General features: G+C 39.1%; 2 protein-coding genes and 1 long non-coding RNA gene across 6 annotated transcripts; 1 reads left to right on the top strand and 2 right to left on the bottom strand.

Moving 5' to 3' along the window:
• Positions 1–35,667: 35,667 nt before the first annotated feature.
• Positions 35,668–38,451, top strand: LOC112196488 (probable serine/threonine-protein kinase DDB_G0276461). The gene is made up of 7 exons (XM_024336849.2): positions 35,668–35,807; positions 36,031–36,500; positions 36,904–37,069; positions 37,160–37,210; positions 37,308–37,490; positions 37,626–37,719; positions 38,044–38,451. Exons 2-7 carry the CDS (start codon positions 36,247–36,249, stop codon positions 38,322–38,324), a joined length of 1,029 nt encoding a protein of 342 aa, XP_024192617.1. The 5' UTR covers positions 35,668–35,807; positions 36,031–36,246; the 3' UTR covers positions 38,325–38,451.
• Positions 38,452–40,759: 2,308 nt separating this feature from the next.
• LOC112190713 (zinc finger MYM-type protein 1) lies at positions 40,760–43,929 on the bottom strand. Of its 2 annotated transcripts, XR_005804505.1 has the most exons (4): positions 43,804–43,929; positions 43,625–43,707; positions 43,173–43,366; positions 40,760–40,954 (listed from the first exon to the last, which is right to left on the bottom strand). XR_005804505.1 is itself a non-coding variant. In XM_040512558.1 (3 exons), exon 3 carries the CDS (start codon positions 43,351–43,353, stop codon positions 42,052–42,054), a length of 1,302 nt encoding a protein of 433 aa, XP_040368492.1. In that variant the 5' UTR covers positions 43,354–43,366; positions 43,625–43,707; positions 43,804–43,929; the 3' UTR covers positions 41,280–42,051. The 2 variants fall into 2 exon arrangements, 1 of the variants encoding a protein (XP_040368492.1); XM_040512558.1 differs by lacking the exon at positions 40,760–40,954 and having other exon boundaries at positions 41,280–43,366.
• Positions 43,930–60,684: 16,755 nt separating this feature from the next.
• LOC121051099 lies at positions 60,685–63,078 on the bottom strand. Of its 3 annotated transcripts, none has more exons than XR_005805106.1 (5): positions 62,599–63,078; positions 61,836–61,982; positions 61,404–61,732; positions 61,090–61,136; positions 60,685–60,943 (listed from the first exon to the last, which is right to left on the bottom strand). It is a non-coding gene; the product is annotated as an uncharacterized LOC121051099 (long non-coding RNA). The 3 variants fall into 3 exon arrangements; XR_005805105.1 differs by having other exon boundaries at positions 61,090–61,491; positions 61,608–61,732; XR_005805104.1 differs by having other exon boundaries at positions 61,090–61,732.
• Between the last annotated feature and the right edge of the window lie 9,011 nt (positions 63,079–72,089).

The raw sequence follows: 72,089 nt of genomic DNA, 5'->3' as shown, positions 1-72,089 counted from the left end.
TTACTCTCCCCAAGCGGACAACAACAACGAACTAAGTATTATCCAAACCACACTCAGATCAATCCCTCTGCTTCTCTTTTCTATTCCAGCACTATAGCATCTTCCATCTCCTATGGCAGCCTGAAATTGTGGGAAAAAAGCAAAGGCAAAATCGTCTTTTCAATCACTTATGAAACAGGTGTAAATGGCCGCCGTAGAAAAGATGGTTAGTCACCTGGACTGGAGGCAAAGCGGGTGGAGTGCAGAGTCCTGTCGAGAGTTATGTGACTGGGAGGTGTTTGTGGGAGGACCGGCGCACCCTGATATCAGGAATCACATTCCCCCTGACGGTCCCACCCTTCCAGAAAGATGTAGCGATTGCGGTCAAGAGAATTTCGGCCGTCCAATGCGTGAAAGAATGTGGTACATCGACGGCGACACCAACAAAGGAGAGTGCTGTGATAGATGCAAGTGCTTGGTCGACGCGGTGTTCTTTTCTTGCCGATTATGGACCTGGGCGGCATCGAGCGTGGACCGATTGGGACAACCACACAGTGAGGACGACGACTACCCCTAATCAAGGCATTTCCCTAAAGCGCATATCAAGCATTTCTTACTTTTATGTAATCCGTATTTCGTGCTACAGTTTAATTAGTATATGTTGTTTTCTTCATGCATGTCTTTCATTAGATCGTACAACACTTTGGTTTGTATTAAGTAGTAACATTCAGATAAACGGTAAATCTATCATTCCATTTTATAATGTTCGCATCCCATTACTTTTCTAATCGGTCATAGAAAAGACTATATCAAGTTAATGCAATATGATCAGTATTCGGGTTCTAATACAACAAACACTTCGGGGATAAGGGAACAAAACTCAACAATTCTCCACAACCTAACTTCACTGCAATGGCTACTAACCTATTCACAGACTCAATGTTGCAACACATGAATCATAGTTGTAAATGCTTATCCCCGAATGTACAAATTTTCAACCTACCTGGCTTCAAAATGTTCTGATCACAAGTACATCCATATTCATCACCTTCCCTGTATTGTTGTCGTAAAAAAACCATAAGGAGGGATGCACCCACTTTCCTTCGGTTGATCATTCTTGTGAATCTGATGTGTTCTGAAAAAAAAACGGGTTAGACTCATTTGAATTGAACCCCACCTTGCAAATTTTCCGGCACATATAATTAAGCACATGGAATACAATAGCGAAGCGAGGAACCTAAGATAACAGTTGTTATTCAACCATCTACAAACTATTCATTAGATGGAGGAACATAAAATAGTAGCTTAATATGCATGTCCGAACCGACTGGACAATTCATCTTCTGATTCCTCTCCGTCCGATGTGGAATAATCAAAATATAGATGGTCAGAGTATCGAAGCCCCCCTTCGTCTGACTCGATGCTAATATGTACTTCACACATACAGTTTACGACTCTGAAATGCATGTTCCGAACAACCAATAGGTTAGTATAGGTACTTATCCTGTTTCACTACCTACTTCAGCCAAATTGTGATTCACAATGTAGACCGGTTCTAATATGTACTTCAGTCAGTTAACTTAATGGCGGATGTAAATTATACAAATTATTCTGTCTCAACCAAAACAATTACTAATCTTCTATAACTGTTATACAACTGCTGCTATTATTTTTCATGTATTGTACATGATTAATAACAAGGCAAACAAGGCCGACATAACGCATAATAATAAAACTGGACTGACATTTCAAATGTAAGATGTGGAATGCTGTGACTCTCACCTGTTCAGACGAACCAAAGAAGTTTGCAATAACAGCGGCGTTTGCTTTACTCCACACTTTTGGTATCGGTCTGCTTTAGTATCAGTTCTTCTATATCAAAGTTTGTCCTACAATTAAAAAGGGTGATGGTCAGTATAATTATATGCTGGAAGTGGCTTGTATCACTGAACTGTATCCCATGAGCCACAAAAACAGGAAACAACCAACGCAACGAAATACATTGCATTTATCTGTCTTCAGTTGTATTCAGCTTCATCTTATCAACAATAACAGCATCAACCAAAACATATCTACAGACATGCCTGCAGACACAACCAATACAAAAATAAATCCCCTACTCCGAAATTTATATTATTAGGAGTATTAGGAAGTTCTCCTAAACACTAATTCATTCACAATAAACATTTCGATACTGCAGTCATGCTTATTTTGGTTGGAAATATATTGCTTCACAAAAATTCTGCAATTCAGAGTCCGTACAAATGACCTAAGGGTTAATTCAACCACACAATGCATACAGCTAGTAAATCAAGCCACCAATCAATCACACAAAGAAAATACATGCAATTAATCCCCTGTATGCATCTCATCAGTTTATAGACCTGCCAAATCCAGATTCACTTTCATAGTCCCCGGATGCATTGACATAAAGGTTTCTTACTTACCGGATCTAAACGCCTCCGAAATTTGATACTGGTTACAGCGACCTCATATTATCCAAACAAACTGTGGAACTATAAATCCTCTGGGTTCTGCGGTCTGGCGGCGCTCGGAAAAAACTTCATCCATGTCGGGTCACAGTATCCTCCTTACCTAGCTCTTCTCACCACTGTAAGCAAGACTCTAATGACGTGGCTGCTTCTGTGACATCATGTCCTTCGTCGGCAACATTAACTGCCGCGGGCCCAGGTTGGTGATAGTTCTCCATTTCACTTCCACTTAACGTCATCAAAAACGAAACTGGTGGTACGACAAATGGTTGGGGCTTTTATGGTGGTCAAAGTTTGCGGGAGAGTTTACAATCTTAACATCTGATCACTGAAAAGTTGGTGTTCCGATGCAATTTTGGGTGCGTAATTATTGTGATTCACATCAATGCAGGCAACCAGACATACAGTTCGTAAACATATTCATCGGAAAGGAATTATTTGACAACAACAAAACCCCGGGGGTGTAAATATATTAGGTCAGAGATGCACTTAGTCAAAAAAAACTCAAAAAACACGGTTGAAAATGAGGTAATGACATAACATACCTTACAAATACATTGTGTAAACTCTGATAATGCCTTGGGTATGTAAGTAGGCTAAGCATGGGAAGGCCAAATTGGATGGGGTGGTGATGCACAATAATTTCACAATAAAAAGTGCCTATATATAGGAGGGAAGAAGTCCGAATATCGAATCCGGCCCTACATAATTTCATCAACACTGGTCTGAAATTATAAATGTTATAGAAATCATTATTTTAACCCGATGCATCCTTCCAAAGTCCAAACTATAATTATTGTTACTCGTGTTACATAGATAAGCGACCGAGGAGGTTGAAAAACTCCCATAAGTTAACATGAGGTGACGACTATTACGATTACGATTAGCATGGTTAATTTAACTATACATCACAACGGTGAATACCATTAATGTATGAAGTTTTCCATTGGCTACACCGTAGGCGGATATGAATGAAATGGATTGTTACGATGTATGCTTAAGAAGGATTAAAAGTGGTTGATAAACCCATTAAAAGGATGTCTGTTAAACGACATAATTCGTAATAGTTTACCAAACGAATTATTTGGTTATACATATTCAAAATACCGGCTCGGTTTACGAAGATGGGGACCCCGAAAAAGTATGACATGTTTGACTCCGGTGTTGAGGAATGCATGTGATCTGAGCTACCGAAGCGGAACAATTCATGTCACTCTATCCGAAAATTAAAATTGTTTTTTTTTCTTACTGACACATGAGAGGTAACCACTGGGCCAACATTTCCCATTACCAAAATAAGAATGCACATGCAAGAGGGTTTGCCCTTCCCATGGAGATTTGAACATATTGATGACCCCAAAGCTAAACTATGTAGGAGTATAAAAAAGAGGTTTGAACTATGTAGGTGTATAAAAAAGAGGTTTGACTGTTATTGTATATTTAGGCCAACCATAACAGTTAGGCGAGCGAGTTTCATTTCAAAAGGGCAGTTGAAATGAGGTCTCCCCTACCCAAAGTTAACCGAGTGATACACCGTCTTATTAATGGGTGGGTACCGCCCCTCTAAAGGCAGAGCGGCCTGTAATAAGTAGTTGGTACACCTACATTAATGCAGTCGTATTATGACCATGTCGTAGTTGTTGTGGGAGGGGACGCAAAGTTTAATTTGTTCATTTGTTAGAAAGTAGACGTCCGCACCCCTCTCATCTTAAATCATTGGGCCCGTCTACATATGAAAACAAAACAGCAAGGACGGCCCTAAATCTATGTAAAATTATGTATTTCTTTTCCAGAATTGACGTGTTCTTTACAAAGTCGAGCAAAGGTGTTATATCCAAACCAGATATTTTATTCTCACCTGATTTCACAGAGGATTTTTCAGCAGGTAGTCATTCACAACTTCAAATAGGTACCAAATAGACGTACGTTTGGATTTTAAACAGAATGGGTCTACTTTAAGTAATTTGAAGTTATATAATGAAGTATTTTTCACACAGGAGGCCATGGACAAAACTAGAGCCGGATTCGGCAATCTATTTCCAGATACAATCAAAATAAATGGCCCCGCTGATTAAGGAAAGCTCGATCGCAGAAAAATACTCCAACTTACTTCAACAGCTTGGATCATTGTAGAATGTCCCATGCCTCAACAAATAACAAATACCATTACAACATGCACCTAAAGTTGATACAAACAAGACTGTAATCAAACTATCCTTCACAGAACTTGTACGGTGGCAGTGATGATAAGTGACTCCCAGGTGTGGGAACGAAGCCTTTGGTAAAGTACGGCGAGGTATTACAATCGTGATGGGAAGGGCTGTATGTAGCGGAATCGTTGGCCGGAGTGGTACTAAGTTGGACAATAATATGATAAACATGTATCTCAGGTGATATGGTCATGGTAATGAAACATAAAACTCCGAAATCTAAAACAGTACATACTTAAATATATCGACAGGTCATTTATCGGGCGCTGGGGAAAACTATTTTAACCGGTGTCTTCCGAAAGCATCTGATGTAGTCCACTTCACTGCAATCGTCGTCTGAGTCCGATACGACGCGATCATCGAAGGATTGAGATTGAATATTAGCAATAGAACTGGGATGACTACGATCAATGTCCTGTTGGATGAGGGTTACTGGACCCATGGTTGAAATAGGAGTTTCATTAACTGCGTTCGAAGGTACTGGCAGATCCGTAACCTTTGAAGCCTCCATGTTCGCTGTATCAACCCCAGCGTCTTTAGCGCTCATGGTATATAGACAAGGATAGGAGGGGACGAGAGGTGGGGGATGTGAATCAGGAGAAGGAGGAGGGCGTCCTGTATGGGTGATGTTATTTTATCGCGTATGGCGATGCTGTTGTCCTTGTTGTTGGTCAATATGGTGATGATTGTAGAACGGGCAACAAAAGTGGTGAAAAGTTATGGCCCCCACATCAGAGTTATGACCCCCACATTAGAACTGTGACCTGAGATGTTTAAAGGAGGAATGGGTATTGTCATATGTATGTGCCCTGGTGTCAACGGTAATCGCTATGTACGGTGACCTCAACAAGGGTTACGTAGATGACCCAAGAAAAGCAGCATGTCAGGTGTCCAAAATAACTTTGATTACTATGTTTTTTGTGTATGGGTCAACTTCGCGAAAAGTACAAATACTTGCTGATAAATAAGGTAATTACAGTTAAGGCCAAAGTGGATCAAGTGGATATGCGTTTCTTAGGCCAAGTTGGCTGAATCCTGAATAATATGTATGGATGCATGTAAATGGAACGTTTGCAATAGTTAGGGTGTAGTATAAACTCAGATGCCCGTACCTATGATAGAAGATGTATGGGGGGAATGGTGGGTAACTTTATTGAAGAGAGAACGTAATAAACTAGTAGGGTTGGCCCTCCATGAGGTAAGGAAAGCAATCGAAATGTGTCAGAAAATATATTTGAGGATAAAGTTGGCCATTGTCATCCAATATCTTGAAATTGGGGCCATGTTGTCTCATAGCCCCATTGCAGATTCCCATGGTCGGAGTCGTCATAAACGAGGCGACTTGTCATGACAGAAACAAGACATAGCCTTGACCGAAGGTTTGATACTGAACTGAACAATTTAATTCCACAAGGTGACAAGGAAGGTCCATAGAAATAACCTAACAGAGGTGATTAGGCCATCTCCAGTAATAGAGGGCTATATTGGGTCCGGGTCTAAATTATAGCCGTCAATATATAATTGTTTAATAAATGGTGTCCAGCAACGCAGGGCCAAATTTTAGCTCTTTATAATATTTTATTCTTGTTTGATTAATTTTTTTTTATTTATTTGTGATCTTATTAGTAGTAATGATTCTAAGATAGATTATATTTTCATATGTAAATATTATTTCTAACGTGCAAAATTTCGACAAGATAACATATGTAAGTTGAGGTGAATTATAAAAGAAAATAGAAGGTGTGACATAATAGTGAAATGATGTTTGTATTTATAGGAAAAATGAGATTTTGAACAATTTTATGTTCTGATAAAATAATTAATAATAATAACTAAGTAGTGGTTGCATGTAATCCTAGCCATTCATTTGGCCCCTTTAAATTTGGGCTAAGCTAGCCAAAGGGGTACATTTAGCCATTTTATAAGCCATTTGGCCCTTTTATGGCCCTTTACCCATTTTGTTGGTTGTTGTTGGAGATCAAAAAGGGCCTACAATCTAGGAAATGGCCATTTAGACCCAAATACTGGAGATGGCGTAATGTCATCTCATAATGAACTTCGGTGAGTTCCGTCGCAGTAGTAACAGTGTAAATGAAACATATCGTGTTGTATCATTACAGAGAAGCCATTTAACACATAAAGTAAACACCGCAACGTCGTATTGTAGGAATGAGATTATCCCTATTAAGATCTGCAATCAGGTTGGTTTTTGGGAAATTGGCCATGAACTGTCTATGGAGGCAGGCTAATTATTGTAAATTACTCATAGGTTGAGGTTTGTCGATTAGACTGAGCAAATAATTCACCTCGAATCCTTTTTAAGTGTGAACAAATGTCGAACGTCAAACACCAAATTTCAAACTTTTATCTATACTATTATTACGAGAAGAGAGTTTGTCAACCAAAACAGGAAATTTTTACCAAAATATCCCTGAAATATTAAAAAACATTTGAACTGAAATATTTGAGAAATACAAAATGGTCAATTCACAAATAAAAGAAAACCAAAAGCAAATAAATAAAAAAAACCAACAAAATATGAATATGTGAAGCAATTTTCTTCACATTATGTGGAATAACTTCTCAAGTAATTATCCACACCCAAAGGGTGTGTTTGTGGTATAGTTTTAATAAAGAAAACGACCTATAAAAATCATGCATCAACCTTGTTCAAATATATATGTATATATATATATATATATTATTACAAACAAAACGGTGTAATTATCCATAAGAATGTATAATTGAGTATTTTGCGACAGTTATTAAAGTGAAAAATAATTCAACATCTTATGAAATTAACTGAAAAAGTATGTAAATATAGATTGAAGTGAAGAATGGGTTCAAAATATATTCGCTACTAAAACTGTCTACTTTTCCATCATTATGTGAAAATGAGTCTTTACTGAGAATTATGAAAGTCATCAATTAATATACATCTAATTGGCTTAAGTGAAAAAAATAAGATATACATTCAAGTAAACATTGGATTATTGTTCAATGACCCAATTCATAATAGTTTCGGTATTTAGGTACTGTGATCGATTAGGGTGATAAAGTATCTGCAAATACACTTTATAGGAGATGAATAAAATAACATATTGATATCAGTACAAGGTTGGTAGTTTGGGATACAAGTATATAACTGATTCAGATGGTTCATGTTATGGTTAGACCTGTAAAAGGATTGCAATTTGAACCGGAGCCGCTGGAAATCCGTTGCTATTGAAGGAGTTTGGGGAAATTTTAAGATCCGTGTTTCCGTTCACGATTAAAATCCGTTAACCTGTTTATTTAACGGATCAAGTACGAACTTTATTCTATCAGATCCGATAAATATTCGCTCCGGTGTACTAATATTAAAACAATATTTAAATTAATATGTTAATATTTTAGTAAATACTAAATTAATAACAAGAACAATGAAGAAATTGTCATACAATTTGTTTGCAAAAATTTAAGAGTTTTTCTATTGGAACCTCCAAATTTGCTCACTTGACCTCTATACTTTTTACACCTCCTATCAAATTTTCAAATACTTAATTTGCTCATTAAACCTCACTAAAGTTCCTCAAATAACCTCACTCATATAATTAATTGGGTTCTTGACCAAAAGCCCCAAAATGAGCCAAAATTATCCCACTTGCCCCAGCAACAGATTTTTATTCCCACTAACCCAAATCAAATGAAAATGACAAATATGCCCTCAGCCTAATTAAGAAACTACAAGTACTGCCACCCCTCATCTCTCTCTCCCATCCCGATCTTTCTCTTCAGAGCTCTCTCTCTTCTCCGGCGCTGTCGCTCTCTCCTCCGGCGTTGTCTTTCTCTTCTCGGTTATGGATAGCGAATCGGTTTAGTAGCAACAGAGGGAGTTGGATCGGGTTAAGGGGCCGTGGAGCCCCGAAGACTGCGTCGGCGGAGGCGGAGGCGTTTCGATTGAGGAACAGCATCACCACCACCTCAGGCCAGAGAAGAAATCGGTCTGTTTCGGTGTCGGGCCTCAGATACAGTCCAAAGAGCCCGTCCAGATCCGACGTCAGTGACTCCGGCATGGTGCCTGCAGTCTCGTCGGCGCAAGTGTTCAGGCCGGTAGCGAGAGCAGTGTTGAGCAGTGTTAAGGACGGAGTCGCCGCCGAGCTAGAACGACATGATCTACAATGAACCGGAGCGGTCAAATCTGCTGACTCTGGAGGCTACTCGACCGAGTTGGGGACTCGCAGAGAAGAAAGAACGACGTCGTTGCAGCAGCAGGACGAGGCTGAGAATGAGAACAAAACGATGTCGTTTGGGCCGGAGTTCATGTCTTTTATGCAGGAGATGATTAGGAAGGAGGTTAGACATGGATGACATGAACGGTCAGCACTTTAGTATACCCAAGCTTTCAGAACTCAACAATACATTAGCGGGAATAAAAGTTGCTGTGGTTGGGTCTTTTTGATATTGACATATGAGTAGGGTAAATTAATTTCTTGTGATGCCTCTTTTCATGATGAATTCAAAGCTGCAATATATATTATTGGGGGGCAATAGACGTCTATTGGAGGGCAATAGACGTCTATTGGAGGGCAATAGATGTTTTGAATTGATGTAATCTCTTTGTTTTTTTCTGTAATCAAAGTTTTATTTGTCTAAATTTAGGGAGATTAATTCCCATTCTGGCGACTGAAAGTCCTATTGGGGGGCAATAGGCGTCTATTGGAGGGCAATACATGGCTGATAGTCGTCTATTGGGGGGCAATACACGTCTATTAGGGGGCAATAGACCAAAAGTTCTATTGGGGGGCAATAGACGTTTTGAATTGATGTAATCTCCTTGTTTTTTTTCTGTAATCAAAGTTTTATTTGTCTAAATTTAGAGAGATTAGTTCCCATTCTGGCAACTGAAAGTCCTATTGGGGGGCAATACATGGTTGATAGTCGTCTATTGGGGGGCAATACATGGCTGATAGTCGTCTATTGGAGGATAATAGACGTCTATTAGGGGGCAATAGACGTCTATTGGGGGGCAATAGAGGTTTATTGCCCATCTACTAGGGGGCAATAGATGTCTATTGGGGGGCAATACATGGCTGATAGTCGTCTATTGGGAGGGCAATACATGGTGACCGAAATCCGGCGACCGGTGACCGGATTCCGGCGAAAGTTGGCCGGAATCCGGCGAACGTTGGCCGGAATCCGGAGGCCGGTGACCGGATTCCGGCGGCCGGTGACCGGATTCCGGCGGCCGGTGACCGGATTCCGGCGGCCGGTGACGGGCTCCGGCGAAGTCTCCCATGGTTTCTCTCTCTTCTATTTTTTCTCTCTCTCTCTAAGTAACAAAGGGGTGAGGGTAAAATGGTATTAAAAAAAAATTAAAAACAAAAAAAAAGGTATTAGGGAAGACTCCCTTAGAGTGTATTGGGTAAGAGAGAATTAAAAAAACTTAATGGGGTAAGTGGGAAAAAAATCCCTAGAAATGGGGTAAATGGACAAAATCCCTAATTAATTTACAAACAAACTAAGATCTTTATAATAAAAAACTTAGTCATTTCAATGATTTAATTACTTTATAAATCTTAATTACATCTCCATTCCTTAATTTGACAACATAAATCTCTTATCCAATAAAAAAAAATCAAACACAAGATATTGAGTTTTAAAAATTAATAAAAATAAAATAACTTGAATTATTATGTGATTTTTTTATTTACTTTTTCTTTTTTAGCTGTTAAAAAAAATAAAGATTAATAATTTTTTCTTAATGTTTCTCTATTTTTTGTACCTCATGATTAATTATTTAAATATTTTTTTATTTTTATTTGCTAGCTCTTTTTTTTTCTTCTTCTTTTTATAAATATAATGGATAGATTTAGATTTAGGGCATAATACAATTTATTTTGTTCTCCCTGACCAATATGCGTTCAATATGCATATCATACATTTTTATCTTAATCATAGTTTTATTTCTTAATATATATATATATATATATATATATATATATGGTTTAATGAGTATGTAGTGAAATTAGAAAATGAAAATAGATAGGAAAAATAATAAAGATTGCAATCTAATATTATTGAATTGGAATGTCTTGAGAAAATAAATATATATAACCATATTTTTTATATAATTATTGTCCCTAATAATAATTTTATAGTAGGTTATATATGTCATTTAATAATTCATAATAGAGTGAGGTCAAGTGCGCAGATTTCGAAGTCCCAATAGAAACTCTCAAAATTTAAAGGACGGTCTATAACCCAATATTCCACAAAGCATTCAAAACTTTGATAAAGTTACTCCACTTTTGGTCATACCATTAATGTTGTTAGTATATTTTATTAATATCTTATGAGGAATCATAATATAAATGTAACATTATCTATAATTTTATGAAATTTGAAATTAATAACGGGTCGGTACCGAGGCACGGGTATCCATTAATACGGCGGATACAGATTTGGATTAATGTATGAATGAGCAGCCGGGTTAACGGAGCGGGTTTGGATAGATATTTGTTATAAGTAAATGGATGTGGATGTAGGTAAATCGGACCCAAATAAAGTCAATTTACAGCTGTACTTATGGTATACCGGTATGACTGTAAATGTGAAAAACTTTGCAACCAATAATGGGAAATAGTTTGGGATTGCACATAGATGGTAACAACATGGGGTGAAAAAATTGAATCCCAACCTAAAAACCCATTCCAAAACAAAACAAAAATACTCAAAACCGCAGCAATTTAACTACATAACTTCATGTGTTAACGAGTAAACAAATTCTCCTAAAACAAATATATATTCAATATATTAATAGCCCCTGCAATTGAACTACATTATTTAATTTGATTAAATTTGGAAAAATGACCTTAAACAAATATATATTGAATAAATATGTCATTGAAATGTTGCGGAATTTTTACGGTGTAACCTAATAGACAACAAATACGCTGATCCAAGGTCTAAGCAAAGCAGAGAAAAGATGGTACACGTTTTGTGTTCAATCATCCTGGCAATATTGTACACATCGTAGGCATGGTGGGCAATGTTGTAGGTAGTTCTGTTTGGCTCCAAAACCAGTTGGCGTGCAAACTGTCTCTTTTGAGTGTGTGCGCAGGCGTCCCAGCACCGTGGGGTGCAGTCGTCGGGGGAGTCCCTTGACCTGACTTCTTCTTTAAGCGTTGTCGACGAGGAGAGCATCAACCTCGTCACAAGGTTCTTCTTTAGCCTTCCGAGAAAGGGCTTTTCTGCCTTACGGATAAGGACTTTGGATATGATATCTTCGCGTCACCAAATCGATACTCAACGTTCTAGGTTGAGCAGAGCAATCACTGGGAAGTTATGAGAAGGCATAGGGTTTGCTAAAGCGTGACTTTAGCTTCGCTGGGTTGCGAGGGCATTACAGTTGCTTCGCTGGTAGTATCTGTCGCAGTAGCACTAGCAGTCGGGTCTTGGAGAGACTAGGACTGGAAGTACTGTCGTCGGGTTACTCTGGTGATGCTGACAGTAGGCTCTTAGAGAGAGTACGACTGGCGCGCGGTTTCAACAAGGTAGCTGGTTTGCTCCGGGGAGGCTTTGTAATCGCTGGGATTGATTGATTTGAGAGGGTCCTCTTCTGTATCGCTTTAGCATCTATATATAGGATGCTTGCTGTAGATCCACCTTCCAAATAGGAAGGAAATACTATATTTTAGGCCACAAGTATTGGCCTTGAATCAAATCAAAACTCTTAATTGTTTTGATATCATATAATAATAAGAGATTGACTCTGTCATAGTGTGATGCCCCGGAAATTTGTAATTATTTTCCGAGGATTTTCCAGAATTAATTTTATAACTATTGGACGGTTTCGTGGCTCGTGGATGGAGCGGAAGTGTTTCGGGCGAATAATTAATTGAAGAATATGGTTTTAGGGGGTTGCCAAAGGCTGACTTTTTATTCATTGGGATTCTCTGAAAACTTCCTTCACGAAAGTTGTAGAACGCGTCGATACGAGTTCGTGGACATGTGGAACGCGAGAATCGGAGTTCGTATGAGGAAGTTATGGCTATGGAAAGAAGTTTCCATTTTAGTATATATAGGAAAAATCAGAAAAATATATTCATTTTCCACTTTCCTTTTCCGGAAACCATACTCTCTCTCTCTCTTCTCTCTCGTCCGCGCCTTCAGAAACGAAAATCTTCGACTGACCCGACCCGGACCCGGTCGATCCGACCCGGATTTTCCGGCCAACTGCGGTGGTCTCTGGCCGTGAAACTTGGTCAGCAGGTTCGCCTCCTCCGTCTGGTCGTCCCTGTGGTGCCCTCTATCGCCGATTCTCTTCCACGGCGGCGCTGCAAGGTGGTGCAGCCTAGTGTTTTCGGACCCGGCCGGAAAACTCAACTCCGGCGACTTCATGGCTTCAGGCTTCCTTAGTTGAGTTCAGAGCAACCTCGCTGATCTATCCATGGTGTTTGTTTGGATCGATTCACGTGAAACTTCGATCAACTCAGTTGGGATCACTGTTCACGGCTTCTGAGGTAGTTTTCGATCCCTTAGGCTTGTTTTCTGACTTCGATCCAGTTATGAAAGTTCACAAGCATGCTTAGATGAAGCTTTTTTATGTTGGGAGTTTTGTGAAATAATATGTTTTTGGCCGGCGGCGGTGCACCACCGTCTGTGGTGGCGTTCCGGCGGTGTTCCGGCCACTTAAGGAATTGGTTTTGGTATTATAGATGTTCTACTCGTTGATACGAGCGTTTCGATATATAATATGCAAGTTTTGGAGTTCGTTTGGAATTGTTATGATTTTTGTAGTTTCATACCGACCAATTTATGCTATCCGTGAGGATTTGAGCGTCCGATCGACTTGTGGTTTGGTCACATCGATCGTGGACGTATTCCGGAGACTTTGGGAGGTCTCGGATGTGGTTTCGCCTCATTTGGCGTCACCTTGGGAATTTTGGTTCGATTTAGGGTTTCGAACGTTATTCCTTGTGATTCGTTGACTGAATGAGAGCTGTAATTCCTTAGGTACGTGACGTAGTACTCCTTGGACGGCTATTTTGTGGATTGGCTGCCTTGTCCTGAATTGAAGACGCAGCGGGAGTTTCGAGGTGAGTAATCTCACAAGGTTCATTAGTGAACGAATTACCTTTATCGTTTGTTTGGGAAATCTCACGATAATTGTTATGAGTATGATCGATATGTGTTATGAGCAGGATCGATGTTTGTTATGAGTAGAATCGATATTTGTTATGAACATGATTGATATTTGTTATGAGCAGGATCAATATTTGTTATGAATATGATCGATATTTGTTATGAGCATGACTACCCTATTGTCTTGGAGTTATTAGGTTAACTACGACTGTAGTTGGTATTAGTGGCATTTCTGAGTGGATGACTATGTGTGTCTATATATATATTATGGGGTATATATATACATATATATTCATGTATTAGTGACTTCGTGGTGAATCTTTGTGATGATTGTCATGAAAAGCTTATGTAGGAATATTTGTGTAATGAATCGATGACATCAGTATGGTGAATCTTTGTGATGATTGTCATGTAAAGCTTGTATAGAAAAATCTATGTGATGACCAGCGAAATCTATGTGATGATCGCTATCTATGTGATGACCAGCGAAATCTATGTGATGATCGCTATCTATGTGATGACCAGCGAAATCTATGTGATGATCGCTATCTATGTGATGACCAGCGAAATCTATGTGATGATCGTTATCTGTGCGATGATTAGCGATATCTGCGTGAATCTATGTGATGATCCTTGAAATCTAGGTGATGATCAGTAGGATGATGTAAATCTAGGTGATGACCGGTGGAAATCTGTGCGATAATCAGTGTGATGACTGCTCGGTAGCGGAGCTGAATTGTTATTAAGTTAACAAAGATCGAGAGGACTGCTGTGATGGTTGGGGCTACCTACAGACGTCAAAGTGTGGGACTTTGATGACTACTTTGTCTTGAATTGTTGACTTAATGTGACCTCCTGAACTAAATTATATGCAGGGGTTACTATGAATTGTTTTGCTTGTTTTGATATGTGATTGCCTTGATTTCTCCTTGATTGTATTGATTGATGGTTTGATTTATCTTAAGAGCATAGTGGTGACGAATTGTACTCTGTGTTGAGGATAGGAAGGTGACTCTTTGATTTTCACCTTTGATGTCATGTTGATGACAAAAGCTCCTAGGGGGGATGGGAAACGAGTGTGATTATGAAATTCGCCGTAGTGCGTTAGGATGGCGTCAAACATTACTTGAGGAAGTCTTGTTTGACCGGAATTTGTGTAATTGGATGCTAGGATTGAGGTTATGAGCAGGAGGCTTTTGTGAAATTTGTGTAATTGGTTTTGAGTTACTCATACGAGCTTCATAAGCTTATCGGGTTTTGTTGTGTGGAAACCCGGTGCACTATTCAATGGAATGGTGTAGGGGTTAATCCTGCAGGTCAGGGAAATCGTGGCTGAAGCTGAGGTGCCGCTGTTGCAGCTTTACGGTAGGAAGCCATCTTTGTGACTTTACCGTTGATAAGGACTTCCGTTGTATAGTTACTCTGAGCTGCATTTACATTTTACTTTGTTGTTGACAATTTAATTCGTAAGCATTGTAGTATATTACTCTATGGAGCGAGTGTATATTAACTTTGAGGGTTCAGTGCATCAATATCTGTGTAAGTTAAAGGGAAAAAGTTTCCAGGTATTTTGTATTGATGACTGGACGTTCACGCATATATAATTATGGGGTTATATATATCGATTTTCTTATGTGTAAAATCAGGGGCGTGACAGTTTGGTATCAGAGCGTAAGGTGCATATTTGGTGACAATCAATACTCCTCGAGTGATGGCCCGTCTGCAGCGGATCCCCATCTGATGCTCTTCAGTATTGATATAGTCATTGGGTATGCAATGAGCGGTGGATTGTGAGTTTTCAGGGTAGTGTTGGCTCGGTGAACGAAGTGTAGGAGCTTAAGGTAGCTTCTAGGAGTTATAGTCTTTTGAGGAATGAGGACCTTTAGATTTAACTCTTGTTTACGTAGCGGATAGAATTGTATCTTCTGACGTAGTGTTGCAGTTGATTTAGTCATAACGTTGACTTCTACTTGTGATTGGGAGAATACCTTATGGTTACGCTATGTTCTTTAGGTAATGGATCTTCAGGGAGACAGTGCTAGGGAAGGAGGTACCTTATCTATTTCTACTTGGGTTGTTAGATTGATGTGTGATAATTGTGTACTTCTTTCTGTGTGTTGTGTTGGGTTTTGCTTGTTGTCTATAGTTAGACTTTTGAGTGTGGCATGTGGCATGGTGTTATGCATCCTTCATTGTTGTGGTAGTAGGGGATCTATATCACTTTGGTTGTGATTACAATGACAGGTGATGATATATGTGGGGGTCAGGCGGTGCCGGACCTTAGCTTGATTTTGTGTTCCCAGGTTGGGTAGGCACTTATTTGGTTGTGAAGCAAAGGCACGATTTGAGTTGAAATGAAGGTTTCATTTTCAATTCTTGTAATGTAAGGTTTACATTAACGATAATGTGATACAGATACTGTCGTGATGACAGGATTCTGGATTCTTGTGTGATCTGTATGTAGTGCTACAGTCACAGAGGCTTTGTTAGATAGTGTACAAGGATGAGATCCATGAAATGTTTGGGTTACCACCAAGTGGTGTGGTAAAGGTTCCTAATGCTGTGATACTAGGTAGGGTACCTGTATCCATTATTGAGTTAGGTATGCTGTAATGTGAAACAAGAACAGGTTGTTGCGAAATGAGATTTGGATTTGAGCTTGGTTTATGCGTACTTGTGGGTGTGGTACGTGTAAATTTCGGGACGAAATTTCTTTAAGGGGGGTAGAATGTGATGCCCCGGAAATTCGTAATTATTTTTCGAGGATTTTCCAAAATTAATTTTATAACTATTGGACGGTTTCGTGGCTCGTGGATGGAGCGGAAGTGTTTCGGGCGAATAATTAATTGAAGAATATGGTTTTAGGGGGTTGCCAAAGGTTGACTTTTTATTCGTTGGGATTCTCCGAAAACTTCCTTCACGAAAGTTGTAGAGCGCGTCGATACGAGTTCGTGGACATGTGGAACGCGAGAATCGGAGTTCGTATGAGGAAGTTATGGCTATGGAAAGAAGTTTCCATTTTAGTATATATAGGAAAAATCAGAAAAATATATTCATTTTCCACTTTCCTTTTCCGGAAACCATACTCTCTCTCTCTCTTCTCTCTCGTCCGCGCCTTCAGAAACGAAAATCTTCGACTGACCCGACCCGGACCCGGTCGATCTGACCCTGATTTTCCGGCCAACTGCGGTGGTCTCTGGCCGTGAAACTTGGTCAGCAGGTTCGCCTCCTCCGTCTGGTCGTCCCTGTGGTGCCCTCTATCACCGATTCTCTTCCACGGCGGCGCTGCAAGGTGGTGCAGCCTAGTGTTTTCGGACCCGGCCGGAAAACTCAACTCCGGCGACTTCATGGCTTCAGGCTTCCTTAGTTGAGTTCAGAGCAAGCTCGCTGATCGATCCATGGTGTTTGTTTGGATCGATTCACGTGAAACTTCGATCAACTCAGTTGGGATCACTGTTCACAGCTTCTGAGGTAGTTTTCGATCCCTTAGGCTTGTTTTCTGACTTCGATCCAGTTATGAAAGTTCACAAGCATGCTTAGATGAAGCTTTTTTATGTTGGGAGTTTTGTGAAATAATGTGTTTTTGGCCGGCGGCGGTGCACCACCGTCTGTGGTGGCGTTCTGGCGGTGTTCCGGCCACTTAAGGAATTGGTTTTGGTATTATATATGTTCTACTCGTTGATACGAGCGTTTCGATATATAATATGCAAGTTTTGGAGTTCGTTTGGAATTGTTATGATTTTTGTAGTTTCATACCGACCAATTTATGCTATCCGTGAGGATTTGAGCGTCCGATCGACTTGTGGTATGGTCACATCGATCGTGGACGTATTCCGGAGACTTTGGGAGGTCTCGGATGTGGTTTCGCCTCATTTGGCGTCACCTTGGGAATTTTGGTTCGATTTAGGGTTTCGAACGTTATTCCTTGTGATTCGTTGACTGAATGAGAGCTGTAATTCCTTAGGTACGTGACGTAGTACTCCTTGGACGGCTATTTTGTGGATTGGCTGCCTTGTCCTGAATTGAAGACGCAGCGGGAGTTTCGAGGTGAGTAATCTCACAAGGTTCATTAGTGAACGAATTACCTTTATCATTTGTTTGGGAAATCTCACGATAATTGTTATGAGTATGATCGATATGTGTTATGAGCAGGATCGATGTTTGTTATGAGTAGAATCGATATTTGTTATGAACATGATTGATATTTGTTATGAGCAGGATCAATATTTGTTATGAATATGATCGATATTTGTTATGAGCATGACTACCCTATTGTCTTGGAGTTATTAGGTTAACTACGACTGTAGTTGGTATTAGTGGCATTTCTGAGTGGATGACTATGTGTGTCTATATATATATTATGGGGTATATATATATACATATATATATTCATGTATTAGTGACTTCGTGGTGAATCTTTGTGATGATTTTCATGAAAAGCTTATGTAGGAATATTTGTGTAATGAATCGATGACATCAGTATGGTGAATCTTTGTGATGATTGTCATGTAAAGCTTGTATAGAAAAATCTATGTGATGACCAGCGAAATCTATGTGATGATCGCTATCTATGTGATGACCAGCGAAATCTATGTGATGATCGCTATCTATGTGATGACCAGCGAAATCTATGTGATGACCAGCGAAATCTATGTGATGATCACTATCTATGTGATGATCGCTATCTATGTGATGACCAGCGAAATCTATGTGATGATCGCTATCTATGTGATGACCAGCGAAATCTATGTGATGATCGCTATCTGTGCGATGATTGGCGATATCTGCGTGAATCTATGTGATGATCCTTGAAATCTAGGTGATGACCGGTGGAAATCTGTGCGATAATCAGTGTGATGACTGCTCGGTAGCGGAGCTGAATTGTTATTAAGTTAACAAAGATCGAGAGGACTGCTGTGATGGTTGGGGCTACCTACAGACGTCAAAGTGTGGGACTTTGATGACTACTTTGTCTTGAATTGTTGACTTAATGTGACCTCCTGAACTAAATTATATGCAGGGGTTACTATGAATTGTTTTGCTTGTTTTGATATGTGATTGCCTTGATTTCTCCTTGATTGTATTGATTGATGGTTTGATTTATCTTAAGAGCATAGTGGTGACGAATTGTACTCTGTGTTGAGGATAGGAAGGTGACTCTTTGATTTTCACCTTTGATGTCATGTTGATGACAAAAGCTCCTAGGGGGGATGGGAAACGAGTGTGATTATGAAATTCGCCGTAGTGCGTTAGGATGGCGTCAAACATTACTTGAGGAAGTCTTGTTTGACCGGAATTTGTGTAATTGGATGCTAGGATTGAGGTTATGAGCAGGAGGCTTTTGTGAAATTTGTGTAATTGGTTTTGAGTTACTCATACGAGCTTCATAAGCTTATCGGGTTTTGTTGTGTGGAAACCCGATGCACTATTCAATGGAATGGTGTAGGGGTTAATCCTGCAGGTCAGGGAAATCGTGGCTGAAGCTGAGGTGCCGCTGTTGCAGCTTTACGGTAGGAAGCCATCTTTGTGACTTTACCGTTGATAAGGACTTCCGTTGTATAGTTACTCTGAGCTGCATTTATATTTTACTTTGTTGTTGACAATTTAATTCGTAAGCATTGTAGTATATTACTCTATGGAGCGAGTGTATATTAACTTTGAGGGTTCAGTGCATCAATATCTGTGTAAGTTAAAGGGAAAAAGTTTCCAGGTATTTTGTATTGATGACTGGACGTTCACGCATATATAATTATGGGGTTATATATATCGATTTTCTTGTGTGTAAAATCAGGGGCGTGACACATAGCAATCTTTTAGTCAAGGTTAATTGCCTTTTAGAGTCCTAGACGTAATCTTCTTCAATGCGGTAGGATATGCATGTATATATGTTCATATATATCTTCGCGAGCACTCGTCGCGGGCACCCGTATCTCCATGCAATAGTCTTTAATTGCATACACTATATATGTCTCGTATGATAGCCACGTATTGGTTTTTTCCATGCAACAAAGGAGTTCACCTTAATTGACCCTCTGGCCTGTACCATGCAATGAACAATTATATATATATATATATATATATATATATATATATATATATCCCTTGTTACTTGCAACATATATTGCACGTCCACTATGGCTTTGGAATATTGGTGGTGCATGGGTTGATGGCCCACCATGGTACTTCCTTAATTGTCTCACCATGCCTTAATTGCATGGGAAGTATATATATATGGCCAACTTGACCTTCGCGAGCCAAACAACTCGTCCGCGCTCGCGTCCTTGATTATATCTTCGCGAAGACTAATATGCACGTATCTTTAATTGCAATATATATCTTCAGCTGCAAGTCCACGCCATTTATTCCTTAATCAATAAGAGCCCCTGCTTTTACGTCCACAACCTTCCCTCTTGCTCAATCTTAGTAAGCAAACCAACTATCTTTAATTATCATATATTTGATAATTAATAGTAGATCAAGGAATTTTCAGATTTGCTTCAAGATTATTTGGCCTCCAAGTAGGCTTTATTTAGCCTCTAAATAATATTTGCCGAACTGATCGAAAATATATAGCTTGGGCCACGGATATTGGCCCAGTTTTCTTCAAGTCCCCCTTATTGGGAAAAAATGTTAATTTTGGGTTCAAACAAGTTCATAAGAAATGGAGTTTTGAAGGCAAATGTTGGTGTAACCATGTTATAATTGAGCGACGCGTTTTTTTTATTGCAATTGCTAACAGATTATGGAGACTACAGACTACATGTACATGAAACGTATGGTTAAGCGGGTTGGAGTCAACATGAAACATTTCACTTCGTACCAAATCGCGACCCCTTCCAACATATTATTTGAATGACGTAATGTGAAGAACTGAACAAAACACAAATGTTGTGAGAAGATGTATCTACCGCGGTTGGAAATTGGGTCCTATCATGGGTATATCATCCCCACAATGTATATAAGGAAGCTAAACATATGCCTTCGTATTCAGTATATTGAAAAAATGGCGTTTTATCCCATACGTCTACAATATTAGGGATGATTAACAACATATTAACTACGATACAGGATATGGGCTTTGGTAGAATAAGCGTAAATATTTTGTCATCCACATTTTATTATCAGATGAACATGCAAGTGCTTCCAGAGTTTATATTTCCTCAAAATCCGTTTGTAGGCATGGGCGTAGGGAGTATAGGGCGAGAGGGGTCAGCTGACCCTTCTCAAATTTTCATTCTAATTCTCGATTGGTTTAACTCTCCACATAGATAGATATTAAATACTTTAATGACCCTCCTAAGAAATGAAAACAATGCTTCTTCGGCTAATTATCTTCATCTTTGACCTAATTAAATACATTAATTATTTTTTGAAGGTTTATTATTTGATGCTTTCCTCTTTCAATTTCTATTAATGCAAATGGAATCACAATTAATAATCTTCAATAAATCAATCTAATTGCCAAACAAATCACTATCATTCGTCATGTAATTTATTAAGGTATAAGGTAATGATGTAATTTCAATTATGTGTTAGAAAACGATGTTTTTCAATGTAATAGCTTGTTTATATTTTGACCTTGCTAGATGAAATTTGTAGCTACGCCACTGAATTGTAGGTGAAAATGTAAACCTACTTCAGTTGTTTTAGTAAACCTTCAAACATATTGTTACTGCAATGAGACCAGGAAGAAGGGGTAAATGTTGAAAACCTTTCCTATAATTAATTACTACAACATGCATTATAGGAAATCACCTTAGGATCTGCAGACCGTACAGTGATGGAGGTTTTTTGGTCCCTTTTAAGTATTGTACATGTGAATTGAAATGAAAGGCAGGACCAAATGGTCCGCATTCCCAAGAAGGTCAATAGCAAAAAATTGAATGTTACATAGATGCCAACATGACGCGACATGGTGCCATGCTGAGGGTGACACTGCAAATGGAACCGAAAAATGTTGGCTTAATGCATGCAATGGTTGGTAATTCATAAGAAGAGTGTCATGCAAATGTATTGATGCGCCCTTAGCAAGCGCATAATTTAACCCTGAAAATATCGTTAGTAGTATAAGCAAATAGGGATCGTTCTATTCCGGGGATTGAGGGTACACCTGTCAATGTATGACAAACAAACAGTTAAAATTAAAACAAAGTATAATATTCACAAATATATTCACAAGTATAAACATTATTTACGAAAAGGGGGGAGATTTTGTTTTTGGGTTTTGAAAATAAATTAAGTAAACAAAAGAATTAAAATGCAAAAACATAAATACAAAGATGGAATGAGAGAATAAAGATCAAAACCGAAACATATGATTAAAATTGACTCAAACCCTAATATTAATTGTTCATCTAAGTCATGAGAAATGAGTTGATCATGTGAAACATTCGAAAGCAAATGAATTCTCATTTTTTACTTTTCAATGCTAATTAACCTAAGCGAAAGCACCTAGATTAATCCTATCAAACATGCAATCAAACCCTAGAAAGCTAGTCAATCATGTCATGTTTAACGCATTACACATAGAGAAAGGCTATCAACTCAAGTGTACAACTTAGTATGGAAAAGTCCACCTAATTGCAATTCTCTTTAATTAAATTCGGTCTTTGTACAAAATCTTTACTACTTTGATTCAAGTTTACACAAAACGAAAAGTCGATTTCATGTGCTCAAACCTAGCACCATTCATATCGAAACCCTAGGTGTTTGCAACCACATAAGATTAAAATACGAAAGATATCTATAATGCAAATTTAATTAAACAAACTCACATAAGCAACTCTCGAATCACAATATATGAATCTGAAAATTCTCAATTAATCATAAAATTCCAGAAATTAATATTTGTTCAAACACATATGTCAACTAGAACAAAACCAACGAAATCAAAGCAAAGGTTACAAAGGAAAATCGGATTACACCGTGGATGAGGATGGGGATGGATGATTAACGTTGTGGTCTCTTGAATCTTGAAAGCAAGCTTCAAGGATGGTGGTGGATGATGATGCTCACGGCAATTCTTCTTCTCCCTTGGCCTTGCTTGAACTCGTAGCTTGCTCTAGAGGATGGAGGAACTCACGGCTATGCTAAGAACTTTTCTGATTTTTTTTTCTAAAGTGTAAACGTCAAAAGAGAGGACCCCTTGACGTTGAGAAAGGGGGAGTTTATATAGGAGCACGGCCAACTTGGTCTCCAAGCCGTGTAAACCTCATGGAATTAATCTGAAAATTCCACATAATTTCCTCCAATAATATCTTGCCAAATAAGCCCTATGAGGTGGTCCAACCAATCACAAAATTCCATTTAATTCCCTAATAATCTTGGCCGAAATACCATGGATATATTCTGATTTTATACTTTAAATTCGGCCAAAACTCCTTTAGGGAATATAGGATGTATCTAGACTTCTTTTGAGCTTTTCTTGGTCTCCACCTTTTTCTCTTTCCTTTTATTTCTCCCTTGAATCTCTCTTGGCGTCATCTTTGCTAGGGTTTTCACGTTATTCCTCCTTTATCTCATAGCTTTGGACGGCAAATCCCCAAGATAATCTCCAAGTGTATTTTCCTTCCATAACAATTACCCTAGAAAATCTCAACCAAAATTCTCTTTGATAATTTCTAATTTTCACGCCACTTCCTTGTTTCTCTCTCCTTTCTTCACGGCAAAACCTTCTAGGGTAAGTCTCCAAGTATATTTCTTCCCATAAAAATAGCCCTAGAAAATCTCACCCGAAATCTTCTAGGTTCTTCTTGATTCTCACGCCTCTTCCCTTATTTATCTCTTGATATTTCTCGGCAAAGGCTTCCTAGGGTTTCATCCATTGCGTCACAACCCTACTTCCATGGGCTTTGTGGGCTTTTGATCCATTTTGCCGAAAATCCAATAAGTCTTGAGAGTTCTTCGGCCTCCATGCGCCACCTTTATGCCATGTCATCATCTAGAGTCTTCAAGGAGCTTCTCTCATGCCATGTCACTTCATTAATTCGATCTCCACTCTTGGTTGGCTCAAGAGTCTTGTTTTGGCAAGCTTTCCTTTCTGGACAGGGTTTCCTGGTTGGACCAGGAAAGCTTCATTTCTTCATTTCTGCTCATTTGTGCTTCCCTTTGTACTTCATCTTGTCTCCCTCCAACGTTGGCTAGCTTCTCTCTCCATTTGTGAGCTCATTTCAGCTCATTTGTGACAAGGACCTGAAAAATAGAAACTTCCCTAAAATGAAAAATGGCAACTTTCCTAAACTGAAAATGGGAAACTTTCTAAAAATGAAAAATAGAAACTACAAAAATGGAAACTTTGTACAAATAGGAACTTTCCCAGTCGAAGAATGGAAACTTTCCTAAATAGGGTTTTATTAAGGAAATGGCGCAGAAAATGTAGGGAAATGCAGTTAAAACGTCGCATTAAAATGCTCCTATCATGTATATGATTTAAAGCAGCTATCACAGATGTGAGGCCATGGTTTAGGAAACTAAGGCCATCTCCAGTAAGGAGGGGCTATATTGTGTCCAGGGCTATAATTTAGCCCCCAGAAATATTATTTTTTATTCATGAACAAGTGAATCATCTCCAGTAAGGGAGGGCTAAATTTTAGCCCTTTCAAGTATTTTATGATTTTACATTATGTTTTCTAATTTGTATGATTTTATGTTATTTTAATTGTTAATGCCAAAGTCCGGCGGTAGCCGATTCTTCGTTTAACGCGGGTCCGGTGGGCGGACCGCTACTCCAAGGATTTGATGACTTCCGCTTGCTGCAACACGAGAGACAGGGCGTCAGAGAGAGACCACGCTGGGCGGCCTTCACTTCTCCGATGCCTAAGTCAGTCACTGTATATGGGCAGCATAACAATAAATGAGTAGTAAATGAGTAATTAATGAGGAGAGAGGAGAGAACCTTTTATAGGTGAGGAGAAGGTTGATCTTCTTCTTGTTTTCGATGTGGGACTGATGTGCTTCGATACCCAGCGTCTGGAGCTTCTGATGCTACCTTGGCGCGACGCGTCAGCAGTGATCTGGGGGCGATCCCGGGCTCAGGTGGTAGTCTGCCTGGCTGTGTCTCCGCAGGTCACGCCCTTGGTGAGGGTCGGTACCTCTGGCGGTACAATGAGCGTGGCTCATTATAGCTAATTATGCTTGCAAACGTACATGTAGGTACATTAATAATATTATAATTTAGACTAAAATTAATTGTTGAGGAAAAAATTAATTTTTAAGATGTATATTTGGATGAGGTATTTATGTTGTATTATTGATAACATTTTTGAATAGATGTTTTAAGTGCCACGTGCCATTTCGGAAGCAAATATGTAGATTCCCGATTGAATGATACAAAATATTACATAAATAAATATTACATAAACTTCATTAACATGATACAAAATAAATAAATTAAAAAATTCATGCACTTAAAATAAACTAATTTATATAAGGACTAAATATTGTTTAGTCCTTGAGCTTTTGACCATAAAACACTTCAGTCCCTGACCTTCTAATTTCACAAGTTTAGTCCCTGTACTTCAAAATTTCAGACCAATAGGTCCTTGCAGTCTAAAAATTGAGGCGAAATGTCTATTATGCCCTTAATTTTTTTTAATTAATTAATTAAATTTTTTTCTTTGAAAAGGAATTTTTTTTTTTTCCCTTTCTTTCTGTTTGTTTCTTCATGTATCCGATTCCTCCTTCCTCAGATCCCTCTCCCTCTCTCTCTCTCTTCCTGGTTCTCAGAAAAGGGAAAAGAAGCTTCCCTTCTCCATCTTCCAACCCAACACGGCTAAGAATCTCAATCCCCAATCTCCAAATTTCCCTCAAAATTAAGCCAAAGCAGTGAAAAGCCCAATTCATTTCAGGGATGAGGCTTAATTGGGGTGAGTCGATTTGGTGGAATCGGGTGACTCAAAGCCTCAAACAATCAAACTCATCTCTCGATTTGGTGAGTCAAGTTGGTTTCTTTGGGTAATGATGCTCTATGTTTCAGGAGGAGAGATAGAGAAGAAGAGATAAGCCATGCCAAGAGTTGCTCTGGCATTAATTTGGAGGCGGCAGTGAGGAGGGATAGGATTTGATCTTGTTTTTGGGGAGCTGGGTTTTGGGCGGCGGAGCAGTGGCTTTGGTGGGGATTGGGGCATGGATTTGGAGGCGGCAGTGAGGAGGGTGGGTCAGAAATTTCTGGGTTTGGCTCAAGAGCATGAAAATGCTCAGATTGAAGATGGCAAGTGACGTCATTTCGGACAGTATGGTCTCCTAGTCCTCCAACCCAAGCCCGCTGTAGCTTCAGCCCCCCAATCTGGTCACGGCCTCCAGACCCCCACTAGGAATCGACTGAAGCAGGCCCGCTCATTCTTCTGCTGCGCGCCGCCACCGTGTCTGGTTTAGGTCGCACTGGCGAAGTCTCCTGCAGAAGCGGACAGGGGTTGAATTGCTGATGCCGATGGCCATGGGGGAGGGCGGTGTAGGGGAGGCCGCAGAGGAGGTCGTAGGGAGTGGAGGAGAAGTGATAAAAAGAAAGAAAAAGAAAGATGAATTAAAAAAAAAAAAAAAAAAAAGAAGAAGAAGCAAGGAATAAATTTATTATAAAAAAAAAAAAAAAAACTGAGGGTATAATAGACATTTCGCCTAGATTTTTAGACGACAAGGACCTATTGGTCTGAAATTTTGAAATACAGGGACTAAACGTGTGAAATTAGAAGGTCAGGGACTGAAGTGTTTTATGGTCAAAAGCTCAAGGACTAAACAGTATTTAGTCTTTTATATAACTAAAATTCATCTTTATAAAATATAAAATATATATATATATATAATATTAAGTTATGCTTAATTACATACCGTTGGATTGCAAATGTTATTAATTATTGGCTATTGGATCAAACCATGCATTGCACCACACCCCTTAATTGGGCTGATTTCCGTGGGTCCCACCAAGGGCTAAAGGGCCACCCATAGGGCTAAAATGTAGCTCTCTCCACCCCCTCTTCACCTTTGGCCCTTTGGCCTTCTGTTGTTGGAGCCCATATTATAACATTAAGGGCTATAGGTTACCATATAGCCCTCTTATTGGAGATGGCCTAACATGCGTAATAAGATGAACAGTATGACGAGGTCTTCATTGGGAGCATTACTGAGAGGGTTGAAATGATGGTAATCGTGTAAAAATGGAGAGAAACCTGATCGATTTTATTAATATGTGATGACACATCGTGGTACATAGGCCCGAGTTTGTCCCAATAGAGGCCCACAGAAGAAGTGTGGCCATCACGGATTGAGGGTTAGGGTGCAAATAAAAGGGGCGGGAAAGGACGAGGGCTGACAGAAGTAATCCTCTAAGCATCCTCTAATTAAAAAGGAATTATTGGACATAGGAGCGGTAGGTGGGCATACATGGAAGGCTAATGCCCGTCATTGGGAAAATCAATTAAAACTTCCACTGGAAGATTAGCAACAGTAACGGGATAGGTGGCATAACCCCATAGGGTTATTTGGGAGACATCAAAATGTGGACCATTGATGCAGACCGATTCAACAATGCAACGACAGAAATGTAAACTCCGGGAAAAAGGACGCATTCATGGTTTGATATTGAAAAAGTGAGGATATTATTTTTCGACTAAAGGGATAGCGTTGAGGGAAACAGACGAGTAGGAAAGAAGCAAAGGAACTGCAGGTGCGAGGAAAGGAATCAACTCTCAGTCCGTCGATATGGATGTCTCAAAAAGTAAGTGGTTTGTGGGAGGGGAACTGGGCAATGGAAACAATCGAAACATGTAGGCATATGGATATAATGTTTTCCTCTTGTATGGGTTAATTGTTGTCATATATGTTAGAAACGAGTCTAGAAAGGGGACAGATCCATGCAATAGGTCTATAGGCAGAGAGAAATGAAAGAGTTGGCAGACTTTGTGGGGAGTATAAGATGTGGAGAAGGTTAGAGGAGTGGACAATAGTAGTTGAACTGTCAATGTTAGTTAATAGGTTGGTATATAGCTGTGTACATGGTTGCTTGAGACTTGAGAGTGTCATAAGTTATCAAAAAGTGGTGATTGAAGTAAATACGTTGTTATATAAATGTGGAGATGGTTAGTAATTGCGAGGTAAAGAACTAACCATGCAAACAGTTTGTCATAAAGTAGGAGATAAACTAAATGCGGATGCTGGGTAGTTGAGCTTCTTGTAATAAATGAGTTTAAATATATGTCCCAGTTTATTACTCCAACTAGTATAGAAGGAGGGAATACTGGAAAAGATCTGAAATGATGGAATGGGTAGGGGAAAAACCAATTAGAACATAGACATAAAATTTAACTGACGGATGGAGTTCATTAGTTACCTAGACTTGCATGGAAATAATGATATTAACGGTGCATGCATGTGATTAGTTATGTGGGGCGTTTATAACTTGTCTGGGTTTGGGAGATAAAAGAGGTGAAGTTGGTGATGCATGGTAAACGTCCATCGTAAGACCTCTTCTGTTTTGTTGTAATGCAGGTTCAAGCGGAGAAGGTTGTGCGCGGTGGGTGTCGGCTAGGCGTAAGCTTGACGTGGGGAGAGGGAGGATTGAGACTGGGTTACAACCCCCTACCAACCTTTCCACTGCTGCGGGGAAGGATGAACAGAAAATGACATTATCTAAGATTGGCGAGTTCAAGGACACCGTCAACAACCTATCAGATGCAAAAGTTAAGGCTGTTGTGGGGGTGGGATATGTATTTATGCAATGCATTAGGTCAGATGACGTCGTCCCCGAAATTTTGGGAGACATGGTCAAAAATATCGACACGGAAGCATGCAATATCAGGCTGAAGGGTAGGCTTCTGTCTTTAGACGCGGACGAATTTACGCGTGTTATGGGCATTCACAACGGGGGGCATGCCATTGAACTCGGGGGTGACATTAGTCCTGCTGAATATGGAAATCTTGTAGCTCCGATGCTTGGCCTGGCTGGCAATATTGCAGTGGACAATCTGAAGTTCATTGTGCGTGACAGGGAAATTGTTGACGACTGTTTCATTATAGCTTATGTATTGTTGGCTCTGACCCTAGTAATATGTCCGGGAACAAGTAATGACATATAAAGTGGGTTGTTGTTGCCATTACTAGATACCCGCAGTATAGGAGCGAAGAATTGGGCAACATTTGCAGTGGACTACTTGATGGAGGGAATAAGAAAGCATCGTGAAGAAGGATCCCCGGTTGTAGCGGGATGTGCACTATATCTGCAGCTGGTATATTGTGACAAAGTTGGTGAGAAGTTATTGATAAAGGAGCGGCTAGTGGCACCTGTGATGGACTGGAGCCTTGGGGAGATAAATGTGTTGCTGGGTAGGTTAGTAGCAGAAACTAAAACCAAGATAATGGGTGAGACAGGGACAATTGTAATAAGGGGACTAGTGTGGATGAGGCAGTGAACGACGAGGAGTCTGTGGGATTTCTATTAAGAAAATCACTACACGAAGACATGTTTGATCTTATGGTCGACGTGGGAAGGTTAAAAGATGATATGGTGGCTATGAAAGAAATCGTAACCGTAATACGGCAGAAAGTTTCGGAGTTAACAAATGGTGTGTTGGTGCTTTTGGAATCTTTATTGAAGGTGAAGGAAACTTGTGTTGCCGAGGTTAGAGAGAAGTGTCGATTCATGCGGATGAACATGCATGATACGGAGGAACGACATGAAGGGGAGGAATATTGTAGCCCACATCGCCATGCAGTAGATCAAGGAATTGAATAAGTAATATATAGTGAAGGATGATGTCGATATGAAATGCATTCACATAACCAACAATGGTAAAGTCCATATGTTAACACTAATGATAAACAGGGGAAGTTAAAAGAATATCTTAATGAATGGGAAGGTGGAGGCAATGTGTGTATTTAATGTTGCCTAGCATGGTCAATATGGAATGAATATGGTGATTGTATTAGCTAAACTTTGTTGCTGAGGACAAGTGGGGGTAATGTTTCAAAAAAAAAAAAACCAAGGGGTTTAATGAGCAAGTACGCATAAAGGCATAATCGGGAGGTGAACGAAGAATAACTACATTTGGCTGTGTTTTTTGCACGGGCAAAACGTAATTTTAGAAGAAGTACATGGCCATGAAAAGGCGGTTCCGTCGGACACTGGAAGCAGCCCAACCGGAGCACAATGTCGGAAAAGAAAAAGCTTCAGGGAAGAAGGCACCATTAAAGACAGGGGTGTGAAGCGAAGTCATGGACGTGCTGTGGGTGAAAACAGAAGTGATAAGTATGACTACATCAAGTATGTAATGGGCTATACGGGAAAGGAAGACGAAACTTCCAATTCGATGGGACGAATGGTTGCCGGGCCATACAGACTGAAGGTCCAATTACCAGATTTCGACGTCGCACTGATAGAATTTGTTTTTTTGGGGGAAAAGGTCCTGACATCAGAAGAAATCAGGTTAGTCACGAAACTTAAGGTTCATTAAAATTTGTTAGTAGGGAGACAACTAATTGCGTGGATGATTGTATGGGGAGGACAATTTGGATGCGAGTCGGTGTAGAGTAGAAGAGAATAGTTGACAAGATCCAAATGAAGAGATGGGGGGAAAAGGCCATTAGTTTGGTTCGCATATGAAAATGTATAAATGACGGAAGTAATTAAATCGTGAACAGGAAATGGTGTTTCAGAAATGATTTCGTTAATAACTTGTAGTTTGGGAACATCAGCCAAATTCTATCTACAAACATGTTATATCTGTTGCATAATATTGTCTTGAAGAGGGAACGACATTACAACTTACAGTTGAGGTGGATAAGTTTTGTCGATATGTAAGAATAAATAGACAGTGTCAATTAATTTATTTGGTTTATGTAAATATGCAGAACATGGATCGCGGTGTGCGGAGTGTTGAGAATATATACATCCCACATGGGAAAAATGGGACCTTGCCTATGGGTTTATAAGGGTTTGGGCCACTCCATCCATTGCCAATTGGTTTTGGATGTGAACCCCAGATTACTTTATCATGGTATCAGAGCGGGTTACCCACGTGTGCATGCCTAACGGCCACACGGGCTCCTCGTCACCCAAAAGTTGTCCACGTGTATGGCTTGAAAATTCGCCACATGTGCGGGGGCGTGTTGAGATTATAGATCCCACATGGGAAAAATGGGACCTTGCCTATGAGTTTATAAGGGTTTGGGCCACTCCATCCATTGCCAATTGGTTTTGGATGTGAACCCCAGATTACTTTATCAAAGGTCACCGTCTGCAACCTGGATGTGAACCCCAGATTACTTTATCAAAGGTCACCGTCTGCAACCTGTCACTATCTGTGATCCATCACCATCTGTGACATAAGATCTTCTTAGACCCTATCTGGTCTTAAGGTCAACGTTAAGTAAGTCGCATCCGACCTAAAAACGTTACAAACATCTAGTTTCGGCTTTCCTAATCCCTGCTCACCATCTGTGACCCTTGGTACAAAGTCCAATACATCTAAAATGAGTCACGCTTGACTCAAAAATGTAACATCAAGCTCAATACTTTTCGAACAATAGAAAACATCTTTTTCCACAATATTATTTCCTGAAAAGTCACATTCAACAATAATATGAACACCATCATGCATATTATTATTCATCACAATCATCCACAAGGATATATATTTCATGTAAATATATATATATATATATATACGTAGTCATTCGCTCAGGAATGCCTACTAATACCAACTATAATTTGCAGTTAATTAATTAACGCCAAAACGATAATGGTAATTCTGTTCATAAAGAACCTTGTGAGATTACTCACCTCGAAACTCCTGCTGCGTCTTCAATGCAGAATAAGTAGTCAAACCACAGAATAACCATCCAAATACTTCGTCAAGTACCTAATCACATACGGTTTCCACTTAGTAATGATTCACATTTGATTTAAGTTTGAAACTCCCGTTTTGAACTAAAATCCCCAAAGTGGCACCAATCGAGGCAAACCCACATCCGAGACCTCCCAAAGTCTCCGGAATACGTCCACGATCGATGTGACCAAACCACAAGTCGATCGGACGCTCGAATCCTCACGGATCAAATAAATCTATCGGTATGAAACTGCAAAAATCATAACAAATCCATTTGAACTCCAAAATTTACATATTATATATCGAAACGCTCGTATCAACGAGTAGAACATATTTAATACCAAAAACAGTTCCTTAAGTGACCGAAACGCCGCCATAGGTGGTGGCGCACCGCCGTCGGCCAAAACTCAATATTTCACAAAACTCCCAACATCAAAGTTCTTCATCTAAGCATGCTTGTGAACTTTCATACCTAGCTCGAAGTCAGAAAACAAGCATAAAGGGTCGAAAACTACCTCACAAACCGTGAACAGTAATCCGGACTGAGTTGAACCAAGTTTTCCGTGAACCGATCGAAACAAACACCATAGATCGATCAAGGAGCCTCCCACAAACCCAAAGATGGAAGCCTGAAGCCTTGACGTCGCCGGAACTGTGTTTTCCAGTCGGGTCCTAAAACACCAAGCTGCACCGCCTTGCTGCGCCGTACACGGTGGTTATCGCCCCAAGAGGATGCCACAGAGACAACCAGAAGGAGGAGACGAGTCGTTCTGTGCAGGTTTCACGGCTAGAGGTAGCCGGAGATCGCCGGAAAAGCTGGGTCGGGTCGGTCGGGTCCGGGTCGGGTCAGTCTGAAATCTTTGATACTGAAGGTATCAACCGAGAGAGAAGAGAGAGACAGGAGAGGGTTTCCGGAAAAGGAAAGGGAAAAATGAAAGAATTTCTGATTTTTTCTCTATTTATACTAAAACGAAAACTTCTTCCGCTAGCCATAACTTTCTCATACGAACTCCGATTGACGTGTTCCGTATGTCCACGAACTCGTATCGACGCACTCTACAACTTTCGTGAAGGAAGTTTTCCGAGAATCAAAACGTATAAAAGTCAAACATCACACAACCCCCTAAACTGTGAAATTCAAATAATTATACATACGAAAAACCATTCCACTTCACAAACAACCTTCGAATAAAGCATAATAACAATTATTCGTACAACTGGTCCATTATTAATTACCAAATTTACATAACGAAAATTCAGGTCATCACACTCACTATCCCTTAGGTGAACAAATCTGTTATCTGGCGTTTAATTCACTTTTATCAGAACATTCAATGGATTATCTAAATGAGCTCCAAAATAAAATATAGGAAAATACTAGAATAAATTACTATCAACAATGGTTTCTTTTGCCCTCCTAAAATAGAGATTGAAATGGGCATTGGGCAACAAATTTCTTATCATACAAAAATCACTAGGAGCAAGAATAAATATCATTTTTTAAGTTCCAATTTATTTCAATTTTCTGATATTGTTGTCAATAATATTATTTTTTAAAATAAGTAATAATTTATCATTTGAGCAAGATTATCGTATTAACAATATATATATATATATATATATATATATATATATATATACGGAACCTATTTAGAGCAGAGCTCCGCTTTGAAATTAAAATGCAGATTTAGAGTTTATGGTCAATTTTCGGTCGCCTATCCACATCTTGACCGTTCAGTTTTTAGTTACTAATGTATAGATCATCTCTACAAATTTTCAGCCAAATTGATGATCGTTAAGACATTGATAACTGCCTTAAAACTAGTATGGTTCAGATTGGACAGATTCAGTTCGTCCATTGGTTTAAACGAGTTAGATATCTTAAAGATCATCAATTTCACTAAAAATTTGCAGAGATGTTCTATACATTAGTACCTAAAAACTGAACGGTCAAGATATAGATATACAACCGAAAAGTGACCCTCAACTCTAAATCCGTACTTTAATTTCAAAGTAGAGCTCTGCTCTGGATAAGATATATATATATATATATGTATATATATTAGATAAAGAGTTCATACTAGTTGTATGACTTGATTCATAGATAAGAATAGTTCAAAAGAGTTGACTACTCTGTTTAGACAATGTAGCGTCTAGTATTCTATGCTAACAAAAAACATCTCGCCTTGTAGGCACTATATTTTATTTAACTTTAACGCCGAGCATGCAATTATGATACATTAAAGTTAAATACTTCTACAAAGGCTCATAGAGATACTTTTACTAGCATAAACATTATTCTAAATAAAACAAACTAGACAACCACCAAGGAAAAAACCCAACAAAAATAGCAAAAGAAAAGAATTAAGCAGTAGGCCCAAAAGCCCACAGCCCAACTCTTCCCTTTCCTATTCAAATTGGGCCAGACAAAAGAGACTAGGGTTGAGTTGGACCAGGCCCCTAAGCCTAGCCAACGCCACCTACCTCTAGGTCACCACAAGAGATTTCACCATTTGCTTCCGCACTCCGGCAGCCGAACATGCTGCCAGACCATGACGAGCACCGCCACGCTCCAACCAAGATCTATCCTTGTAATCAGAGTTGTCGCTCGCTACCTTCACTGCGACCCAGAACACGAGCTGGATCCTCACCTGCAACTCGAAGCCACCACCGCTACTTGACCCAACAGCAACCCATTATAGCCTCGCTTCAAAACCCAGAAAACGACCCTAAGATCGTCCCTTCCTCCTCAGTTTCTCTGATATCTTACCCAAAACTCGTTGATGACGAACTCTTGAAGAAGATTGTCACCACCGTTCTTTAGAATCGACGACACACGCCGCTACGCAGTTGGAGATGAGCCTAAGAAGACTTGTAGCCACTGCTTGCCGAAAGAAAAGTGCCAACCCTAATAGAGCCTCCTAGGGTTTTCTCTCTTCTCTTTAATAAAACTGTAGAATTGTTTCTTGGATATTTTAAGTACTAAAAAAGCTAAAAGTACGTTAATAGCTTCTAGTTTAACTTCCAATTATTTTTGTTTTCTAACAAAATCACTTACATATGCATTCAAGATCCCTAGGTTTATCAATAGATCAGGTTGTGTCGAATTCGTATAATGTCGAGGTATGAAATGTGTCACTGTAAACAACCCCAAACCCAAACTATTTTATAATCGTGTTAAAAATGCAAATGCAAACCCAACATGATTATTAACAATTCCTAACTCAACCGTTTCAATAAACGGGTTACATAGGTCATTTTATTAGTGGGTTGACATATGACCCACTTTCTAATTGTGTGAGTTTGAATAACTTTATTTTGTGCGAATTTTGAGTTCTCGTATTGGGACATGTTGGAATTAACAGCTTATTGATCGACCATAGAAAATGTTGTTTTATAATCTGGTAATGTAACCCTTAATGATAGTTTTTCCTTGACCCATACTTTTGCAGTTAAATCAATGACCGATGAAGTTGACCATCATCATGACACTTATATTTTTTATGGGTGAGGCTATTGCCACCCTATAATTTTCTTTGTTCACCCTACTTGCTCATTAGACGCTACATTTTAATTTCAATTATTAGATTTACTTATCTAACATGTTTCTCTTTCCAGAAATATCTGCCATCATATGACATATCAAATTAAAAAAGAAATTTTGTTTAACGAAAATTTCTCATTTAATTTATATAAATTAAAAAGACGTACTAAAATATATTAAAGTTTCTGTTAAAGGAAAAACATATTGTGTGCCTTCGTCAAAGCAACTGACGGAGACGGAATCAAGGAATCAGTGAATACCATCAATCAGCACAATTATAGATCAATCAGCATTCAATGTATTTAATGTAATTAATATTTCCGTTGTAACTCTATCCCTATATAAAGGGACTATGAAATGAAATGAGTAGACTATTCCAATTGTCATTTTACTTCAACACGTTATCAGCACGCTCAGAGCAAATAGTCAAGATAAAAAAACTCTCGTTTTGAAAAAAAAACCCTAAAAGAAATAACTTTTCTTTTCTGCCGCCATCCAAAAAAAAAAAAAAACCGGCCTCCTCCCCTCTGCAGTCCAGACCGGCCCGGCCTCCATCTCCCTTGCAGCAGATCTGCTTCATGCTCAGATCTGCTTCTTGGAAGTCGGTCACTTTTTTTTGTTGTTGCAACAAACAGATCTATCCGTATGTTCTTACTTTTGATTCTCCTGCTTCTGCTTCTTGTTAAATTCTAGGCCTTTCTGATATTTGAATCATCAAGATTCGATTTTCAGGGTTTTATCTTTCATTTGAAAGATTATTAATTTAGAATCTGTATTGGTTTGATTTGCATTTCTTCATTTTTTCCGCCATCAAGATCAAAGAGTTTAGAATTGCATTCACGATCGTGTATGCTATTGCTTTGCAGTTCATAATGTGGAGGTTCAAGCCTTTTATGCACAAGGAGCCAGCTGGCCTCGAAGGCCGCTCCATTGACGTCGGAACTCTCAAGATTCAGGTGAAGAATGTCATTGCCGAAGGAGGGTTCTCTTGCGTTTACTTAGCTCGGGACCTTGTCCATACCTGAAAGCAGTATGCTTTGAAGCACATCATATGTAATGATGAAGAGTTGCTGGAGTTGGTGATGAAGGAAATCTCCGTCATGAAGTTACTCAGAGGGCATCCCAATGTTGTCACTCTCTATGCCCACGCCATCATGGATTTGGGCCGCACAAAGGAGGCACTCCTTGTCATGGAATATTGTGACAAGTCTCTGGTTACCGTACTCGATAGCAGAGGAGCTGGCTTTTTTGATGAGAAACAGGTCCTTGCAATCTTCAGAGATGTGTGTACTGCAGTTTTTGCGATGCACACACTGTCCCCTCCCATTGCTCATAGGTACTTTGGCCGGAACTTGACTTTTTAATGTGTATCTTCCTACTTTCCTTTCGGCACTTTGAGGGTTTTAATTCACCCATAACACTTTCTTATAAATTGGTTTTGGTTGGCCCTTTGTTTTACTGGCTACTAGTCGTGTTTCATGACAAGTATCAAAAGAAACTCATAATATTTGTACAACCATTAGCACCTTCTTTTGTCAATCAGATATATTAGCAACACATTGATGCCTATTAACCTTCAAGTTACAGTTCTTTTACCATTACCTTCAATTGTAGTCTATTTTAATTTTATGTGAGATGAAAGTGAGAAGAGTTTGATTAATCAAAATTTTATACTTTTTATTCATGAGTTCCTATGAACTTTTAATAGTTGGTGTTTTAATAATCAATTGCATTTTCAGGGATTTGAAAGCTGAGAATCTTCTGTTGGGGCCGGATGGACTGTGGAAATTGTGTGATTTTGGAAGCACCTCTACCAACCACAAGCGCTTTGAGAAGCCTGAAGAAATGGGTATTGAAGAAGACATTATCAGAAAGCACACAACACCTGCCTACAGGGCCCCTGAGGTTGAGCATAAACCCTTGTTTTTCAATATTTCAACATAATCACTTCAATTTTTAGAATGTTTGATTCATTTCTTTCTCCTTCTGAATTAGATGTGGGATCTATTTCGGAGAGAACTTATCAATGAGAAAGTAGACATATGGGTAAGTAGATTGGTCCTCCAGATCATTAGTAATTCTGAATAGTTGAACACTTACATTAAAATGTGACCTGGAGCTGAAACAACACTATCATTTGTAGGCTCTTGGCTGCCTTCTCTTTCGCATTTGCTACTTCAAAAGTGCATTCGATGGAGAGTCAAAGCTGCAGATCTTGAATGGAAACTATCGCATTCCTGAGTTACCTAACTATGGCTCGTCGATTACCGATCTCATCAGAGACATGCTTCAGGCATCACCAGACGACAGACCAGATATCACGCAGGCAAGCGCTTTGCTTGATTGGCCATTCATCTCCATGAATTTAGGTTAGTTTTAGATCATTCGAGTCCATGCAACAATAGGTGTGGAGATTCTAATACTAGTTACTGATTCTTTTTTCCCTCTTCTGTGGTGACAGGTGTGGTTTCGTGTTAATGAGCTGTTACCAGTTGGTTTACAGAAGTCTTTACCTGATAGGCCACCCGAAATGCACTCTGCTGGAAAACATGAAGGTGAGCAACTGAGCATGGCATCTACCAAAACTTTTTTTATTCTCCTTATTTATTTTAGCTATTATATATATATATATATATATTTTTGAAAATGTAGCTTAAACTTTTTTCTTTGGTATCAGTTTACTTTTTATTCCTTAAGTACTTGACATGAAGTTTAGACCTTACTTCTAGCCTTTTCCGTTTCAAAGAAAACCTGGTTTTAGTTTTTACGTGTCTTGCTACTTTACTAAAACTACATCAAAAGTATTAATGGCAACCAGAGAAATTAATAAAATATAAGAAGCTTTCAGTTTTGAAGTGACTATTATTGCAAATCTGCAGGTTTTTCAAGGCCCGCAAACAAGTCGCCTGAAATGCCTCGTAGAAGCCCACCCCCACCACCTTCAGTGGGAGAATCAGCTAGAAATCCATCACAAACGTCAAATATGTCCAAGGCAGGGGGAGGTGGAGGGCCACTTGGTGCATTTTGGTCCACTCAGCATGCTGAGGATTCAGTTGTTGTTGAAGAAAAGACTGCACCTAAGTTTGATGATTCTAATCATCCTTTACCCAAGAACAGTGCCCCTGCAAAAGTGGAAAATACACCAACCTATGCTGCATGAAGAAACTCACACGTGAAATCGCACAAGCATGAAGATGGAATTCCAAAGGACATTGAAATAAATTTCTTCCAGAAGCATACTGACCATGGTGCTGAGAGACTCATCCTCACGTCTTTATTATTTTCAATCAAAACATACAATGGCGAGGACATAAAACCAAACCTCGTAAATTAAAAACTGCAAGCATACATTTGTTGTAAAACAACAATAAACTAACTAAATAGTACCCTCCGAAACCCACTCACTTCAAACTTAGCAATAACAGAATCATTATCAATGCTATCGGCAATTCTTTTTCGATGTAGAGAAACATCAAATCATCAAGAAACTCATCTTCCATCGTTTGAAGTTTGTTTTTTATGATGTTCATAGATGAAAATGCTCTCTCTGTTGTTGCTGTAGAAACTGGCAAAGTCAGCACAAGATAAATCAATCTATAAATCATAGGAAAGAATGCTGACTTTCTTGATTCAACTAATCGCTGACACAAATCAGACACAGTAGTTGTCTTGGCAAATCTTGGATACCTGCTAGAAAAAACCCACATTCCATATGTAGAGCAAGCATATCATATAATGTAAAATCTTGAGGATAAAACCTCAAAGCAAGATTGCAAACATCTTCACATATAAATGATCGAAAATGATCACGTGGATCAAATGTAGCACTAAGAACAAGGAGCTCTAACAAATTATATGTAAAACTACTATCCAACTCTGCCAACTGAAAGTCTATCACAACATTAAGTATATTGATCTGATAATAATGCTCATTTGTAATATTTTGTTCACGAGCCCTTGTACCTTTCTTGTAAGGAGCAGACTGATAGGAGCGTAATTATACATTGTTTATATCAAATTCCTTTATATTTTCATTGTTAGTTCTTGATATTATCCAGTTATTTACTTTTTTATTTACTTTGTTTATATGTTTTATAGGTATTTTAGAGTAAAGAAGAAGAAAAGAACCAAAAGAGGGATTGAAAGTCAAAATCAGCAAATCTGCCTGTGCAGAACAGTCAACTTCGACAGAGTACTGAGAGCAGTTTAGGACGATCCAGATAATGATGTTTATATTGATGGAAAGCCTCGGATGTCTAGTTTCCAAAGCTTTTTACGGTTCATGAATATGATTTTTCTAGAAGAAGTTATGACCAATTTAGTACAAGGAGGTCAGGCTGCACGCGAATCTGAGTCCAAACAAGGAAAGATTGTCTCCTAGAGCTAAAAGGGAAGAAGAATTAAAAGTCCTTATTTAATTAGAGATCAAATTCCTTAGTTCTTGGAGAAGAAGAAGTCTTGACGCAATAACTATATAAAAAGGAGTCTAGGGCATCATTGTAGACATCTTTGGATGCACAACATCAGTCCATTGCCGCCATCGTCTCCTCCCTCTCTTTTCATGTTTTATTTTATTTCTTTTATGTATTGCTAATAGTTTTTGATAGTTAGGGGCTGCCTAAGCCCTAAACATGTGTAAACTAAGATCTTGACGTTAATTTTATAGTTTATTGGATATTGAATGTTTGTTAATTCATGGTTTCTCATTGATAAATTCTGGTTTCGTTTATTATGGTTGCAAACGTAGTAAGCATGCTAGGATTTTATTGCTATAATTTCGTGTTTAGATCATCATGTCAAGCATGTTATCTAGTGTAGCACATGAGTGACTTGAGACTCATTCATATGATTTAGCATCTAGGTAGATTAGGACAACATCAGTACCGAAATTGCCTAGCTTTATTCATAACCTTTTTGTTCTTAATGACTTTTGACTTGAGAGCTATGCGAGAACATCACTCTAGGTTCCATGTTAGAAGCTAAGTTAGGATGCAGACATCATGCACTTAACATATCAAGTATGAAAGGTTAATAGGTTAAGTTCAACACATCATTGGCTTAGCTTGAGTAAAGACATTCAATTGAAAAGAAGCATATAGGTTAACAAATCTTAGGTGAAACACGGTCTAATGGTGTATGGTTGTTCCTAGCTATTGTTAATCTCATCTATTTCAAAAATCCAAAAACAGTTCTTTTATTTTCTTCACTTCTTGTTCTCTGTATTGTTTTATTTATTTAGTATAGTAAATCAACTCTGATTCCCCTGAAATTCTGTGTGAGTCATTCTTAGTGTGTCTAGTTCGTGTCTGTAAATTTTCATAATTTTTCATTGAGTCTAGATAGGGTTTTTAATTTCATCTTTATAAGAGGTCAGTTTTAGTGTTTTGTCTGTTTTCGAGTCTAGATTTGCATATTAAGCACAATCCTCTGCGGGAGACCCCTTTTTTCCCATACTACGATTGACTGATATTTGTGATTGTAGGGTTAAATTATTACGCCTATTTTAGGCAGGGGCGGATCCAGGATTGAAACTTTGGACGGGCTGAGATTTCTTCAACAAAAAAAAAATATATATATATATATATATATATATTATAGAGAATCTCGACGGTGCGAGAGAATTTTATTAATTTAAGAAAAATATACACCTAGTCAAGGGGGGATGTAGTGAGCCTTACCCTTCAAATGCATATCTATACAAAACTAAAAAACAAAATCAATAACAAAATAAACGTGCAATGCAATACAAGAACCTAAACTAACTAAATCTAACTCTACGAGTTCCACAAGCTTCAAACTCTTTGATCACCGATTCATTGTCAATAGATTCAGCATATTCCTTCTCAATATGAAGGACCATACAATCACCAAGAAACTCATCTTCCATCTTGTTTCTAAGTCTATTCTTAATGATGTTCATAGCTGAAAATGCTCTTTCAGTGGTCGCCGTAGAAACAGGAATAGTCAAAACTAGACAAATCAATCTATAAAGCATAGGGAAAAATTCTGACTTCCTTGTTTGAACCAACATTCTGCACAAATCAGAAATGGATTCCAAATTCTGGAACTTTGGATCACTACGCATATCTTTCTCATAAAATGCACACTCTAATTCTAGAGCAAACATTTCACTATCAACAAAATCTTCAGGATAAAACTTCTTTACAAGATTGCATGCATCTTCAGTTTTAAAATTTCTGAAGTTATCACGAGGATCCAAGGTTGAGCTAAGTATAAGAAGTTCAGATGTTTGGTCTGAGAATCTTCTATTCAACTCACTCAACTGAAAATCAATTAAAGCATTGAAGACATCTATATGGTAATGATGCTCAATTGTAATGAAATCTCTTTGTTGGCAACGACGACCTGTACCATCCTTATAACGAGCATTCATATCAGGCATATCAATATCATGCTTTTCACAAAAAGTTTCAACATTTCTTACCAAGTCATCCCAGCCTTCTTCTCTCATCTCTTGAAGAAATGATTTTGTATGTTCAACAAACTTCATAGCATGTACGAAGTCAAGAGATTTTCGCTGCAATGTCTGACAAAGAACTTCAGTAATTTTCATCAATTTGTGCATTAGAAGCAAGCAGAACACAAAATCAAAAGACATCATAGCTTTAAGAACAGCCACAGCTTCTCCTTGCAATTCCACGGGTCCTTGGTCAATCATATCATTAAGAGTTTTTTTTATTGAACTAAACAATTCAATCAAACTCTTAATTGAACGAAAATGTGAGCTCCAGCGTGTAGCAGCAGCTCGTTGCAAAGTATAGACTTGATTAGCACCAGTACCTGTTTGAAGTTGGCCACAAGCTACCAAATCTGCAATTTCTTCCTTTCTCACAACTTGTAATGCAGAATGACGCTTAGCAGAAGAATCAGCAAAATTCACAATTAAACTTAGAGTTGAAAAAAAATTGCCAAATCTCATACACCCCTTTAGCTGTAGCATTCAATGTCAATTGCAAGCGGTGAGCAAAACAATGCACATAATAAGCATAAGGACACTCTTGAAGAAACAGTGCTTGTAACCCATTATAAATACCTCTCATATTGCTAGCACCATCATATCCTTGACCACGCATATTTCTCACTTGAAGATTGTACATAGTAAGTACTTTAGAAATCTCATCTTTAAGAGTTTGTGAGGTAGTGTTAGGAACACTCACAATCTTAAAAAACCGCTCTCGAATAATACCTTGACAATCAACAAACCTCAAAATAATGGCCATTTGTTCCTTACTAGATGTATCTACTGCTTCATCAACAAGAATACAATATTTAGAATCTCCAACTTCTTCACGTATCTTGTTCCTCACTTTATTACCAAGAATATTTAGAAGTTGCTTTTGAATTGATGGACTAATGTACTTGGCATTTCCGGGAGCATTTCCCAAAACAACTCTCTCAACCTCTACACTCATTCTTGAAAAAGATTTTAAGACTTCTCTAAAATATCCCGCATTCAATGAGTTTTCAGTTTCATCATGGCCTCTAAAAGGAGCTCCTTGATTAGCTAGCAATCTTACACTTTCTATTGAAGCCTTAAGCCTCAATCGATTGTCCTCTATATCCTTACTACATTTTGACTGAAAAATTGTTTCAATTTGTTTGGTAGGATTTCTTAATAAATCCCATTTTTGCATTGCAGCATGATGGGGAGAATTAAGGCCTCCTACATGCTTCATCAACACATTATCACCACCACAAACCCTCTTCCAAGCCTTAAACCCATCAACGGTGAATGCTGGATAGTGAGAATCTTCAGTGTCAAATAGAAAACAAGGAAAGCAATATGCTCTATCAAGAGCAATTGAATATTCAAGCCATGGATTATCCTTGAACCAAGAAAACTGAAATCTACGTGGTTGACTCCCTTGTTCAGTGAATGGAAATTCTAACTGAGGTTGAAATGGACCCAACAAAACATAGGCTTTTCGAATACTATCACGCTCATTCACTGGATATTTCCATATGGCACAACGCAATCCAGGATCACGTTCAAGACCGTTGATATTATTTTGTGGTTCAGGAATGGAAGGTTGAGGTTCAACATCAATATTTGGAGAGGATATGGAAGGTTCAGAAACTACATTTGAACTTGAAGACTCAACATTTGTTCTTTTAAACCATGAGTCAATGAATTTTGATCGCTTCGGTTTTGGCTCATGATTTGACATGTTACTCTAACACCTATAAATTAAGAAAATAACTTTGAATCAACTACTTTTCATAATAACTAATTTAAGAAAAATAAAAACCACAATATAAGTCACAATTATATGCACTGATGCACTGATGCACAATGAAACTATGAAAGGAAAAGAAATAAGCAACTCAGATTTGTAGAACCGCTTGACAGTTAATCAATTAATCAACTTAATCACATCACATTTAACCCACAGTCCACAACAATTAAACAATAAAATGTTAAATTGCAGATTTGCATACCAGACGATGAGACGATTAGACGAAGATGAGTTCAATCCATGAAATCTTCATTCTTCAATGAGTTCAATCCATGAAATCTTCACCTGAATACAACCCAGGAACATGAATTTCACATCAATCCTTAAACCCTATAAATTGCCCCAAATTGGATTGATTCAATTAATTAAACAAAATCTTACATTGAATCAATGAATCATTGCCTCAAATTGATGTTGATGTCTTGGAGAAGCCGAGAATTCCAGAGCCCAGAGGCCAGAGCTGCAGATTTGCAGAAGTTTAGAAGAGGTCCAGAGGAGGAGGAGCTGAGGACGAGGAGCCTGGGAGTGTAATCGAACTGATGACTGATGAGGACTGAGGAGGAGGAGGCTGGGAGCCTAGGAGGGTAATCGAAGTGATGAGGAGCCGAGGAGGAGGAGCCTGGGAGCCTGGGAGAGTGGGAGCGAAATCGACTTGTACGGTGTGATGACTGATGAGGACTGAGGAGGAGAGGGGCTGACCAAGTGAATAAGTGATGAAGGGCGAGTTAGTCGACTCGAACGGGCTGGAGTTATATATAATACACTTATACCCAACTAAAATATATATATATACATCTAGGTTTTTTTTTTTGTCCAAAATCTTCGGACGGGCTATAGCCCGCCCCACATACATACTAGATCCGCCCCTGATTTTAGGTGTATCACAAACATATCTGGCATAATAATAGCATACAACAAAATGATTCAACCCTCATAATCAAATCATCCAACCATCTTCTCCCATATCTTGAAATTTTGATTTTGTTATTGAAAGAAAATTGAGAGCATTCAAGATGTCTATGACTTTTTTTTGCAATAACTGATAAAGAAAATCAGTAATCTTCATGACATCATGCATCAAAAGCAAGCAAAACACAAAATCAAAATGCTTCATTGCCTTACGTACACTCTTTGCTTCTCCTTGTACTTTATTTGGTCCATTTGCAACTGAATTTGCAAGAGTTGTTCGGGTAGCTACAAATAACTTAATCAAACTTGAAATAGAGCGAAGATGTGAACCCCAACGAGTAGCCCTTACTCGTTGCAAAGTGCAAGTCTGATTAGCACATCTACCTGTCTCAAGTGCTCCAGTAGCCACTAAATATGCAATTTCTTCTTCTCTAATAACTCTTAGAGCTGAATGTCTTTTTGCAGAAGAATCAACAATTTTACAATCAAATTTAGTGTTGAAAAGTTCCCAAATATTATGCACCCCTTTAGCTGCAGCATTAAAGTTAATTGTAAGCGATGAGCAAAGCAATGAACATAATATGCAGATGGACATTCTTCACAAAACAAAGCTTGTAAACTATTAAATTCACCCCGCATGTTGCTAGCACCATCATATCCTTGCCCACACATATTTTCTACTTGAAGATCATATTGAGTAAGGACTTTGGATATCTCATCTTTGGATAATCAAAGGAGAGACCCAAAAATGATAACCCCAAGCAAAACTAATAGTAAGCAGTACACAAACAAACCCAAAACTGATAGCCCCTAAACAAACCCAACAATCCCAATCCTCAACTTATACACAAAACTCAAAATCCCAACTCACAATTACATGGAGGGCGAAAACTCCTCCAGAAACCCAGGCAATCACTCGGTCAATCCAGTCTTTCGCTGACTCTGCAAGAAGCCAAGAATCTCTGCAAATCTGCAATGTCAGCTGAAATGGGAAGCTCAAGTGAAATGGAATATACCCAGAATCAAAACATAAGTGGTCAAGTGGCTCTAAGGTTAAATTTGGTTCTTAAATCAGTGAGATAGCATAGAGATGCAAATAATTAATAAAAAAATGGAGCAACCCACATTAAGAAAATCGAACAAGATAAGAAATTGGCGTAAAGGAGAGTGAGAGAAACCTTGGGCAGTTGGGCATTAGATCGGGCAATGGAAGGGAGAGGTGGAGAAGAAAAGGCGAAGGAGGGTCTGATATTTCCATTGAGTGCGGTGAAGAGAGGAGAGAAGCACTAGACCTCTTGACCATAGAGGAGAGAAGTGAGCTGCTGTGGCTGGGGGAGTACGCGACTTTTACCTCCCAGTACTTTTTTTTTCCTTTTTTTTTTTTTTTGGGTATGGGCTGAAGGTAGACACACACACACACACTTAGTGGTTTTTTGCCCAAAAAATTATCTAGGCTTGAGCCCATATAGCCCGCCACTTACTTCCACCCCTATATCGATCAATGCATCCATAGTTATTTCTTCACTATACTACTAACTAAGGTCTCTAAGTTTTACAATTCATTCAACTAGTTTCTGTTGTGCCAAGTTGCCAACTGTTAATCAAAGTAGCTAATGTTAATAATATTTGTTTAACAGTTTTTATAAGAGAAAAATTCAGCATTAGTGCCTAAACTCTAGTGCCAAGACTAATTTGATACTCAAACTCTCAACTATACCAAAGTGATACATGAATTCTTATTTTGGTATTGACGTGATACCTCTGTCCAATTTCCATGATGGCTACGTCAAATTGATGACATGGCAAACACGTGGGAATACAAAATGGGCAAAAGACTAAAATAATAGCCTTTTTAATTTTTTTTTTATTCTATCTTTTTTATTTTTGAGAAATTTTTAATTCTATATTCTTCTTCCTCAATTCAGAATCCTTCTCTTTTTCTACGAATTCTCTCTTCCTTGATAATGCAAATGGCTGTTACGAAACTCTTGATAATACTGTACTGTGCATGTAGCAGATGACAAGAACTCTCACTTGAAAAAGCTTGACAAGGCATTTGAGAACCTGAAAGTATTCAAGGCGGACTTATTTGGATTATGAATCCCTTTGCTCGACAATTGAAGGATGTGATGGAGTATTTCATGTTGCTAGTCCTGTTCCCTCCGACAGTGTACCAAATCTTGAGTCAAGTGTGTCTCTCATTGTCCTCCAATATTAGTACTTGCAATAGTTAACATGCTCAATCGAATTAATCCTAAGTTATTTCATCAATCGTACTTCCCTTCTCAATCTGATCTTTTTTTTTTTTTCCTTTTCACCAACAATCATACTGCAATTGAAGACCTTCACTCAAATCGTGTCCTCAACTCCTCATTGGTGTTAAGGAGACCCTGAAGGCCAAAAGGTTGTCCAAGCATTGAAGGATGTTTGTCGAAGGAGATGGAGTTGGAGACGCCTTCCTCAAAATGACCGCCCTAGAGCTGATAGCCTCCTTAGGCTTAGGGGCGGCGGGAGATTGAGCCTCAGCCGCGGCGTCGTGGACGTCGAGCTTCGAGGCCTTGGCAAAAGGGTTAAATTAATGTCGTTTGGGGTGGAGGCTGTGTAAAACATTAAGTGGACCTAATATTATCTACATTAAGTAAATAACAAATTGATTAAACTCATTACAATAAATAGGAAAATAAATGAATTATCGACCTAGTTGCCTAATGAGCTTAGGTATGTCACTCTTGGGTTAGGAATCCATTTTGATAAAGATAAATACATAATTGCTTGATATGATAACTATGGCATCTTTACAGATAACTTATAGGCTTGAATATGACTCTTTTATGAGAATGCCTATCTAGCTTTATATATAGGCGCTCGAAGTCCCTATTCACTATGTGACAAAACATTCAGTCCTGCCACATAGAAAGGAGTTAAGCACATAGTTGAGTAGAAGACTTTTGGCGTGTGGCTCCTTGAGGATTAGAGCTTGGAGCCTTGTGTTGAGTAGCTGTGTTGTTGCTGCTGTTTCTGTTGAAGAAAAGGCTGTTGTCAATGAAGCAAGTGATGCATCTTCTTTTCATGTGTTCTAGTTCATGTTGCATTGATCACTATGGTTGTGTTTATGTATATTGTGAAATGATCTTGGTTTGCTCATTAAGTTAACAAATGGTATCAGAGCATGTTTTCACAAATCATAAATCATTTTAGAAGATCAATTCATTATGTTTGAGCTAGGGTTCCATGTTCTATTGTGCAAAATGTTTTGGGAAATTAGGGTTTGCATAACAGGCCAAGAAAACAAAGTTTTAAAATCAAACTCTAGGCCCCTCTTGATATGAAGTGCAGCCCATGGCCCATACCCGATTCAGAAAAAGATCCTTCTCACGAAGGCTACAGTTATTACCGTTATTCCATAACGAATTGCTTTTCCTGGGTTTGAAGGGGATGGATCATGAAGTAGCGCCTGAGTTTCTTCACAAACTCAAAGTGGATTCGAAACCACATCATTCGATTTGGATAAAGATCGTTCTTGGGGAATACAAGTTTTGGGGATTATTGCTTCCACTAAAATTGTTGCAGAGATTGCAGTCGCAAAGGTTAGGCCTTCTGAGAACCATGTTTCAATTCAAAGCTCTAATTCATTTTCTATTGAACTGCAAGAACACTAGAAGCATTCCCAGCATGCACCTAGGCTAGAGTAGATGGTGACCAGATGAAATTTAAGTTTTTGGTGTGCTTGTGTTTCTGAATTGAATTGAGTTGAATTGAAACGATTTTGTGTTTTCTCTGTGATTGCTTATGAATGGCTATGCTTGATTTTTTGCATTCTACTATTATGTATCTGTGATTTACAATGATAATATGATGAAATTGATGACTGTTTAAGTTAAGGATTCATGCTATCTCCCTGTACATGCTATCATATTTTCATTGAGAAAATTGCAGATTGAGTAAAGTTTCTTTTCGAATATTTTGATGTTTTCAATTGATTTTAGTTAAAACTTTACTTAGGTCACAGGTTATTGCAAATGAGAATAGGCATGTTGCACAAAGCAATTTCTGTTATTATTTGTATATGATCATTAAGATAAAATGGCCTGGAACTTGTGTTAATTACTTCAAACTGTGCTTACTTGTGTCCTCCAAAGAGGTGTTAAAATTGCATAGTTTCGTAACAAACAGCTTCACACATATTTTTGAATTCATATTTTGATACTTGAAGACTCTTCTACTGTCATAAGATGTTGATTGTCTTTTTGGATAACTTGAATTTTCTAATTGTGGGGTGAAGATTCAAAAACTTAAGTACATTATGTCTACTACTACAAAGGTGTTGCCTATTGTAAATTTTAGTATTGGGCTCATTTTATTGGCATAGTACCTTGCTATGCTCACTACTACAAAAATTGAATCAGACGACGCATCATACTTTTCCGTCGTCTGATTGATTTTTATTTTTTTGGACGTCGTTTTTATAAAATCTGTCGTCTGATGTGGAATTATGAGTTAGTTCAGAAGACGTTTAAGGATAGAACCGTTGTGTGACCCTAAAAAAATTGAGCGGCAAGTTTCCCACCATGTCTGTGGTGCCAAACCCTATCGCAAACTCCAAATTTTCCCCCAACATGTATTAATCATACGACGAGAAATAATAAAACTGTGGTCTGATTAATATGTTTGACAGAAAGGAGGGATATTTCCCACCACCATTCTTATCCAACTCTCCAAAGAGGGAAGTCAATTAATAGGAGACAAACCCTAAATTTAAATGACTGTATTCAGACCACATTCTTACACAAATCTGTTGTGTGAGTCCTTGTCCAAATTGATAGGGCTCACAAACCCGGCTGAAACCCCACCACTTAAGCAAAAAAAAAAAAAAAACAGACCCAAAACCAATAGCGCCTCACTCTTGCCTCGTCTCACTCTTGACAGACGAAAACCAAAACCCTCTCTCGCCTCGCCTCACTCTCGACAGACCCAAAGCCAAAACCAAAATCAAAACCGTCACTGTCCCACACCCTCATTCTTCTCTCTAACCAATCTCATCTCTCTGCGTGAGATTATTGACCGCGAACCGGATTGAGCCAATGAAGTTGTTAGAACTGAGATCAAGCCAATTCAGCATCTCAAACGGAGTCAACCCGGGCAGAAACTCACCGGATAACTCATTCCCTTGGAGGTAGAGATTCCAAAGCACTGTTGGCGAACCGGTGAGCTTATTGGAGTGAAGACTCAGAACTCGGAGTTGACTCAAAATCCCTCAAGTCTAGTAAAACCCTAGAAATTTTGAGAAAGCAAACTTAGTATCTCTCTCATTGTGGACGAAGAGAGCTTGCTCTTCCCATTTGATTTCAGAGCAGAGGTATGAAATCCTTAACACCCATTTGATTCCTCTTTCCTCTATCTGTTTCGACATTAATTCTTCTCTGAAATCTACATTTCGAACGAAATTTCAGATCAGATCAATTTTTCAGTTTTGTGCAAATTCAAATCTGTGTAGATCTGGAGATTTAGAGGTAGGGAAATTTGAGTTAATAGAAATATTGGGGGTTTTGAATGAATGCACAGACGACTTCGAGGCAACTTGCTGATAGGAAGGTGGAGGGGTTCGAGAAGAACATAACCAAGAGAGGTGCGGTGAAAATATTGGGGTTTCGCTGTGTGGTTATGTTATGTTCTTTTGTTTCTTCAGTGGTTACGAAAAACTAATTGTAAGCCAGATGTTTCAATGTCTCTTTTGTGATGGAATCATTGATGCTCAACAATTGTTTATCAAATTTCTTATGTGTGTCAGGTCTCCTACTACTTTTCCGATCGGTCAAACGCCGAGGAATTCGAGGACTCGTTGGCCGCGAACGAGGTCGGGAGCTCCGGCGAGGGATCGACGTCGTCGGGGAGTGAGATTGGGCTGGAAGAGTGGTTGACAGGGATACTGGTTGAAGGAGGGGACGGAGATCTGTTGCTGCAGCAGAGCAACCAAGATGACCGGGTTTTGCAGTGGCTTCAAGCGCTTGATATGCAGGTTATGGGCGCGCAGACGAGAGGTTGAAGCCTTTGCTGAAGATGAATGCTTCGAACGATGCCGCAGAAGGTCGGTTGCTGGCTCAGTTGACTCAGGTATATGCTATAAACCACGATCCAAGAGAATTGAGTTATAGAAATTAGGCTAACTTAATTGCTGCATGCTTGGTGAATTGGTTGAGCTAGGTTTTTTGAACATTGATCGAAATAGGAGAATTGTTTTTGAGATTCGACTTATTATATTGATTTGTGGTTTGGTAAACTGATGGTCTTAAGATCTTTGATAAACAGCATTTTGAGCCAGCGGAAGTTGGAATGCTAGCGAGGTGCTTCTGCATACCACTTGTTTCTGTTCTTGTTGGAAAGATCAACAAGCAAGGGATTTTGTTGTGCCCTACCAATTCAAAGTAAGTATATATTGACTATCCATTTCCCTCTGTGCTCCTGTTTGGTGTCTTTGTTTGTTTAGAGTGTAGTTGGTATTTAATATCAGATGTAAGATGTCCATATTTATTTATTTTGCATGTTTAGTTGAATCAGAAATGAACTTGGTCTGTTAGTTTGATTGACAATCGTTTGTGCATTTAGATATATATTGAAGTGTGTTAGCATCATTGACATTCACTTTAGTGAGTGTGCTTCTTCCCCCCTTCCCCCGGCTTGGCCACCTTCCTTTGTAATGGAAACTATAGTGTAGCATATATATTTAGGACTTGAAGAAACATGATGTTATCCATTTTATGCTGATATATGGTTGAAGTGGGATTTTGCCACAGTTATGGTTGTCATGCTTCTGACATTCCATGTAGGCAGCTGGTTTAATTCTGATGTTTCGCCGTTAATCAAACATGTTAATATGTGCCTGTAAGTTCAGATTTGTACCGTATTGAGTTCCTGGTCCTTGTTTCTTAAAATTTCAAGATTTTGCCTCCTTTTGGCGATAGTGAAGGTTTGAATTTATAGTCTTTGTATTTACTTTCTATTAAGAAATCTCGATTTTGTTCTATTCTCATTTGGCTAATTGTATAAGGAAATAGTGGTCTCAAATCCAGATCTTGTTGTGCACGATAACTCTTTCCTTTATTGGTCTTGCTGTATTAGTTCCAGACTTGAGATGTTATGACTAGTTGACTACTTTCACCTAGAGAAGGCATGTTCCCATTGTTCCATGTGCTTGGTCCTTTACACAATTAACATCGTTGCCTCAATGTTAGATGTGAACACAGTGGTATATCATGGAAACTGTGCGGCAAATATATGGTATACTATTGTTAGTATTCTGATTAATTTCACCCCATTGTTGGCAGGATACCCATGTGGAGGCACCTGAAGAGTTCTCAAAGAAGGCTACACCGTTCTTTGCTCATGTTGCTGATAAGTTTTATGCCAAAGTCAATGATGATGTTTATTTAAATATTGGTCAGTATTACATGGACTCATTTTTCAATAGGATTTGTTTATGTACTAGCTCTGCTTCCACACAATTGCTACCCCCTCCCTTTGTTTTAGGTAATATTCTATTTTTTAATGTGTTTATCATGTTCTTTAGGTATGATTTTTGTAAATGTAGATTGGAAACACCATATTCTTTGTCAATAGAAAAGATTGTGTCTAATAGTTCTGAATGAAAATTCGCTTTTACCAATTATTAATGTTGGATATCTTTCTCATTGGCATATATTTACACCGCAGATGGCTCTTTATGATTTATCTTGTTTCACTTCTTTTTTGTTTTGCACAGATTTTTTGGGAGCTGCACTTGCAACTCATTTAGACAAGCCTTGCATCTATATTGGGTGCATGTAGTCGGGCGAAGTTTTCTCTGAGCTGTGAGTAGTCTAGAACTTCATAAACAAGTCTTTACAATCATAATGAATTTCATAAATATTGTTTTTGTAAATTTGCTTGGACTGAAATTCATAAATATTGTCTTTGTAAATTTACTTTGAAATAAAAAGGTAAAATGGTTTGTCAGTCTATTCTTTATTTAGTAGAATGAAGAGTTATGCACAGAAGCAATGATCCAACTAGTTGGTGTTCTCGAATTTTCGTTTTCGCATGATTTTTTTTTTGCTGGTTTGATATTGTTCTGACTAGTATTGACATGATTGCAGTGTTTCTTGTTCCATATTATTCATTGTTGAATTTTGAATTGTCCAACTGCTGACATGAATTTTACGCCTTTCTCACTTGGTATATTTGTGCTCTTAGAGGTATGATCATGTTCTGTTTGTTTGGCTTGAAATTTTGCTTGGAATGGCTTGTAAATTTGTGATTTTGCTGCTTACAAAACACTAAAGAGTACAAATAATGAGTACGAGCTTATAAAACACTATGTTGTGACCACTGCCATCCAAGAACAAACGCATCGCTAGATATAGCTAGGGACACACTAGTGCATTATTGCTAGTAATGTAGGTCTCTATTCTAATGCACGTTATAATCATATATAATTTGGCAGTACATTAATTTTGTTTTATTTCAACTAATACTGAGTTGCCTGACCTTTGCTAGGGTTTGTACCACTACCACATATTAAAACGAGGAAATATTCCTACTCATTGGCCAATAATCCTGAGGGCACGTAAATTTCTGATGCCCCATTCATGTTCATTGGCTGAACAGTGAACCCATGCTCATTAAGTAATATTAATCATGAAAACTGTTGTAGGAGAATAGAATTGTGTGTTATCATTGATAATAGGAACCCTTTAAATAAGGAGTTACAAGGTACCCAAAAGGTAATAGAATCCGATTACAATTGAATACCTAAAACACATTCCTATTACAACTCTAAACCCTAGTTTGTAGAGGCACACATTATGTCGATATCCTTCAACACTCCCCCTTGTGCCGCTCAAACTTGGTGATGACGCTTTAATTGTTGCCTCGTTAAAAACCTTGCCAGGTAACAAAAACCCTGTGGGACAAAAATAACCCTGGTCGAAGGACAAAAAGAGCACAACACGTCCTTCACTCTTCGAGATCGAACATGTAGACATCATGCCTCCCCCTGATGTCAATATCTCCCCCTGATTGCTACAATCATGGGAGTTCGGATAACTTTCTCAATCCGATGCTCTTCACACGTTTCTCGAAGGTGGATTTTTAACGACTTAGTAAATAAGTCCGCTACATTATCCTCTTATCGGATTTGGTTCACTTCAGTATTTAGAAGTGTTTGTTGTCATTTTGATAGAGAGGAGGAGGAGCACGGAAGGTGGCATTTTGCCTTGTGGAGTCCGATCCTACATTTCCGTTGTCTCTTTTCTCTGTAGGGATAGAACAAGCCCATATCAATCGTACCTCTCAAATATCAAAAGATTGTCTTTATACCAATCTAATGGCGTTGCGTTGGCGCGGGGCTATGTCTAGCCAACAAGTTCATAATAATTGAGGTGTCCGGTCTTGTATTGTGCTAAGTACAATAATGCGCCTATTGTACATAAGTAAGCACTTTCGCTATTAACACGTCTTCGTCATCATCCCTGGGACGAAACGGATCCCTTTTAGGGCCAAGACTACGGACGACCATGGTGCATCTTTGACTTTATCAAAAATGTCTATTGACACGGTATACAAGTTCTGAATCTAGACAAAACCGTGTTCTCCCAAGGTCCTTCCTCTCAAACTCGGATTTCAGGTGTTCAGCGGTTTCCCTTAACTCTCAAGGGTTCCAATTATGTTTATCAACATAAACCGCGACAATTGCAAATCCAGAACTTGTCATGGAAACGCGTGGGCATAGTTCATCATATCCCTTCCCAATCAAGTAGTCATTTTAGTGAGCATTTCAACCTCGTTGCAAATGCGCTCCGTGGTCTAGAGCCACTTGACTTGGGTAAATAAAGTCCACAAGAACCTTCATTATATTCCGTATCTAGATCCCCATAGAGATACGTAGTGACCACATTCGTAAGTTGCATGTTCAGTTATTTGGAAACTACCAAACTGACAAGGTAGTGGAGTGCAATGACATCCATTACGAGAGAATATGTCTTCTCGTAGTCGATTCCAGGGCGTTGTGAGAAACCTTGCGCCATAAGGTGAGATTGCCATCTCTTTTTCTCATCACGCTATCTAACGAAGACCTATTAATGTCAATAGGTTTTATGTTTAGGAGGTGTTGACATCTCAGGCACGAAATCCTTCCTCTTCGTTAGTGAATCCAATTCAACCTGGATCGCATCTTTCCATTTAGGCCAATTTTCTCTACGTTGGCTTTCTTCAACGGAGTAAGGTTCGATGTCATTGGTCTCAATAATTCCACGTCCTCATGTACACTAGTGTAGTTCGTAGAGATCTCTATATTTTCAGGAATTGGTTCTAACATTGAGGCGTCCCCCAACGATGTCTCTTGGACATAACCACAATCCAAAATATTCTCATGAGACGGATTATGAGTATCAATGATCAATGGATCAAGTTGTGCCAAACTCGCTCTCTTCTTAGGGCGAGAATCCATCGAACCTATGGGTCTCCTACTCTCTCTAGCGGAACCCATGGCCTATGACGCCATTATGCCACCTTTGTGGCGTCACCATACTACCATCCATGGTAGTGGTGCAGTACCCATCTTCTCTGGGTGGCACCATGTCCTCTTGTGGGCACATCAATCCTTGCAGGCATGTTTGCAGCAGGTATATGTGATCTCGTCACTTTTAGGGGATCAAGATGAGACATAGTGGGGACAGACCACGACAATTCCTGTCGTTCCTGTTGAACATTGACGTTCTAATCTCCCCCTAACGACGAGAAGACTGTCTCATCAAAGTGACAATTCGCAAATCCAGCGAAATAGAGATCGCCTGTCAAGGGTTCTACATAGCGGACTTATAGTTGGAGACTCATGTCCAACAAATATATATATGCATTCATTGTAATGACTCATGTTGATGCGCTGTGGTGACGCAATTGGCACATGAACCGCACACTCAAATATGCATAAATACGAGATATTAAACTCGAACCCAGTCACTAGCTATAACGCAAATAAAAATTGAGTGGCTGCTATGAGTCGTAGACGAATTAGCATAGCTGCATGCGTTATTGCATAACCCAAGCGGAAATATTGGTGCGCATTACCAATGTCCGGGCTACCATTGTAGTCATTTAATGGTGGCTTTTCCGCGAGACCAATTGGGTGTGTACATGGGAATATGATACTTGATATCAATACCCAATGATATGCAATAGTCATCGAAAACTGTCGATGTAAACTCTCTAGCATTATCAAGTCAAATTGACTGAATGGGATGATCTGGGTAGTGAGCCCGTAGCCATATGTTATGTGCTAGGAGTGTAGTATAAGCAGCATTACGAGTGGATAATGGCACAACACGTGACCAGCGTGTTTGCGTATCAACCAACACCATAAAACATCTATATGGTCCGCAAGTTGGTTGATCAAATCCATAGAATTCCCTTAGAGGCTTTGTGAGAATGGAATTATTTCCTCAATCTCCTTTGCATAGGATGGTCTCAATCCTAAATAACAGGCTTTACAGAACGAAACATGGGCTTTATAATCAACCAATAAAGGTTTTGGTGAAGCCATAGTGTCACAATAGACTTGAGGAGTAGAGAGGAGTTTATGGCGTCAATGCCATGTATTTGCCGCAGGGGGTAGGCGGCACTGGCCATGTATGGCCTGTCTTTGCACAATCATGGCGCTATGAGGCACATGTGCAGCTCCTCGAACCAATTCTTGGTTCTTACTTTTCTTCGTTCTGAAAATGGATGTTCATGTAAGTCTTTAATACACGGATCATCATGTCAAAGCCTATATGTGCCAAAATCCCATAAGTCGTCTCTCATGACATAGTTGGATTCAATAACTCAAATAGTGGTTGCATACAACCCACTAGAGCGACACATAAGTTTCTCTAATACTCGTTTATGTCCGTAGTCATTAGAGGTGATGCAAAGGAACTCTGTCCATTCTCATAATGTGTTTCCACATGAAAACCATTGGCTCTATAAAGTTCGAATTAAGGTATGTCCAAGACATTAAGTAAAAGAATTGACACTTTATTAATAGCCAATGATTACATCAAAGTTTCCAAAGTCTAATCCAAAATAAAATCAACTAAGACACATTGTAGTACTCTATCTGTTTGGTAACTCCAATCAAATATGACTAGGAAAGTAGAGAGAGATGTTGGTGGAGCGAGGCTCTCTTAAGTACCAAGAATCTCAATGACTTTCCTAGACATCACATTTTATTGGGTTTGCCACAGAAAGAGTTAATACAATTGTCATTTATTGACTAAGGCAAATTGCCATTACAAAAGTTCTTGGAAAAATAAAAAGGACTAATCTAATCAAAGTCTGTTGCATCCATGTGCACTTCATCTTCAGCTTTGAAGTCCTCTATGGTGAGATTGACATCTCCACCATCTTCTTCTTCTTCTGCAAGGAACACTTCTTGCTCTCTCAGGTCCCTATATGCCCTGTAGCTTGCAGCTAGTTCCTCGCTTGCCTTGCATTGCTTGAACCAATGCTCAATTGATCCACATCGATGACACTCATCATTGCGGTTGCCTCCCTTTAATTGAGGTGCATGTTGTGCACGTTGCGGGCGTTCCCTAGGAGGGTTGGTGCCACCACCACGACCCATTGAGCGACCATTACAGCTAGGGATACCACGACCCCCTCTCCCACGTGTGGCATTACCACCACGTGTATCCACACCAAACTTGCGGTTTCCTTCCTGATTAGGGCGGTTATATGGGCCCATACGTCCCTCATGGCCCCCATTCTTAGGGTACCGCTCCTTGCGCCCTCTTTTGGGTGCATTATAATTCGCCTCATGAACGCTCTTAGTTCCAATGGGTCTTGAATTATAATTCCTCATGAGTATGTTATCATGTTTCTCAGCTACAGATATAATATTAATAAGCTGATGGAACCTCGTGATTCGTCCAGCATTGACTTCAGTACGGTATTGCTTTGATACCAAAATGGCTGAAACATGGAAGGTGGAGAGAGTTTTCTCAATTAGCTCTTGCTCTGTGACAGGTTGTCCACAAAACCTCAACATGGACTGTATGCGAAGAGCTTCTGAATTATATTCAGCAACAGACTTGAAGTCAGCAAAGCGCAGATTGTTTCATTGAACCTTCAAGTCAGGGAGGAGGGAATCTTGGACATTGCCAAAGCGCTCTTCTAGCGCTACCCATAGCTCTCTTGCATTCTTGATCGACATATACTCCAATCTGAGTGCCTTATCCATATGGCGTCGCATCAAGATAACTGCTTGAGCATGCTTTGTAGATGTTCGGTTGAACTCAATATCCGGGTTAGGTGCCTGGATTATAGGTAATATTCCCTTTGAAGTGAGATGGTTCTCAACATCGGTTACCCAACTGTGGTAATCCGAGCCTGTTGAGTCAAGCATGGGAAAGTCGAGTCTAGGTTCATTCGACATCCTGAAAATAAGAAGAGAAGATATATTAGTTTCGGAGCTAAACTTCCACGAAAACTAAAATAATAAGATTTCCGAGCTATGCTACCAAGAAATCAATTTCCAAGAATCTCTTTTGGATTAGACCAACAATGATGTTTTAATATGGTCACAATTTGATGCTTACGGACGCTCTTAGTCCAAGCATTGTGAACGCTCTTAGTTCACACGAACACTCTTAGTTCGTTTAATTATGAACACTCTTAGTTCATACGAACACTCTTAGTTCGTTAAGCGTAAATCCCCACAATTCCGCTTTGTTAAGTACTCAAAATCATTTGGCAACATATATTCCAATATTATGCAGAAAATAAAATGAATTTAAATACAAGAAAGCAGGAACTTTAATCGTAAAAACTTACTTGATAATTTGAAGTTTTGCTTCACAATTCTTTATACACGCGCGTGTTGATGCAGGCGTGTAGCTAAATTAGAATTGCTGTAATTTGGTTGGAAATTGGCAGTTGGTGGGCTGCCCTTCTCCCTTCCTCCTTTTTTCTTTTTCTTCCTCCTTTTTTTTTATTTTTTTTTTAGTGTGCGAGGCAGCTGGACTGCTCGGCAGGAAAGCTGAAAAGCTGAGGCAGGGAGGCTTGGGCTGCTGCAGATCGGAGGCCGGGGCTGCTGGGCAGGGCGGAGGGCTGTTGGGCTATGCGGAGGAGGGCTGCTGCAGTGAGCTTGCTGTTGCAGTTTCGCCGGTGGTATGGGTGCAGGGAAGCAGGCGATGTGCTGATCGGAGGAGGGCTGGGGCAGCAGTGGTGCGCGGGTTGCAGGATGTAGGGAGGCTGCGCAGGAGGCTGGGCTGCTGGTGCAGTTCGACGTGGGCACGGGAGCGCTGCTGTTAGTCGACCTCTCCTCTTTTTTTTTTTTTTTGTTTTGGGTTGGCGGCAGTGAAGAAGTTCTAGGGTTTTATCTTCTGAAGCTAGGGTTAGAATTCGTGCTGATAACGTGTTGTAGGAAAATAGAATTGTGTGTTATCATTGATAATAGGAACCCTTTAAATAGGGAGTTACAAGGTACCCAAAAGGTAATAGAATCCGATTACAATTGAATACCTAAAACACATTCCTATTACAACTCTAAACCCTAGTTTGTAGAGGCACACATTATGTCGATATCCTTCAACAAAAACCACGATTAGTTAACTATGTTAGGCAGGTCATAGCTAGGGTCACTTTTCTTCAATTATTAATCGCTTTAGGACAATAGTTCTTGTTATATATTGGCAAAAGACAATCCTTTGATGGGTGCCAATAAGGAAAAAATCACACTTACTAAAACTAGTTTGAAAAGTTCAGTGGGAGATTTTGACGCCTCACTGACTTGTCCAGAATGACTACCCTATCATGAGCTAGGTACGTTGTATACATGCATCGGATTAGGGTTGAGTATATCTCTCGTGCTACTATTGTTTTATAGATGTGACCACTGCCATCCAAGAAGAGATTTCTAGAAATGGGTATCAGTAAGTTCGTTATATAGGTATTTTAGCTTGTGTAAGGATGCACAAGGCTAGTAAGTCCTGGCTCCGGTTCTGAGGGTGGGAGGGATGCATTAGGCCTAAAATAGCATATTATGTTTTGAACATTTGAAGGTATAAAATCTTACCTTAGAAGGAAGAATATAAAATAGCAGTTATCATCATGAATTCTTTCTATCTTTTGTGCTCAAGCTGGTGCAAAACGTGTAAGCTCTTTACTTGATCACACTACTATAGTCCGGTTTGTTGTTTCCTTTCCTAAATGATCAGAACATGTATAAATTCAGTATTTCATTAACCTATGTGAATAAGTATGTTGTTTCCTTTTTTCTAATCTCAGGTACATGATCCTAGCATTGACTGGTGAGAAAGGGTATAATTGAATTGCAGTGTTTCTGTTTTGGCATGTGTACCCCTCAGTGAACTATTGATCCATATGCAGTTGGAACTTGGAACTACTGTAAGAGAGCAAAAAGCTCCCACAGAAACTTCTAAAGCTAGACTCCAATGAGGCCATGAGAGCAGCAAAGTTTGCAAAGCTAGACTTCTTAAGTAAATTTCTGGATGTATATTGCTAGGAGAGTAGTGTTAGATGTACTCTTTTTGTAGATGAAAGATTACCTTTGCACAATTTATTTTGGTGCATGATGTGGATTATAACAATTTCTTCTATATATTGATCAACTACTATTAATTTGATCATTTTTTATTTCAGTTTCAGTATATACAATGCATTGAATCATTCTATTAGGACAACAATAATCACAAAAACTGTCGTATGTGCACAATAATCACAATGACCCAAAAATAAAAACTGTCGTCTGAATGTAAAATAGATAATGAATACTTTGAAAAACTGTCGTTTGAATGAAAGTCACACAACGGACATAAAATAAAGCGACCTCTGAATTGTAATCACACAACAGTTTCTAAAGTAGCCCGTCGTCTGAAGAATAGTCACGCAACAGCTAATGCTGTCGACAGGCTGCCGAGCTCTTCACACGACGGTTCCCTACAATCGACCTTCATCAGACGGCGCCTCGATATACGACGGTTTGCCTTCATATCAGACGACGGTTTTTAGCCGTCGTCTGATTCAATTTTTGTAGTAGTGGCTTGATGCTATTTTGTTTGGTATTTCATTTTGGTGTTTTATGTGTGTTATGAACTGCTTTTGGAACTAACACAAAATATCATTGTATTGAGACTTTATGCTTTTGAGGTTTTGAAACTAAAACTTACAGAATTTTTCTTTTTATTTTGCTCATTAGGTCATGAAACATCATATGCTCATTCAATAAGACAACGTCTGTCCCTATATGCAGAAACAATAAAATGTGATAGCTGAAGCAAATCATCATGTCATATATGATCTAAACAATAACACCAGGTCAAGTATGAGGTTTATTAGGCTACCGTGCTCTACATAGCCATTATAAAATGATGAAGTTTACATTGGACGAAAGCATAAGCCGGACATATAAAATGATGTCTCTGAATGTAACATCTGAGATGAAGAAGTATATGCTGAAAATGAAAAATAACAAAAATTGGTGCAGTAGTCTAATTTGGAAGCACAAAGCTATATCTCATGACATAGCTTTCACTATGGTACTCACATTTAATTTATTATATACACGTCTTCAAAAGGAAAGCTGGGCTTCGATATCAGAGTACCATAGTCCCCAACCAAAATAAGAAAAACATGTAAAGGAAGCCAAAGTCAGTTCAACACTACTAAAGACAAAACAGCGATATAATTAAGTTCCGTAGAGTGAAATCAGTAAATAGGTAAACTCACCTTGCTGCCGTGTCATCATAGCTCCTATTGGGTATCCTGAAGCATTGCTGGTAAGAACCACATATTTGACACTTCATAAAGATAATTTGACACGCACAAATATGAAGTAGACGATAGTGACGACAATTCCAAGCAAGAAATGAAATTTAAATCAAATTTCTATCTGCACATAACGTAAAGCTTCTCTAAGATTGGAGTGCATATATTAAAAAATTGATAACAGTAACCTATAGAAATAACCTACCAGATGTAAAATGGAAGGGATCATTCACAATACACAAACAGAACATAAGCCCCAAAACATTGGTTCTTACCAATTATAAAAGCACAATGCATATCTATATAGGGTTCATCGCCAGTAAGCAGTTCCCACATAACAATCCTAAATGAGTAAACATCAATCTACAAGATCAAAATAACAACACATGACAACTCGGAAGCTAGTCACCAATTTGAAGAGTCAATAATCATAAGAGCCTGAAACTTCAACATATGTAAAAAGCTGGCATCAGTATTACCTTTTCTGTCACCATATGACTTTTCCCACTAAAAGGTCAGGTGCCATCCAAGGCAGAGTTCCATGAACAGATCCAGACACTAATGTCTGTTGTTTGACTTTTATTTACAATCCCAAATCACCAATCTGAAGAATGCACATATGATGCGAGTCCCAACACATGCATGGTTAGAAAAACTATGGGTGAAAAGACACTACAACTGAAAAGAAGGTAATTAAACCAGCCAACCTTTCATACAGGCACTGTGGATCTCTCATATTTACCAACAGATTTTCACACTTCATATCAAGATGTACTATATTTTTTCCTTGCAGATACTCCATCCCAAATGCAACATCCATAGCTATAATCATAAGTTTATGACGATCAATTGTTCTAATAAAAGAAAGAAGAATAGATTCATCACACACCTGAGCAAACAGAACCTTGAAAAATCAACATTGCATCAAAACCCTATCCTTATCATGATTCATAACCATGGAGAAAACATAATGAAATGAGAAAGAAAAACTAAAAAGAGAAAAAGGTCTTGAGTATTTTCGGAACTCTGGCGCCCTTATAACTCTGATGACCACCACCCAATTTACAGAAATTTGTCTACAACAATTCATAGAATCAAACCCAATATACTTCAAGCGCACCAATATAGTGCTCGAAAAACACACCAAGTCGATAACTCCAAATGTTTCATCGAAGATTAGCCACAGAGCAAACAGCCATTAACTAAACTATATATATGATAAACCCTGCAGACTAAAACTTAAGTGCTTCCGTCTATAATCAAACTAGCTAAACCCCACTTTAATTCATCTTAATTTCATGGGAATATGAAAATTCTGATTCAAGACATGAATATCTCACCTAATATCAGTTTAAAGCTAATCATCCAACAAGTGAAAATCGGAACGAGTATTAATGAGAATGAGAATGACAAGCAACAGTAAAATCCCTAATTCAACCGAAAACGAAAGGAAAGAATCGAGAGGAGTACCTTCCTGAACTTCCTCGCCGGCGGTCTGTTCTCCAGAAACTTGAGAAAACATCCAGTCTCCAGACGTCGCCGAAGCCGCGAGCCACTCTCCACCGCCGTTCATTTCTCTCACCACTACTTATAATCGCGAAAAAGTTTACCGAATTTTGAAAAGCATGAATCAGAAATCTATCATGCGTCAATCTGAAAACCAAAGCGTGAATCTCACGGCGAGAATAGGGAACAAGTGGACAAGCACGGCGATGAGGTCGTAAATCATGACCAGAAAGATAAGGAACTTGAAGCCGGATGCGTCGCCGGAGCCGAGCCTCGGCGCCATTGTCACCGATTTCGAGCAGATAGCTCCCGAAAACTCAAACCTTAACCAAGCCTCCTACTCCGTCGCCACCACGATGTCATAAACTCCTAGTCCGATCAAACCCCGACGAATTCAGAAACAGTGATTTTATGATTCTTCCTTCGTGTTGGTATCCTATTGGTGCTAGGGATAGTGCTGCTGACTTTAAAGAGTTTGATTGTCAATTCGCACCGTTTTTAATTTAGCAGATAGGCTTATATTTTGATCGTGCACATACCTTGCACGTGGCCAGTCCAGATAGAGTTGTGTTGTCTAGGGTTTACTTATGTCTAGATCTTTGACAAGTGTCAAGATCTGCTAGCTTTCAGCTTAGTATAAATTATGTTAATGTTGTGGAGCAGCCATGAATGAATATCATCTTTCCTTCTTTTTAGCTTTGTTTTCTGTTTTCTTACATAATTAAGTTAGGAGCTAGTCTTCTATCAACTGGTATCAGAGCCCTCGATCTGAAGGCCATGGTGAAGCTGAAGGGAAGTGGAGCTCATCCTCCGGGTGGAGGTGTTGCTGAACTCTCCAATGTTGAGTTTGATCTACAGGTTCATAGGGATGAAACCACAGCTAGGCTTAATGCTCTCCAAGAGACTATGAGTGCTTATCAAGAGTCTCTAACATCATTTCGTACCGAGATGTTGGAAGAACTGAGGTCTATATAGGATAGATCTGACCACCCCATCCTAGATCCAAAATCCCAAGCATTGCAGTTTGGTTCCCTACCACCAACTTCGGGGTCACCAGCTCAAGCAGGTAGGCTAGAGTATGCTTCATCTACTTAAGGAGTTTTGTCGGCTACAAACACCGTGGCCACCAGTGGTAGTGTGTCGAGATCTCTTCGTAGCCACCCACTAAATCTGGGGGATAAAGATGCGCTACTAGGGTTTGCTAGCGAGTTTAACACTGAGACTGTGCCAATTACCTCTCATACTAGTACCACTGGTCCCCTATTACCGAGTCATGGTGAAGCTTTGATAAACAACGCTTCTGGGGTTGTTGTATCAAGTATCCACAGTGTTAATGCTGATGGGGGTGAATCTAGTTTGAATAGATCTCAGAATCATGAACAAATAACCCAAACTCACTATTACCAACATACGGGTTTTGGGACACAACCGTTCAACCTTTTTGGAGGGTCTTATCCCATAACCTTCCCACACCAAAGTACCCACAGTGGACCAGATCCCTTCACCTTGAGTTATTCAAGACCACATTCCCACTCCGCCGTTCACTTTGCTAGCTTACCTCCCCAACTTACCTTGCCTTACGCTAATCCTCATTACCAAAGTACCCGGTTACCATCACAAAATAGTTCACATACTCACCCTTTCACTACTCAGGTTCAACCTATATTTGCCACCACTACCACATCGTTACCATTGTTCAGCCAAACCCCAATACAACATCAGAGTTTTATTCCTATACAACAACATCAGTTGTACCCCCAATATCAACAAATTCAGCAGCAAACCCACCAGGCCTCTGACCCCAATTTGCCAACCATGAGACAAATGAAGCTGGAATTTAGTGTCTTCAGTGGGGGAGACCCTGTTGAGTGGCTAAACAAGGTGGAACAATACTTTGACTTTTATCAAGTGCCTGAAGAAAGGAAGGTGGCTCTAGCAACTATGGATCTCTCTAATAGAGCTGCTGACAGGTGGTACATGTTCAAAACTGAATTCCAAAAACACTTGGATGGGATTGTCTGACCTCCTGATGAGGGAGTTCAGTGGACATAATGTGGTGGACTACTAGGCAGCTTTGGCCAGGATGACTCAAGTGGGGAGTGTGGAAAACTACATGGACCAATTCACAAAACTTTCTAGAAGAGCCTCGGGATTCTCTCAACAGGTACTACTTTCATGTTTTATTGGGGGACTAAAGGACTCTATTAGAGCAGATGTTAAAGCTAAAAATCCAAGAACACTCTATGAAGCATGTGAATTAGCCAAAGTTTATGAAGAAAGAGAGTTGAACTTGAGGAATCAATCTAGGGGATCGTTCGAGAACCGGAACTATCAGGCAACTCCCCATAGACCAGGCAGCACACAGGTAGGAGCAACTGCTCAAATCCGACAGCCAACTACCCCAAATAGACAACCACCAGTGGCAGCTAATCCAGCTGGAGGAAATAGGAGGTTGACTCAGGCAGAATATCAAGAAAGAAGGGCTAGAAATCAATGTTTCTTCTGTGATGAAATCTTCAGACCTGGGCATAATTGTAGGAGGGGTCAAGCTATGATGGTCATAGAGGTGATACAGGAGGAAAGGGCGGAGAAGGAACACAACAACCCTGAGGGTGATGAGGGGGTCCAACCTCCAATGGTGGAAAAAAATGAAAATCCTGATCAGGACTTGCAATTACAGATGTTGGGGGACCTTAACCCCAGTACTATGCAGTTAAAGGGGTTATGCAATAAAAAGAGGGTGCATGTGTTAGTGGACTCTGGTGCTTCACATAACTTCATACATCCCAGCTTATTAAAAAATATCCCTGCCGAAGTCAAGCATATCAAACCACTCAGAGTTAGATTAGCAAGTGGAGACATCCTGCAAACTAAGAGACAGGTCATTGTGCAAATGCAGTTGCAAGATTATAATTTCAAAGCCAATTACTATGTGCTCCCTGTGTCAGGATGTGAGGTGATATTGGGGGCCACTTGGCTTAAAACTCTAGGAGACATAGTTTGGAACTTTGAACTTATGAGAATGAAGTTTGAGAGTTCAGGGAAACACCATATCTTGCAAGGTAAAATGGATACCCATGCAGCAGTTGTGAACTGCAAATCCATGGCTAGGTTCTGAGGAAGGAGAGAGAGGCAGTCATGGTCCAACTTAATGCAGTTTACCACTGGGATACCAAACCGAATGTACAACCGGAAATTCAGAACCTTATTTGCAAGTACTCTAGGGTGTTTGAGACACTTACTCAACTCCCTCCTGCAAGATGGAAGGACCACAAAATTGAGTCACTCCCTAATACAGCAGCCATTACTGTAAGGCCTTACAGATACCCTCATTTACAGAAAGAGGAGATTGAGAAAATTATCAGTGAGCTGCTACAAAATGGGATTATAAGGCCCAGTGTTAGTCCTTTCTCTTCACCTGTGTTATTGGTAAAAAAAAAAGACGGCACATGGAGGTTATGTGTTGATTATAGAGCTTTAAATGCTGCAACTGTGAAGGACAAATATCCCATTCCTGTAGTGGATGAGTTGTTGGACGAAATTCATGGGGCAAGTATATTCACCAAGCTGGATTTAAGGTAAGGATATCACCAAATAAGGATGGATGAGAGAGATATTAGCAAAACAGCTTTTAGGACTCATTCTGGACATCATGAATTTTTGGTGATGCCATTTGGCCTGACCAATGCCCCCTCCACTTTCCAGTCCATCATGAATGAGGTACTCAGGGACTACCTTAGAAAATTTATCTTAGTCTTCTTTGATGATATTTTAGTTTACAGCTCTTCATTAAATGAACATTTGAAGCACTTGGAGATGGTCTTTGAAAGGTTACAGCAACATTCTTTGCAGGTCAAGGAAAGTAAGTGTAGTTTTGGGGTCAAAGGTCGAATATCTAGGACATGTGATCAGTGCAAAGGGAGTTGCAGTAGACCCTGCAAAGGTTGAGTGTATAAAGCAGTGGCCACAACCAAAAACTCTTAAGGCACTCAGGGGGTTCCTTGGTTTAGCTGGTTATTACAGGAAGTATGTGAAGAGATTTGGAATGATTGCCAAACCTCTTACTGACATGCTAAAAAAAGATGGCTTTCATTGGAGTGAAAAAGCTATAGTTGCCTTTGAAGAGTTGAAGCAAGCCCTCATTACTACACCAGTCTTAGCCATTCCTGATTTCTCCAAAAAGTTTGTCATAGAGTGTGATGCTTCTGATCTTGGAATTGGAGCTGTGTTGTCATAGGAGGGCCATCCTATTGCATTCATGAGCAAGGCTCTAGCTCAGAGACACTTGCCATTATCTGTATATGATAAGGAAATCCTAGCTGTGGTGGCTGCAGTCCAACACTGGCGACCCTACATCCTTGGCCACCATTTCAAAATCTTCACTGATCACAAGACCATTGAGCATTTTCTGAACCAGAAAATCACCACACCAGCACAACAAAAGTGGCTCCTAAAACTGCTAGGCTATGATTACACTATACAATACAAGGCTGGGAAGAATAATGCTGCCCCTGACGCACTTTCTAGAGAGGCATGCTTAGCTTCACTATTGGGGACTTCTAGACCCGTACATGATTTTGTGGCTGAGATACAAAAAACCTGTGACTCAGACCCTGATACCCAAAACATTAGACTTTCACTCCAACAAGACCCTACCAGCAAGAAAATTTTCAGTTTGTACAATTCACGGTTATTCTACAAAAATAGGTTGTTTGTGCCTCAAGCTGATGGATGGAGGCATAAAATAATAGCTGAATTTCATGAGGGAGTAATAGGGGGCCATGCAAGGAGGTCCAGAACACATAAAAGAATAGTTCGGAGTTTTGCTTGGCCTGGTATCTACCATGATATTAAAGAGTTTGTATCTACCTGTGAAATATGCCAAAAGAATCACTATGAGTCCATCAAACCACCCGGCTTGCTACAACCCCTTGCCATACCGGAGAAAGGTTGGAGCCACATATCAATGGATTTCATTGATGCTTTGCCAAGATCTGAAGGTAAAACTACTATTTGGGTAATTGTACGTGGATAAACTGACCAAATATGCTCATTTTATTCCCTTGGCTCACCTCTATACTGCAGCTTCCCTAGCCCAAATTTTTGTGCAGGAAATATCTAAGTTACATGGCATGCCAGAGAACATCATATCTGACAGAGATCCTGTGTTCTTAAGCCTATTTTGGGAATCATTTTTCAAGTTGCAGGGTACAAAGTTAAGTAAATCCTCAACTTATCATCCACAGTCAGATGGCCAGACAGAGAATCTGAATAGAACACTTGAGCAGTACTTGAGATGTGTGGTTGGAGAGAAACCACACCAATGGGTTCAAGCTCTTCCCTGGGCAGAATGGTGGTATAATACTGCCTACCACTCTGCCATAGAAATGACACCTTTGAGGCACTTTATGGCTACCCTCCTCCTGCCATCAATCCATATTTACCAGGTTCTACAGCTGTGGCGCAAGTGGATCAGCAGTTAAGGGACATGGATGAACTGATGAGTACACTAAAGAGAAATTTTGCATCGGAAGAGATTGTCAAGTTACAGAAGTCAACCTGAACATGTGCTTTTCAAGTTACAGAAGTCAACCTGAACATGTGCTATATAATTTGATATTTTGCATCGGAAGAGATTCTGAAACCTGTTAGATTGTCTGTAGCCCAAAGATGATAAAAACATTTTGCTAGGCTTGCTTGATTGTCAAGAATTCAAGACATTTGCTCTCTCTATAGTTCACACAACTATAAACCATTTGTTTCCAGATTGCCCTTAAACAAAGCGTGGAATAGTTTGCAAGATTTTATACCACCTAATAATATATAGTAGCAACTCAAGCGGCATACAAATCATCTTGATTTTCATTATTAAACAAAAATGATTGTCTGTCAAAAAAATTGGGATCAAAGCAATGAGTTGATTTTCAAAACAAAATCCTACTGTGATTGAAGTTATCATTTTTCAACTTCTCATAGATTTTGGAAAACTGAAAAGATATCGGTTGCAAAGATTAGGAAGAAATCTGTACATTTGATGTGGACAATCATTTACTTTTCTAAGGTGTTACCTTATTTTGAAATGACATTATAATGCATATACACTTATTATATGTCTGAAAGTGTTCTTTATCAATTTATTACTATTAGATGCCAAATGAGTTCATTGCTGTTTTCTTTTTTATATTTAGTATATACTTAACTAACTGATAAATTTACTGTTTGCATTATCAGCTATACTTGAACCATTGAATCAACTTTTGTCATCAGAGGTGACCAACTTGGTAATTCTCTTGCTTTTTCAGCGAAAGTTTAACTCAGTACATCCATGTGAATATGGCAGAAGCTCCTCTACTTCAATCATACTTGTGCTTCGGTGCTTCCATTTTCCGTCTAATCGTTTGAATCGGATGGTTGGTTTTTGTGGTATTGTGGTTTTTGGACACACCACTTGAAAATCCCGTGCTTCTTCTGTGAATAGACAAAAAGATACACACAATTATCAACCAATCAATTAAAGAAACATGAACACAATCAATTGCCACACCTGTTCTACTTGTTCTCAACCCAATCGTCTCGTCACAAACTGGTTCCAATCAAAACGCAAAACACTGAATACAAAACAAAAAGAAACGAACGCCGATTATAACAACCACAAACTGAAAAAACCAGATAAAAACAACTACTAAATTGATATTGATTCCATCAAATCGAAATTTCACCAAGCTTAGATGAGGTTCCAATAACATGCATGAGAGCCTTTAGGGTTCAGTAAGATTCTGTTCATCAAAATTCAAACTCAGTGAGAAGTACTCCAGCCGAGCCGATGATGGAAAGACGATTTTGTCCTCCTTTTCCTTTTAATTACAAACGGCCATTCACCCTAGCCCGATCTTTTTCCACGCTTCTGTCTCCCAATACCCTAGATCTGCAGATAGAGAAGAACGATCCAGAGAGACAGAGAGATCTCGGGTGTGATAGAACTATAAAACATAGAAGCATACTAGAGAGAGAGAGAGCGAAAGAGAGCCAGAGAGAGGAAGAAGATCTGCGTTTCCGAAGAAGACTCCATCCGTCCGTACGGCCCGCCGCGATTCGGAGAAAGTCCCTCGCCCTCAATCGTCAGCCACTGCTCGACGGTTCTTATCCCGATCCCGCCCTCGACCTCCATCAAGGTAAACTTCCATTTATTCTCCTATTTTGTAACTTGAAAATCTCAATCTAATAAGTTGAATGTTGATGCTTAATTTTGATGTTGATCTGAATAATGTAGTGCCAAGTATGGGATAGGAACCAGTAGACGGAAAATGGAAGCACCGAAGCACAAGTATGATTGAAGTAGAGGAGCTTCTGCCATATTCACATGGATGTACTGAGTTAAACTTTCGCTGAAGACGTGAAAAAGCATTGCAAATTAAACCACAATACCACAAAAACCAACCATCCGATTCAATCGATTAGACGTAACTGAGGAAAAAAAAAAAAAAAGGAATTGCAAACCTATTACCCAAATTCATCTTCTTCTTTCACAGATTAAAACCCAATTACCCAAATACATCTTCTTCCTTCTCTTCTCGATTAGGTTTACAACTTCCCATCAATTGAAATGTAATCGCTGAATTGCAAACTATGTTGTTTAATTGGTGCCTTCAAGTTGTAGCTTGTAGCTTCTGAGCTTTCTCCAAAAACCCAATTGAAATTTGAAAGCTCCGTACGGTTCAGAGCGAGGAGAGTAAGGAGAGCGACTGAGCGAGAGAAAAGGAACGGAAAAAAAAGGTCGCAAACAGGAGAGGAATTTTTATATTTAGGGCAGATGGCAAGGCTGTGAATTATTACCAAAAAAGGACAAAATTGTAATTTCAGTCATCGGCTCGGCTCGAGCCGGTACTGTTACTAAGCTGAAGATGAACAGTGAATCCCGCACCCTCCTTTAATATATAGCATAATTTCGTGAAAGCTCAGGCTAGAATGAAAGGGTTCTATGATAGAAAGCACACTGAGAGGACCTTTCAGATTGGAGATTCGGTCTACTTAAAGTTACAGCCCTACAAACAACAGTCTATGCATAAAGATTCCTTTCACAAGTTGTCAGCAAGGTACTATGGCCCCTTTAAGATCATTCATAAGATTGGACATGTAGCTTATATGCTAAATTTGCCCCACACTACAAGAATTCACACTGTTTTTCATGTATCATTGCTCAAAAAGAAAGTGGGAAACTATGTGCAAGTTGCTGCTCAATTGCCACATTTCAGTGACCCCACAAACCCTAAGTGGGAACCTGCTGCTGTGTTGCAGGCCAGAATGGTCAAAAGAAGAGGGTCGGCAGCCACACAATGGCTGATTCATTGGGCTGGAGCCATGCCTGAAGAAGCCACATGGGAGTATGCTGATGATATTATGCACAGGTTTCCCAACTTTGACTCAGACAAGTGAAACTTGAGGACAAGTTTCTGTTGATGGGGGGAGTAATGTTATGATTCTTCCTTCGTGTTGGTATCTTATTGGTGTTAGGAATAGTGCTGTTGACTTTAAAGAATTTGATTGTCAATTCGCACCGTTTTGAATTTAGCAGATAGGCTTACATTTTGATCGTGCACATGCCTTGCACGTGGCCAGTCCGGATAGAGTTGTGTTGTCTAGGGTTTACTTTATGTCTAGATCTTTGACAAGTGTCAAGATCTACTAGCTTTCAGCTTAGTATAAATTATGTAAACGTTGTGGAGCAGCCATGAATGAATATCATCTTTCCTTCTTTTTAGCTTATTTTTCTGTTTTCTTACATAATTAAGTTAGGAGCTACTCTCCTATCAAGTGACTTAGATCGCGGCGATTGCAATCACATTATCAGACTGGGAATTTAGAGAGAGAGAGATTGGTAAGGGTCGAGGAGGATTCAGACGAGAACACGAGATTGGATAACGGGAGGGAGGGAGAGGTGCCAATGGCATCTTTTGTAATTACGCTTACTTTTAGTGGCAGGTTATTAAAAGGTGACCTTAATTATCATGTGAGATTCGTGTTATCTGAATTATAATACACTACACCAATTTTGGAATCAGACAACACATATCAGACGACAGCAAACATTTTAACTGTCGTCTGAAATAATCAGACGATAGCAAGAAATATTATGTTGTCTAAGTTTTCGAATCCAACAACAGTTTTTTCTTGGCTCTTGTGCAAAAGCATTTGAGACAATGGTTGATTTTTTGATGTTGTCTGAATGAGTCAATTCAGACAACAGTTATTATGTGATGTTGTCCAAGGTTCATTATACAATGGTTTATTTTTGCTGTTGTCTGATTATTTTCAGTCACACAACTGTTTTATTTTATTTTAAGTGTCTGTTGTCAGATACCTTTTAAGTCAATGCCTGCTGAAAGATGTTGTCTAATTGTTCTTATTCACACAACAGTTTTTAGGTTTCTATTGTGCTACTCTCTTTCAGACAATGT

The sequence above is a fragment of the Rosa chinensis genome, chromosome 1 (genome assembly GCF_002994745.2).
Source record: "Rosa chinensis cultivar Old Blush chromosome 1, RchiOBHm-V2, whole genome shotgun sequence".
NCBI lineage: Eukaryota > Viridiplantae > Streptophyta > Magnoliopsida > Rosales > Rosaceae > Rosa > Rosa chinensis.
This window is presented reverse-complemented; position numbering and strand designations above follow the sequence as displayed.

What these genes read in the sequence shown, in the direction of transcription:
- LOC112196488 (XM_024336849.2), top strand. Translation starts at nt 36,247, where the DNA reads ATGAAGGAAATCTCCGTCATGAAGTTACTCAGAGGGCATCCCAATGTT. An exon ending in CTGCCTACAGGGCCCCTGAG is followed by an intron (nt 37,070 to 37,159) that starts GTTGAGCATAAA and finishes CTTCTGAATTAG; the next exon opens with ATGTGGGATCTATTTCGGAG. An exon ending in ATGAGAAAGTAGACATATGG is followed by an intron (nt 37,211 to 37,307) that starts GTAAGTAGATTG and finishes TATCATTTGTAG; the next exon opens with GCTCTTGGCTGCCTTCTCTT.
- LOC112190713 (XM_040512558.1), bottom strand. Translation starts at nt 43,353, where the DNA reads ATGTCAAATCATGAGCCAAAACCGAAGCGATCAAAATTCATTGACTCA.